Source organism: Impatiens glandulifera, chromosome 7, assembly GCF_907164915.1.
Source record: "Impatiens glandulifera chromosome 7, dImpGla2.1, whole genome shotgun sequence".
Classification (NCBI taxonomy): Eukaryota; Viridiplantae; Streptophyta; class Magnoliopsida; order Ericales; family Balsaminaceae; genus Impatiens; species Impatiens glandulifera.
In genome coordinates this window covers 1,553,241-1,613,241 of record NC_061868.1, presented here as the reverse complement: position 1 = coordinate 1,613,241, position 60,001 = coordinate 1,553,241, and the positions used below count along the sequence as shown (strand labels likewise).

General features: G+C 29.4%; 1 protein-coding gene and 2 long non-coding RNA genes across 3 annotated transcripts; 1 reads left to right on the top strand and 2 right to left on the bottom strand.

Annotated features, from left to right (window-relative positions):
* Positions 1-815: 815 nt before the first annotated feature.
* LOC124944867 (trihelix transcription factor ASR3-like) lies at positions 816-2,533 on the top strand. Its single transcript, XM_047485213.1, has 2 exons — positions 816-1,332; positions 2,331-2,533. Exons 1-2 carry the CDS (start codon positions 816-818, stop codon positions 2,531-2,533), a joined length of 720 nt encoding a protein of 239 aa, XP_047341169.1.
* A 4,497-nt stretch (positions 2,534-7,030) lies between these two features.
* LOC124944436 lies at positions 7,031-8,361 on the bottom strand. Its single transcript, XR_007099894.1, has 3 exons — positions 8,265-8,361; positions 7,995-8,128; positions 7,031-7,143 (listed from the first exon to the last, which is right to left on the bottom strand). It is a non-coding gene; the product is annotated as an uncharacterized LOC124944436 (long non-coding RNA).
* A 23,655-nt stretch (positions 8,362-32,016) lies between these two features.
* Positions 32,017-50,235, bottom strand: LOC124945955. The gene is made up of 3 exons (XR_007100002.1): positions 50,166-50,235; positions 46,558-46,937; positions 32,017-32,198 (listed from the first exon to the last, which is right to left on the bottom strand). It is a non-coding gene; the product is annotated as an uncharacterized LOC124945955 (long non-coding RNA).
* Positions 50,236-60,001: the final 9,766 nt, after the last annotated feature.

The window sequence follows — 60,001 nt, the reverse complement described above, 5'->3', positions numbered from 1 at the left end:
TGGTTAACGATTATAAGTAAACTATCGATTTTGACAGTCTTACCTGTGTGGCCGAGTTTTTTTAAGTAATGTGTATAATGTATGCAAAATTACGAAAAAAAAGAAAAAAAAAATGCCTGTAATATATTAAGCCTACTCTCATAGGAGCTAAATATTTACATTTTTTACAAAAAAAAATAAAAAATAATATTATTATAAAAATATAGGTAAAAGAAATAACTAACTCCAACTAGGCCAAAAATAATCACTATAGTGAAAAATAAATCATTTCACTTGAACTTAATATCAGTAAAAAAATGCTCTAAACACATTCCAAACAATTTATCAGGTAATTAAGAAAGGCAACTTGGAATTTGTTTTAAAAAAAATGTGTTTGGTTAGAAGTGAACTGTTAATGAAATTGAAATTAAAATTAAATGGGGGTAATTCCAACTATATTATTTGTTGAAGGGCTTAAACCAATAAAATCAATTTAGAACTTCAACTCTTATAAAATTGAAATAAGTATATATTTTTTATATTAAATTCTCACTAAAATAAAATAAAATAAATAAAATCAAGCAAATTTATAAAGTTGAAAAAATTAATAATTTTCAAAACATCAATTTATAATTAAATTTATGAAAATAACTTTTACCCAAATAAGATATATATGACAATGTCAGTGATTATATAAAAGATAATATATAAAAAATAAAGATTATAAATAATAAAGGGTCATTCAAATCCAAAAACTCAATATCTTTTATGCAAATTTTGTTAAACTTTTTTTTCATTTCATAAAAAACACTTTAGGGTTTTGAACTCACCCTTCTATGGCGTCAAAAACTGATGAATCGCCGACAAATAATCTTCATTCAACAGACCACAGTGCTGAAATACAAGTCGAGATTCAAGGGATTGCAGAAGTTTCTAAAAGACCACAACATCCCAAATGGAGTATAAGAGAGACCCATGTGCTCATAGAGGGTAAATTCGCGGAAGAAAACCTGAGGAGGAACGGAGAACAAAGATCTAATGTAATTCTTACATCAAAATGGGAGGCCATCTCATCCTTCTGCACTAAGAATGGCATGAAAAGAGGAGCGATTCAATGCCAAAATAGGTGGAGTAGGTTAATGGAACTTTTCAGGAAGATTAAAATGAGAGAATCAGTGAATAAAGATGAGGATAAATCATTCTGGAACATGACAGCCAAAGAAAGAAGCTTGATTAAGCTGCCCAAATTTTTTGATAAGGATGTTTATGATGTATTGGATGGAAATCCATGGTGCGCCTCTGCAATTTCGTTAAATCAAGTTGCAACAAATGATTCTTCAAAGAAACTACCAAGTACGTGTTTTTTATTTTTCCTTTTCACATCTATTTTGTTTGTGGTATAAATAAGTAGATTTGTGATAAAATTCAATGAATTAGGACTTTATTAGTAGATTGATATGATTCGTCTAATCCAAGTAACTAAGAACTTGGATTGGAGTCTCAAAATTGATTTATTGAATTGACAAACTACTCTGAGATCAAATAATTTCTATTAAAGAACTTTTCTTTGTTCAACGAAACAAGTTATGGTGTTATCCTTATGGAATTTGTTTCCTGGACTGTATTTATTATTTGGAAAAATCAGAGCATTACTTTAATAAATGAAAAAGGCATTAGAAAATACAACAATGACTAGCAAAATATACAGATATGCAATTGATTGAGTAACACAAATGGAAAGCACAAAATCTTTAATGAAACCAAAACAAAGTTAGGCAAGTCATTCTTACAGATTTTCCCAATCAACACTTGAGTTTAAATATGGGACTTTTAGCCTAGAATTAAATTGATTCTATGTGTATATAAACTAGCTTTTACTTTGATTATTGGAGCACATCACCATCAAGCTTTAATTCACACTGTCACAATCATTTTTCATGGTCTATCAAATACTTTTATATTTCTTTCAGTCCAAATCTCATAAGCAAATGTAACAAAAGACAATATGAACATGCTTTAGAAGAGACTCTTTCATTTAACTTCCACAATGTTTACTGAACTTTTTATATTACATAATGTTGAAGAATTGTTATTTTGGTAATGAGAAATGATTGGGAGAGGGAATTTGGTGAGAGAATAAGAGAGGGAATGACGTGGCGGCAATATAATTGGCTAAAAAAATCAAATAATTTCTCTCTCTTCTCTCTTTCCTCCTACTTTACATTTTTTCCAACCAATGAGGTGATGCCAAGTTATTCCCTCTCCCATTCCCTCCCTCAAATTCCCTCCCCTATCACTCCTCTTTGGTAATACAAATTCTGTAATAAAATATCTTATTTTTGTTTTTCCAGATTTAGATATGAAAAAGAATAAGCCAATATACTGTCCAAAAGAAGCAACATCTCAGAAGCCAGGCAAAAAAAGAAGGTTATTTGAGAATGGAAATGAAGAAGTCAACATGGAGTCCGAGAATGGGAATGAACAAGATAATATCTTGATTGTTGCTTTAAACAAAATAGGAGATGCCCTTGGAAGGATTGCAGACAAATTATGAAATTGGTTTTTTTTTTTATCATTTATAATGTTGTTCAAACTTTTTTGCTATTCTAAATGTTTTTCATTTTCTTTTTTTGACTTAAAAACTGAATTAAGATGATTCTGGAAGATTGATTAGGTCAAATAATAATGGGAGTCAAGTCATAAACTAGTTTTAAGGAACATTTAAGATGACCAATATCATAGCCTAGACACCTGATTGTCTTCTTTTTTTTCTTTCAAACTAATATAACTTCAATAATAAACAAGATCGTCGCACCAATTTGAAAAAGAAAGACAAAACCCTATAAAGCGTATGTTATATCCAATATTTATGTCACAAGACCTATCCACGAGATGCAGAAAACTAAGTATGAGAAAACCCATTAACTTAATCCCAATATCGATCAATGTCTCAATCTTAACCATGGATAGCTAATTAACAAAACCCTTCCCCAAGAAAAATAATTACTTAATTATTCAAGGTTTAGAGAATTTTATGGTTTTCTAATAAGATAAATATCACATTTATTGACATGCAAAAGAAGTTATTTCTATATATTGGTACACGATAAGCATTAATATGAATCTATAACATCAAGTTTAACATTTCCTAATTCTGGAAAATGCAATTGGAAATTCTGTTTTCAAAATAGTGTACAAATTCAATTCAAATCATAATCAAATACATTTCATTCAATCAACCTATTTTGGACGAAACTAACAGTTAATCAACCCATTCTAAATCAAGAATAAAAGTAATTCATCAAACAATTAGTCTTTCATCAAAAGAATAAAACCCGATAACATTGAACTATAACTATAATTTCATCCCAATTCATACAAATTAGCTAATCAATAGCATCTGAATTGAATCAACATCTTACCTAGGTTTGTATGTACCTTTGGTGCCGAGGCATTGCTGCTGAAGCTCACGAAGATCGCCTGTCTTCTGGATTTCAGAAGCCACTTCACACATTGTCTTCTTTCGGCAACATTAGTAGTAGAATGCCTCAAGATCTGTTCAAGGTCCTTCAATCGGTATCAAAGGCCTCTAGGCTCAGATGGAGAAAGGATGCATATATCGCGTCTCACATCAGAACTCAGGGTTTTTCTTTGCAAAAATCGTTGTTGCAACGCTCCAGATCAACCCTCAACCGTCATCCTAGTGTCAAACACCGTCGGATGACCTTCTTCACGGACATTCACCATAAATTCTACCACGGCTGAGTAACCTTCTCTCCCTAAAATTCTATTTATATACAACCTAGCTTTCAAATAAATAATATATTATTCACCATAAATGTTGCCATCTTAAAGCTATTTATCCATCACAATAAAAGCTTTGTCATAAAATTCCGTTCTCCTATAATAACAAATATTTAGTTGCATATCTTCGTTTTATTTTTTAATGAATCAAAAATATCACATCTTTCTCAATTTTTGCAATCTAACTCTAATATTCCTACTTCACAACATTCATTACTTATTTAAATGAGATTTTTACGAATAATATTTAGCAGATCGTTATGATAGTGAATTCACTACTCAGAATATGATGATGGACGAGGATATGTCATATATATGGTAATTTTACGTCAATTCAAAGTCATAATATGCAGTAGTAGAGAGTTTCAATTACGCTTACACAAACTAACAATAAATTTGGAAACACTTCTTGGTTTGAAGTTAGAATTGGGTATGAGTTTAGTTCAGAGTCGGCTCAGGTGTAAACTCAGCAAGACCATGGGCTACTTACCCAGCAAGCCCATAGGCTACTTACCCAGCAAGCCCATAGGCTACTTACCCAGCAAGCCCATGGGCTAGGGCAGACCCAACCCATGGTTTTGGTGGCAAAGATACAAAACAATTAGGAATTCAGATCATTTTAATATGATCTTCAGGTGATAAATTAATCATGTTCTGGTTGCAAATATACAAAACAATTAGGAATTTAGGCGGCTTCCAAACTAGGAAAGTACTGTATTCCAAAAATCAAAATATTTTATGAATGTCCGTTGACATTCAAATTTATCCATTTAAAGTCGTTTCTTCTAATCATACAGTACCATCTCAGTCTTAATGTTGACATGCCAAAAACAAACTATGTACGAGGGAAATGATATCAAAAGGTGTATTTCAATGTCTTTCGAAATGATTGGAAGCATAAAACTTAATTCCTCTTGTGATGATATTAGGGAATGAGGTTTCAATGTCAAGTAGAATGAGCATGTAAAATGTATTACCTCCTTCACGTTTATGCAAAATGGACCTCGTTGATTAGATTAGGATCAACCCACACAGTCGTGTCTATTTTATCATTGAATTGTCCCATTTTGTGAAAATGTGGCTGAAGTTTTTTGGACTACTTTGTTAGCAGTCTTATATCTGCGAGGCCTAGGTGAATGTTGCGAGTACATCAAGATTCATTTTATCTTTGGGTTGTTTCTACTTTCCAATTCGATAATCTTGTCGCCGAAATTCACAGGTTGACGCCAATGCCTAATCGGAGTGTCCATGAGAGTCTCAAAGGAAGACACATGATCTTAGAACGCATTTATTCTTGTTTGGGTTATGTTGATGATGTTCGGTGAGGTTAGATTGCATAATATAATATGAGCAGAGGAGGATTGGTTTTGATGATTTCTAATAAGGGTAGGATGAGGGTGTTATGCGGAATTGTAGAATTGAGTTTAGGAATGTCAAGAGAGTCCGACAATCTTGTTTATTTATGACACATCTAGGTTATGATGTTGGAAAACTTAAAAGTTTTTTCAAAAAATATTATGACTTAACTACCATATTCATTTGACATAATTAATTTTCTAGAAACATTTCACATTCTAAGTCAAAAATGAAAAACATTAAAAGAGCAAAGAATTGGATAACTTAATGAAATCAACTTTAACCTAGAGCTTGTGTGTAATCCTTCCAATGACCTCTTCTATTTTGTTGAAAACATCAACCAAATGATTATTTTGATCTTTATTTTTCTTTATAGACATTATTTGTTTCTTATGTTTTGGCTATGACCAATAATTTCAATTAATTGAGACTAAATTTCATTCTTAATCCCCATTCTTGAATAAACATTTTTTTTTTGTATACCTCTTGATATTACCTTTTTTATAACTTTAAATTTAGAAATTAAAAAAAGAAATTTTTATTTTAAACTTAAAGAATGATTCTTATTAGTGATTCATGGTTTATATGCATCTAATTTTCCAAAATACCAATTCGACGACATGATGAAATGTACAAATGAAAAATTGTGAAAATTTAGAAAACATTGTTTAGCTTCCACAATGTTTCTAAACTTTATACATTACATTATGTTGCAGAATTATTATTTTGATAATTCAGATGCATATATCATCCGAAGTAATTCAAAGTTAGAAAAAAGGAGAATAAAGTAATTGTTATTTTGCCTTTTAAGTTTCAGGTATTTAAGTTTCAGGTATGTAAAAAAATGAAAGTAAAAAAAGAATAAAATTATCTTAGAATGGGAATCAAGAACTTTATATGAAGTCTGAGTTGATCAATGTTCTTGGTCAAAGCCAAAACACACTAAAATCATATTTTGAAACAAACAATGTCATAGAGAAAAACAATAATTAGGATAAAGACTTGGTTGCAGTTGTAAAGAAGATAGGAGATGTCCTTCAAAGGATTGCAGACAAACTATAGGCTGAAATTGGTTTCATGATGTTATTCAAGCTCTCTCTATTCTTCTAAATTCTTTCAATTTTCTTTATGACTTAGAACCTGAATTTATTATGTTCTGAAAAATTAATTAGGTCAATGAACATGGGAGTTAAGTCATAAACTAGTTTTAAAGAACATTTAAGTTGACCTATAACCTAGAGTCCTGGATGCCTCATTGTCTTTTTTTCTCTAAATATTAAAACTTCATTAATAAACAAGATTGACCAACAAACTTGAAAAAGAAAGACTAAACACTATAAAGTATCTGTTATAATTCAAAATTACGTCACAAGACCCATCTACGAGAAGCATAAACAAGTATGAGAAAATTGATCAGTTTAACCTCTAAATAGATTAATGTCTCTATCTTAACCATGGATTACCAATTAACACAAGTCTTTCTCAAGAAAAATAATGACTTGGTCATTCAAGGTTTAGACATAGCGTTGTCTAGTTTGTTAATAAGTTAAATACTGTGTTTATGTTCATGCAAAAGAGGTCATTTCTATAGATTGGTATGTGATAAGCATTTACTAGGAATTTTATCATTTTCCTAAATTTGGAAAATGAAATATGAAAATCTGTTTTCAAATTATTGCTCCAATGCAAATCAAATCAACATCATATGCATCCATTCAATCAATCAATTTTGAACAAAGCAACCCAGTTAATCAACACATTCAAACTCAAGAATAGCAGCAATTCATCAATCAAAGAATCAATTGCATTGAACTAAAACTAGATTTTCATTTATATTCATACAAATTAGCTGATTAATTAATTCTAGCTGAAATTGAATCAACATCTTACATAGAGTTTGTAGGGTCTATTGGAGCCGAGGCATGGCTGTTGAAGCTCACGAAGCTCAAGAATCTGTCGTATCTTTCATTCCGATCAATTCAATGTGTTCTTCTTCATCATTTCCTAGTTGCATAAATACACAACAATTAGGCATTTAAGCTGCTTCCAAACTAGGAGAGTATGGAACACCTAAATAAGGAAAAAAAAAAATAGATTATTAAAATAATGTGAAACTAATAAAGCGATAAAGAAACAAATAAAGTCTAAAATGAATACATTTGATCTAATTGAAATGAATTTTGTACATGTAGTATGTAGAATACACATTGTTATTTACCTTTTTTATGTTCTTCTTTCCCTATTTTTTTTGTGTCCCCATCGTTTTATGTAATAATTGAACGCTTATTGTGTTCTTTCTTGTTCTAATAAAAAGTTGACCTTCTAAAAAATGAATGTACATTGACATGCAGAAAACCTAGTATGAGAAAATCCATCAACTTAATCTCAAAATTGATCAATGTCTCTATCACAACCATGGATCGCCAATTAACAAAACTCTTCCCCAAACAAATAATTACTTAATCATTCAAGGTAGAGATATCGTTGTCTAGTTTCCTAATAAGATAAATATCATATTTATTGACATGCAAGAGAAGTCATTTCTATAGATTGGTACGTGATAAGAATTAATATGAATCTAGAACATCAAGTTTAACATTTCCTAATTCTGGAAAATGCAATTTGAAATTCTGTTTTCAAAATATGTTCCAATTCAATTCAAATCATCATCAAATACATCCAATTCAATCAATCTATTTTGGGCGAAACTAACAGTTAATAAACACATTCTAACTCAAGAATAAAAGCAATTCATCAAACAATTAGAACTATAACATTGAGCTATAACTAGAAGTTCATCCCAATTCATACAAATTAGCAAATCAATAGCATCTGAAATTGAATCAACATCTTACCTAGGTTTGTAGAATGCAATGAAGGCGGGAAAAGGAATTCCCGGAGAGTTTAAATCTCTCTCAAGATCTGTTCAATGGAGATGCTTTCCAAATCCTTAACTGTCTTGGCTGCTGTCTGTAAGCTCCTCTTTTGCCTAAACAACATTTAACAATTAGGGGTTGTTTGGAATTAGCTTATTTGCATCAATACATAAACAAACCAAAATAGTACAAGTAGTGTCATTTGTTGGGTATAAGTTAATCAAAATGAATAGAACATGCAATACAAACCTGAAAAACAATATCTCAAAGAAGAAGAAAGTCTCGAAATTTCATCCAAATTTCCTGGTCCTTCAATCTGTAGCAAAGGCCTCTAGGCTCGGATGGAACTCAGGGTTTTTCTTCGCAAGAACCATCTTGCGACGCTCCAGATCAATCCTCAACCGTCATCCGAGCGTCAAACATCATTGGATGACCTTCTTCATTGACAGAGTCCTCCCGCGGCTGCGTAGTTTTCTCTCTCTGCAATTCTAGAGAGTGAAAACTTATATCTTTTTGATATAATATAACCTAATTTTCAAATAAATTCATCTATAATTTAAAATAACCCTAATACCCTGTTTTAATATTTGGATTAAAAATGTTATTTAAAAATTTAAATTATAATAACAATCATGTTTTAAATTGAAGAAAAATTTTAAATTGGATAAATGATAAATTTAAAAATAATTGAAAGAATTTTTTTATTATTTTTTTTTTTCAAATTTAGACCTCTTAAATCTCATATGAATTTCTATATCGACTAAGTATTATCGATTAGGCCGCAGCCAAAACAATTTAAGAAAACACGAAAAGAGCTCAATTGCAATTGCATTCCTTCACTATTAAAAAAATATTTTCTTTCAAAGTTTTTATTTGTTTCTCTAATGAGTTATGCTAGAAACAATAAAAAAGAGAAATAGTTTGCACAATCGAGTAGTTGGATCGCAGTTGGAAATAAATAAATAAAAAGATAATGAAAATAAATCTAACATTTTTTTTTTGATTTGAAAGATTTAGTAGATGAAATTCTTTTAAGTGAAAAATGGATGAAAGAAAATATTTTTTCTAAATTTTTTAATTTAAGTGAGAATATTTATTTTATTAACCTTTTCTAACCAAACAGGATTGTTTTGTTTTTTATAAAATATAAAACTTGTTTTTGACAAATTAGATTTAGTTAATTTGATTAGGGTGGGTCGGTATGATATAATTTTGTATTCTTGTATACCGTACCAAAAAATCGGGATCAAAATATAAATACATTACATACCTTAATTTTCGGTCTATAATGTTTTTGGTACGGTATTAATATTATACCGCTATACAAAAAAAATATATATTTACTTCAACAAGAATAGTTACTATATAAACATTATACAAAATTAAAAATTAAAATTTTTATTATAAAATAAAATATTACTTTTAAAAATACAACGTTTTTAGAGACTAGGAAAAGTTAAAACTAAATTTAGTTATAAAAATTGAGGTAAACATGAATAAACACAAGGTCGGATCCAAAAATCTGAGTTTAGGTTAGTTTAAAAAATATTAGGTTGGGTTACAAAAATAACGATAAAAGTTTAAATAAAACAAATGCATGTTTTGTCATTTTTTTAGTGATATATTAGTGACTTTGTGCCCAGACTTCAATAACTAACCACTAATAGAAATAGGAACATCCTCAACTAGCCTTGCAAAGTAAAATTGTGCAGTGATTAAGCCTTTCTTTATTATTTTTCATCCTACCTTCTTCAACGCTGCTTCAACATTTGGGTTCGGTCTAAACATAGAGTGGTCTGGAGGTCAAGGGACTAAAGGGTTCGGCCCTGGGATTCGGGGTTCAGTCCTGAACTCGGATTGTTCGGTTATAGGTCTGGGAGGCTCGGTCCCAAATCAGACCTCTCGATCCTATGTTAGAATCCTCGGTCGGTTTCCCCGGTCCTTGTTCAAGAACACTAGTCATAGGGCTCGGTCCTAACTCAAGAACATCGGTCCTAATCTCGGTCCTAAGTCAATTTTTTTGATCCTCAATCTTGGTCAGGACCAAGGATTCTCGGTCATACTTCTCGGTCCTATAGGAGTCACTCGAAGAGGACCGAGTGTTTTTCATTTGGTATGAAGATTGCATTTTGTAACTTTTGATACATATCATAAAAAGATGATATGTAAATTGTAAATAACTCATATAGATATATGGATCATAATCACTAATCCTAAATACGATCAATCGAATTTTAAGTCGATGAATTTCTCAACCCAATTTCTAGGGCAAGAATTGAGAACTTTTGATTTAGGTCATCTCATGGCCTAATTATTATTCCAACCACTTTGAAATGATATTTATAATCGAACACAACCAAAACAAGAACATCAATCAAGCTCTATAACAACTTTTAAAACTGAAATTCAAACTCATTTTTTTTTAATTTCAGTTGGATTAAACATGATTGGGATAAATATAATATGATCTGTAAATCATCCTAACATGTTTGCAACTATTTGAATAAAAAAAATCAAGTTTAAAAGCTCAAGAACACCAAATTCAAAAGTTCAAGATTTTCATATCAAATTTGGGTTTTTTATTTAGGTTGAATTGATGAAATCTTTTTTTGACAGAAAACTTAGAAAACATTTAGGATTGATTTCGACTATAGAAAGAATAAAATTGTCCAACAAACTTGAAGAAGAAAGACTAAACCCTGTAACGTTTCTGTTATAATTCAAAATTGACGTCAAAAGACCAATTTACTTACTTGGTCCTATACATTTGACACGCGATCAGGAAAAGGATTGCAATAGCTAAATGATGGTGTGCTATATCGGTTAACCATAGACCACCAGTTACTAGATCTAAACCTCCGCAAAAAGTCAGAAATTCTGCATATTTTGACCAATTCAAGGTGAAAAATGGAGTTGCTCCTTCGACAAAACTGGGATAAAGTTGAGCCAAAAGGTCCCGATTCAAAATAAATTCATGAGGAAGCGGTATCTCTTTAGGATCTACTCCAGCGTTTAGAAGAAGCATAAAAATAAGAATGAAAAAATTGATCAATTTAACCTCTAAATTGATGAATGTCTTTATCTTAACCATGGATTACCAATTTAACACAAGTCTTTTTCAAGAAAAATAATGGTTTAATCTTCAAGGTTTAGACATATCATTGTTTAATTTGTTAATGAGTTAAATATTGGATTTATTTACATGCAGAAGAGGTTATTTCTATAGATTGGTATGTGATAAGCATTTACTAGGAATTTTATTCGTCAATTTTATCCTTTTCCTAACTTCAGAAAATGCATTATGAAATTTTGTTTTCAAAATATTGTTCCAATGCAATTCAAATCAACATTATATGCATCCATGTAATCAATCAATTTTGGACAAATCGACCTAGTTAATCAACACATTCAAACTCAAGAATAAAAGAAATTCATCAATCAAAGAATTAGAAATCAATTACACTGAACTATAACATGGTTTTCATTTAAATTCTTACAAATTAGCTGATTAATTAAATTGAATCAACATCTTACATAGGGTTTGTATGGGCCATTGGGGCTGAGGCGTGGTGGTTGAAGCTCACGAAGCTCAAGAATCTGACATATCTTTCCTTCATCATTTCAATGTGATCTTCTTCATCATTTCCTGGTTGCAAAAATATATAACAATTAGGCATTTAGGCTGCTTCCAAACTAGGAAAGTATTGTATCCTAATGTTAGGCAGGAACATCTAAATAAGAAAAAAAAAATGTATTATTAAAATAATGTGAAACAAATAAAGAGATAAAGAAACAAATAAAGTCTAAAATGAATACATCAGATAAAGAATCAATCAGGGATGTTATTTATGTACTTTAATGTAAATATATTTATTCCGTATTTTTAAATAAAATGAATTTTGTACATGTAGTATGCGGAATGCACATTGTAATTTACAGTTTTATGTTCCTTTCTCCCTATTTTTTTGTTTTTTTTTCTCCCCCATCGTTTTATGTAATAATTGAACGCTTATTGTGTTCCTTTTTGTTCTAATAAAAAGTTGACCTTCTAAAGAATTAAAAGAATGTACATTGACATGAAAGAAACCTAGTATGAGAAATCCATCAACTTAATCCCAAAACTGATCAATGTCACCATCTTAACCATGGGTCACCAATTAACAAAACTCTTCCTCAAACAAATAATTACTTAATCATTCAAGGTTTTTTAGAGATATCGTTGTCTAGTTTCCTAATAAGATAAATATCATATTCATTGACATGCAAGAGAAATTATTTCTATAGATTAGTACGTGATAAACATTAATATGAATCTAGAACATCAAGTTTAACATTTCCTAATTCTGGAAAATACAATTTGAAATTCTGTTTTCAAATTATGTCCAATTCAATTCAAATCATCATCAAATACATTTCATTCAATCAAACACATTCTAACTCAATAATAAAAACAATTCATCAAACAATTATTCTTTCATCAGAATAATAAAAACTGATAACATTGAACTATAACTAGAATTTCATCCCAATTCATACAAATTAGCAAATCAATAGCATCTGAAATTGTATCAACATTTTACCTAGGTTTGTAGAATGCAATGAAGGCGGGAAAAGGAATTCCCGGAGAATTTAAATCTCTCTCTCACTATGTACCTCAAGATCTGTTCAATGGAGATGCTTTCCAAATCCTCATCTGTCTTGGCTGCTGTCTATAAGCTCCTCTTTTGCCTAAACAACATTTAACAATTAGGGGTTGTTTGAAATTAGTTGATCAATCCATAAACAAACCAAAATAGTACAAATTAGCAAATCAATAGCATCTGAAATTGTATCAACATCTAGGTTTGTAGGTAAGCTCAAGAAGATTATCTGTCTTCTAGCTTTTGACAACAATAGCAGTAGAATGCAATGAAGGCGGGAAAAGGAATTCCCGGAGAGTTTAAATCTCTCTCTCATTATATACTTCAAGATCTGTTCTATGGAGATGCTTTCCAAATCCTCATCAATAAGCCCTCTTTTGCCTAAACAACATTTAACAATTCCAGGTAGACCTTGTTTCACATAACCGACAGAAAACCATAATCTTGTCAAATTGTTGAATGAACCATGTAGTTGTTGACTTAATTCAATATCTAATGTTGGAAGAATCTTTATCAACAAAAAGAAGAAAACATTAATAAATAAATAATCATGGTTATTGTAAAATATGAACTTAATAAACTCACCTGAACACACCAGCTACTTAAAGCTAGAGTCTTGCAATTTCTTAAATTTATCATCATCAAAGTTAGAAAGTTTCCCTATTCCACATCTGAAAATCGTCTGTCGATGTCGATTGAGCAGTCTATCAAATTGGTAGCATTTCTTATGGCTGAACTCAACAGGTTCGTCAATTATGGAACAGATATGTCAATCATATAAATTTGCCACTTTTCCTTTCATTTGCTCAATTGTTTGACAGAAAAGTGGAAAATTTATATGATTGACATATCTGTTTCACAATTGACGAATACTTGGAGGAATTTTATCCAAATTTCCTGGTCCTTCAATCGATAGCAAAGGCCTCTAGGCTCGGATGGAGAACTCTCGCGTCTCACATCGGATCGAACTAGGGTTTTTCTTCGCAAGAAACCATCCTTGCGACGCTCCAGATCAACCCTCAGCCGTCATCCGAGCATCAAACACCACCCGATGACCTTCAGAGACAGAGTCCTCCCGCGGCTGCGTAGTTTTCTCTCACTAAATTAGATATAACCTAATTTCTATATAAGTTATCTTTAATTCACAATAACCCTATACCCATTGGATATTTGGATAAAAAAATGTTATTTGAAAACTAAAATTATAATAACCATCGTCCTCTTAAATTGAAAAGTTTAAAATGTGATAAATAAAAATTTAAATAAAAGTTAGATGGATTTTGTCAAATTTAATTCTCTCTAAATCTCAAATGAATTTTGAAATTGAAACAAAATGCGGGATTGTTATATCAAGTCAAATTCGGCGATGGAAGAGACACTCTATTCTGGTATGATCCGTGGATCAAAGGAGCCCCCTTCTTATGAGTTATCAAGCCAAAAATATTAGAATAAGAAGAGAGCAACAGCTAACTACTGTGTGTGATGTTATGGAAAGATGCAATTATATTATAAGGTCAAATTTGGATGGGACAAGAATCATTCAAAAAGGTCAGCCGTATAAACTTTCAAATAAGGCCAATGTGCATTAATGGAAGGCTGAAATCAATAACAAATTTAATTCCAGTTTGGTATGGCAGTGTATTCGCTCTCAAGAGCAAATTGTTGAGTGGTATCACAATGTATGGTCTTCTAAGATCATACATCGACATTAGATTACTTTGGTTGGTTTATAGAGGTAGGCTGATGACTAGAGATCGATTGAGCAGGTTCATGATCATCTCTAACACTAGTTGTGTCCTATACATCAATTGTGATGAGTCGATTTCTCATTTTTTTTTGAATGTATGTTCACTAAAGTTCTTTGGGTTAAGTTAGTCGACAATTTGAGCTTATAAACTTTCTTAGTTGATTGGAGTGGTATTATAAATTTAGTGTTTTCAAAGACTAAAGGAAACTCATTTAAGTCCAATTTATTCAAATACTTTTAAGGATGTCTTGTGTATCATTTTGGATGGAAAGAAATGCTAGAGTTTTCTCTAAAACAGGAGAATGAAGACCAAGTATAAATGCTATTGTTGTTAATGGTCTATCTCTTATTAACACATGGAGAAGAATGCCAATCACTATTGAGAATGGGAGCTTTGTCAAAGATGGGGATTATGTTTGATAAAGTCATAAAGGAAGCTATGTTTAAGGTGAGATAGAAATGGATGCTTGCTTGATGGTTGTTTGCTGTATTTTTCTAATTGTTGAACTTGTTATTTCCTTCAAATTCTTAAATTTGTTTGTTTTCAAAATTAGGACAAAGGGATGTTTTGTCTTAATTTCAAAACTCTTGTATCTCTCTTCTCTTTTAGGATTTTAATTAAATAACAATAAGTCAGTTCCCAAAAAAGAAGGATGTCTCGAATGAAAATCACCACATCGAGGTTCAAACTAAATCAAAGAAAATACAGAGCAAAGGTAAATCGTGTTACATTAAGAATTGAAGAAAAATGAATTTCCGGAGAGTTTAAATCTTTATCACTAGAGTTTAAATCTCTATCACTATGTACCTCAAGATCTATTCAATGGAGAGAGAGTGAAATCTTGTATTTTTTTTTTGCAGTCAAGTTATTAACTATTTTATGTAACCTAGTTTTCAAATATATAATATATATTCACCATAATAGTTGTCGCTTTAAAGGTTATAGGAATGTATCCATCACAAATAAAAGCGTCGTCATAAAATTCCGTTCTACTATAATAACAAGTATTTAATTGTGTATCTTTATTTTATTTGTTCATTAAGAAAAATCACGTCTTCATAAATTTTTACAATCTCGATCAACTATTCGATCCTACTTGACAACAATCATTACTTACAAAAATATCGAATATGATGAACGAGGATACAGATAATAAATTTACATCAATTCAAAGTCATAATCTGCCATAGTGAGAGTTTCAATTAGGCTTACACTAATTAATAATAAAAATTATTGATACACCAATGAACTTAAATACAGATTTGCCCGAATAGACTTATTTTGGATGTATACAAGCTACTTCTTATAGTGTTTTCCAAAGTTTAATGGTCTGCAATGCAGAAAAATTTGTTTTGGATTGTCAATTAGCAAAGTGAGATTCAATATAATTTTTTACTGAAATTGAAACAAAATGCGAGATTGTTATATCAAGTCAAATTCGGCGATGGAAGAGACACTCTATTCTGGTATGATCCGTGAATCAAAGGAGCCCCTTCTTATGAGTTATCAAGCCAAACACATTAGAATAAGAAGAGAGCAACAGCTAACTACTGTGTGTGTGATGTTATGGAAAGCCAATGCAAATATATTATAAGGTAAAATTCGGATGGGACAAGAATCATCAGACGGTCAGCCGTATAAACTTTCAAATAAGACCAATGTGCATTAATGGAAAGCTGAAATCAATAACAAATTTAATTCCAGTTCGGTATGGCAGTGTATTCGCTCTCAAGAGCAAATTGTTGAGTGGTATCACAATGTGTATGGTCTTCTAAGATCATACATCGACATTAGATTACTTTGGTTGGTTTATAGAGGTAGGCTGATGACTAGAGATCGATTGAGCAGGTTCATGATCATCTCTAACACTAGTTGTGTCCTATGCATCAATTGTGATGAGTCGATTTCTCATTTTTTTTTGTGAATGTAAGTTCACTAAAGTTCTTTGGGGTAAGTTAGTCGACAATTTTAGCTTATAAACTTTCCTAGTTGATTGAAGTGCTATTATAAATTTAGTGTTTTCAAAGATTAAAGGAAACTCATTTAAGTTCAATTTATTCAAATACTTTTAAGGATGTCTTGTGTATTATTTTGGATGGAAAGAAATGCTAGAGTTTTCTCTAAAACAGGAGAATGAAGACCAAGTATGAATGATATTGTTGTTGATGGTCTATCTCTTATTAACACATGGAGAAGAATGCCAATCATTATTGAGAATTTGGAGCTTTGTCAAAGATGGGATTATGTTTGATAAAGTCACAAAGGAAGCCATGTTTAAGGTGAGATAGAAATGGATGCTTGCTTGATTTTTGTTTGCTGTATTTTTCTAATTGTTGAACTTGTTATTTCCTTCAAATTTTTAAATTTGTTTGTTTTCAAAATTAGGAAAAAGGGATGTTTTGTCTTAATTTCAAAACTCTTGTATCTCTTCTCTTTTAGGATTTTAATTAAATAGCAATAAGTCAGTTCCAAAAAAGAAGGATGTCTCGAATGAAAAGCACCACGTCGAGGTTCAAACCAAATCAAAGAAAATACAGAGCAAAGGTAAATCGTGTTACAATAAGAATTGAAGAAATGAATTCCCGGAGAGTTTAAATCTTCTATCACTATGTACCTCAAGATCTATTCAATGCGAGAGAGTGAAATCTTGTTTCTTTTTTTGCGGTCGAGTTATTAACTATTTTATGTAACCTAGTTTTCAAATATATAATTTAATATCCACCATAACAGTTGTCGCTTTAAAGGTTATAGGAATGTATCCATCACAAATAAAAGCGTCATCATAAAATTATGTTCTACTATAATAACAAGTATTTAATTGCGTATCTTTATTTTATTTGTTCATTAATAAAAAAATATCACGTCTTCATAAATTTTTACAATCTCGATCAACGATTCCTACTTGACAACAATCATTACTTACAAAAATATCGAATATGATGGACGATGATACAGTTAATAAATTTACATCAATTCAAAGTCATAATCTGCAATAGTGAGAGTTTCAATTAGGCTTACACAAATTAATAATAAAAATTATTGATTCACCAATGAACTTAAATACAGATTTGTCCGAATAGACTTATTCTGGATGTATACGAGCTACTTCTTATAGTGTTTTCCAAAGTTTAATGGCCTGCAATGCAGAAAATTTTTCTTTGGATTGTCTATTAGCACAGTGAGATTCAATATAAATATTTTAGAATATGTCTTAACCATAATCTTGTATTTCATAATTGTTAAAAACATTTTCTGGCTACAACGCCTTGTAATCGTTCAAAAGTGGACAATCAGAATAAACACCATCATCATCAATGTTACCATTATTAAAAAGAATTCAATGTGCAAAAAATTATAAATTCATCTACAACTTATAGCATTCTTTTATTATCTTTTTGGTAGGTTTGTAAAAGTTCATTTGTTATTTTTTTTTTTTTAAATATCAAGTTCTACATTATTCATTCTGAATTCATTGCAGCTTATTTGTATGAAACTGAATCATATGATTGATCAATGTTTTCTAAGAATTATGTATAGTTTAACTCATTACATACATTTATAAATGAGGGAAAAGTTGAATGCATAAATTTGTTTTTATTCTTAACTGATTCTATTTAATTTGTAAAATCTTTCATCAATGTTGGTGTATACAAAATTTTAGAATTTCTCTTTAAACTTTGATTTGTATGTGAGTACTAAAAACTCTAAATAAAATATGATCTGGAACTGTTTGATTAAGCATTTAAATTGAAGTTTTTAACCAAATTTATTCATTGGTGCTGGACTAATCCAAAAGCTACAATGAGTAATGATATGTGCTCACAACTTTGAAGCGTATGACAATCAATCATTATACCAAGATATATTTTAAAAAGATTAAAATATCTAGTATTAATAAATTCTGTTTTATTATCAGTTCCAATGATCTAGTCTTCATTTCATATTGACTTCTAAAAATATACGGTTCAAAATACAGGTGTATATCATTAATAAATTAAGTCCAAGTAAAATTTAAAAAATCATCAACAATGGTAATCAAGTTGACACAAAATGTCAATGTTAGATTTTTACTAATTTTCACCGCCGCAAATCATTACATTTACATCAAATTGATGTAAATAATAAATTTTTTTTCCATTCATGTCTTTATGTAAATGTGTACATTTTGTACTTAAAAGTTGAAAATTTGAAGTTTTAAAGCAAGTATGTAAAATCAATAGAGTTTATATGGACTGAATAGTCCTCAAAATGACATTTTGTAATATAAACTAAATTAGCTTTTCTTTTACCTCTATTTTGTATTAGTTTTTTTCAGAAAAAAACATTTTTTAGGTTTAGTTATTTGCAAATGTATTGTTTTTCTTTCTATTTTTGATTTTACACACATCATAAATATTATTAACTTTTTTTCTTAAAACATTCATACATATTTAATGAATATGAGGACGTGAAAATGACATATTAAGTTGAATAGGGTCATTATAAAACCTGACTTTTATGAGATAAACATAACCAATAAACTTACAAAAGTGGTGTATATTGAACAAATGGATCACAAGTCAAAGACTAAACATGCAAACTTAAAAGTCATCAAGCTTGGAGGTCTTCCAACAAAAATATAGGTTTTCATCCGAGTTCACATGAATCATAATACTAACCTCTTCCAAAGTCATAATAATGACGCTACAAATATGTCACAAATGATGACTTTTGACGTTAAATATTTCTCTGGTTCATTTTCAGCCAATTAATTTACTATTAGATTACAAGAATAATAGCTCAATGTTTCCTTAAACACTACCCTAACTGTCCCAAGACATGCTTACCAACAACCGTCAAATGATCAAATTAATTTATTATGGTAAGGTGAAACTTAGTAGAAGGAGTTAAAAATTAGAGAAATAAGGTGAAACTTAGTAGAAGGGTGTGAGACCATGATGAAAAGGATTGGTAGTACTTTGGCCAAAGAAGGATATCTTGATCAAACTTTAAAATACTACAAGTTCAACCAATTTAACTAAGACATTACAACATTTTCAAAAAGAATGTAACAATGACCCACCTAAACAAATTTATATCCTTTCATCTAAGAGAGCCATAGACACCTTATCACTCCACAAATTCAACAATCTCAATGTCGAGTGACCCATCATCATGAATGGTTCCATGAATTGAAATTGGGATGGGCTTGAAATTCTGTTGGCAAAATTATTAATGAAACAGATAGATTAGCGTACTATTTGGTATATTTTTAGAATTAGAAAAATAAATAGTGAATTAAATTTTTAAAAATGAGGGATTGTCACACAAGCGTAGTTATTATGCACTTGAAGGATTGAGTCTTGTAGGGGAGCAATATGATGGGATGAGTGTGGAAGGAAGGACCAAGACCGATGGGCTTAACTTGTCTTTTTGTTTATTCACTTTGCTTATGTTTTGTGATCTTTACTTGAATATCTAAATAGACTTGTATAGAATCATGGTAGTTGTGATGGAGTTTAGCTTACTTTGTTGTAGCTTCTTTTGGCTGTATTGAGAAGCATGTATATATGAATTCTATGCTAAACATGACCAGTACTTTATGGCTTCTACTAAAGATATGTATAGATCTAAGTATTTGAATAGTAGTTATAGTATATGAATAGGGATGTTTCAGTTGGTATCAGCATTTGTAGTGTAAATATTTTTATTTTTTTCACCTCAATTCTAACGTTGATCTTCCACTTCTCACCATTAACGTAAACTTTCTAACACATCTTATTCAGTTAGTAAAATTATTGAATCGAATGTAAAATATCTCACATATGGTGGTCTCCTTACATATAGCAATGTATGTGATCAACTCGATAATAAGATTTTTTTCACACTAAGTGTGCTCCTATAAGCCATACCAAACATGGACTCGATCTTCCACTAAACAAAATTCCGTCTTATATGTTACAACAGACGAGACGATTAAACTTCTTAAATAGTGAACCACCCGACCAATCTGACATATATTTGCATCTAATTAACGAGATTGGTCGGGTGGTTCACTATTTAAGAAGTCTAAACGTCTCGTCTGTTGTAACATACAAGACGGAATTTTGTATAGTGGAAGATCGAGTCCATGTTTGGTATGACTTATAGGAGGACACTTAGTGGGAAAATTTTTTATTATCGAGTTGATCACATACATTGCTATATGTAAGGAGACCACCATATGTGAGATATTTTACATTCGATTCAATAATTTTACTAACTGAATAAGATGTGTTAGAAAGTTTACGTTGATGGTGAGAAGTGGAAGGTCAATATTAGAATTGAGGTGAAAAAAATAAAAATATTTACACTATAAATGCTGATACCAACTGAAACATCCCTACTCATATACTTTAACTACTATTCAAATACTTAGATCTATACATATCTTTAGTAGAAGACATAAAGTACTGGTCATGTTTAGCATAGAATTCATATATACATGCTTCTCAATAAACTGAATATTTGGTCTGAACCGAATATCCGACCGAATTTGAATTCACCGAATTCACCGAATTCGAATTTCATTTTCGGTTTTCGAATCGAATTTCAAACCAATTCGAATTCAAATTCGGTTTTCGAATTGGTTTTCGAGTTTGGGTTTCAACTCGAAAACCAAACCGAAAACCGAATTCATTTTTTATCATTTATTTTCCAAACTTAACTTAAGAATAAATTCAAAATAATCAAACTAGAATATTTTGAATTAAGATTTATAATAAAAGAAAAAAATGAAACAAAAACACTAGTGGTCTAGTGGTAGAAAAGTACCCTACCATGGTATAGATCCTGGGTTCAATTCTTGGTTGGTACATTTTATTTTGAGTTTAAAATAAAAGAAAATTGAATTCGGTTTGAATTCGAATTATTCGAAGTTCAAACCGAATATAAAATTCGAATTTGGTTCGGTTTAATTAGAATTTATTCGAATTCATTTCGGTTTTCGGAGTTGACGAAAAAAAACAAAAAATTCCCTACTTCTCAATACAGCCAAAAAAAGATACAACAAAATAAGCTAAACTCCATCACAACTATCATGATTCTATACAAGTCCATTTAGACATCCAATTAAACTATCATGATTCTATACAAGTCTATTTAGACATCCAAGTAAAGATCACAAAATATAAGCAAAGTGAATAAACAAAAATGACAAGTTAAGTCCATCGATCTTGGTCCTTCCTTCCACACACATCCCAACATATTGCTCCCCTGCAAGACCCAATCCTTCAAGTGCATAATAACTACGCTTGTGTGACAATTCCTCATTTAAAAAAAAATAATTCACTATTTATTTTTCTAATTCTAAAAAATATACCAAGTAGTACGCTAATCTATCTGTTTCATTAATAATTTTGCCAACAGAATTTCAAGCACATCCCAATTTAAATTCATGGAACCATCCATGATGATGGGTCACTCGACATTGAGATTGTTGAACTTGTGGAGTGATAAGGTGTCTATGGCTCTCGTAGATGAAAGGCTATAAATTTGTTTAGGTGGGTCATTGTTACATTCTTTTTGAAAATGTTGTAATGTCTTAGTTAAATTGGGTGAACTTGTAGTATTTTAAAGTTTCGATCAAGATATCCTTCTTTGGCCAAAGTACTACCCATCCTTTTCCTCATGGTCTCACACCCTTCTACTAAGTTTCACCTTATTTCTCTAATTTTTAACTCCTACTAAGTTTCACCTTACCATAATAAATTAATTTGATCATTTGACGGTTGTTGGTAAGCATGTCTTGGGACGGTTAGGGTAGTGTGTTTAAGGAAACATTGAGCTATTATTCTTGTAATCTAATAGTAAAATAATTGGCTGAAAATGAACAAGAGAAACATTTAACGACAAAAGTCATCATTTGTGACATATTTGTAGCTTTATTAATATGACTTTGGAATAGGTTAGTATTATGATTCATGTGAACTCGGATAAAACCTATATTTTTGTTGGAAGACCTCCAAGATTGATGACTTTTTTTTTTTGGAAAACGACTTATCGTAATTTCATTAAAAATTCCTAAAAATGGGAAAAAAACCATGAGTTTAAGAGATCATTCTAGACAGGCCTAGAATGATTTTGAAGTCGTAAAATTTTGAATAAAAGCTAAAAAACTAAAAACGTAAATGAATTATCTGATTACAATGATTTCAATTCTAGTAAGTTTAAAAAGCGGTAAATTTCAATTCCTACAGATATTCCAGTTTTGCTGCGAGCTTGGAATTCTTCTCCACGTTCCTGCGAGGGCACTGCAATCCAATACAATATCTTTCCATAACTCTTCAACGCTCCTGCGGGTTCTTCCATATACCCTTGCATTCCGTTCTTGCCAAATGTTATACACCACTGCTCCAAAGCCGCACTTGAACACGCTTGTTGCAAATCTATTTCCCTTGGCTTTGAGTAGTGCTGCATCTTTGATTTCATTCCATTCGCTCGGGAAACTGATCAGCTCCAGGCTTTTATAGAATTTGTCCCAAAACTTCGAAGCAATACAGCAGCTCCCGAATAGGTGATCTATGGTTTCTTCATTTCCTCTACATACAAGACAGCTCGCATCTGGGATGCTCATATACTTGCTGATACGATCACGAGTGCTGAGTCTTTCCTAGAAGGCGAGTCATAGGATGAATTGGTGTCTAGGGATAATCTTCGTTGACCATACAAGAGGAGCCCATTCTACTTTCTACGCTTTTTACCAGGTTACCTCCCATATTTTCTTCGATACCAGTTTCCCATTGTCCTCAGCTTTCCATTCATGAATATATATAAATGATTATAGTTGGTTAAACCACCCATTTTTTAAGTTAAAACTATCCAATCCAAACCGGTGGTCAGGTTGACAATAAATGACAACCAATAAAAACTCGGTTAAGTCGATTATTTTAGTTTGTCCATTTTTTTTGTTCTTTTTTATCCTCTAAAGTTTGTTTGAGTCTCCATTCTCACTTGATTAGATATGATAAAGTATAAAAATTTAAGAATCAAGGTTGTTTGAACATTATTTAAGCTTCTTTAACAAGGTCATTCTTTTGAAATGGTGCAAAAGGTTCTCCTTGGAACATAATAACATTTGTAACTCGTTAATTAGATGCAAATATATGTCAGATTGGTCAGGTGGTTCATTATTTAAGAAGTCTAATCGTCTTGTCTGTTGTAGAATATAAGACATATTTTTGTTTTAGTGGATCTTCGATCAAATTATAAGAGGACACTTAGTGTACTTGCAAGTTTATTCTCGAGTTGATCGCTTACATTGCTATAGGTAAGGAGACCACATACTATATATGAGATGTTTGACATTCGATTCAATAATTTTACTAACCGAATAAGATGTGTTAGAAAGTTTTATTTGATGGTGGGCAGGAGAGATCTACGTTAGAGTTGGGGTGGACTCAAGCCCACCCCGAAAAAGTAAAAAATTTACAATAAAATGCGACGAACACTAATATTTAAAAAATTTATTTCACTATTTCTTTTCTAATTCTAAAAATATACAAAAGCATATGCTAATCTATCCGCTTCATTCATAATTTTGCCAACAAAATTTCAATTCATGGACCATCCATGATGATGGGTCACTCAACATAGAGTTGGTTGAATTTGTGGAGTGATAAGGTGTCCATGCCTATGTCTACGACCCTCCCTCGTAGATGAAAACTTGTATAAATTTGTTTAGGTGGGTCATTGTTACATTCTTTTTGAAAATGTTGTATGGTCTTAGTTAAATCGGGTGAACTTGTAGTATTTTAAATTAATGTTTGATATCCTTTTTTAGCCAAAGTACTACCCATCCATTTTCATCATGGTCTCACATGTTGTAAAGTCTAATTGAGATTTAAATGTTATGTTTGGGGGATCATTTGACATTTGTTGGTAAGCATGAAATCATTTGAGCCTAATAGAGCTTGTTGTAGAGTCCAATTGAGATTTAATAGGTTATGTTGGGGATCATTTGACGATTGTTGGTAAGCATGTCTTGGGACGGCTAGGGTAGCATGTTTAGGGAAACATTGGGCTATTGAAAAGGAACGGTAGAACGATTAACAACAAAAGTAATTATTTTTGACATATTTGTAGAGTCATTATATATTATGACTTTGGCCGATGTTCGTATTATGAATTATGTGAAGTCGGATAGAAACCTATATTTTTGTTTGAGGACCTCCGAACTTGATGACTTTTAAGTTTGTGTGTTTAGTCTTGCCTTTTGCTCTCTTTGTTAAACACTTAAACCTACATCACTTATGCAAGTTTATTTGTCATGTTTAATTGTTATGTTTTATCTCATAAAAGTCAGGTTTTATAATGAGGTATCCAACATAATATGTCATATTCACGCGCTCATATTCATTAATTATGTATGAATGCTTTAAAAAAAGAATAATATTTATGATGTGTGTAAAATAAAAAAAAATAAAAAAAAAGTTAAGAAAAACTAATTCCAAATGAGACCGTTACAAAATTACTAATGTAGAAATGATCGAAACACATGGAGTTGAGTTTGAGCTGAATTTGAATTAATATATATCTAATTAAAATATGTTTCAAAATATTATTTTATCAAAATTAACACCTCAATAAGATATTTTAAAAAAATATATTTAAGTAAGATTAAAAAAATAAAATTGAGAAAACCCAAGTCCAAGTTTCCAAATAGATTAAAATTTATGATTTCAAATGGTCAAATTCAAAGACACTCCATTTAGATATGTTTGGTTAGAGATGATCAATTGATAAGACATTAAAACATCTACATTTGATTGTTGAAGGACTTAAAACTGAATTAAGTTTATAACTAAAATTTTTAAGAAATTAAAACAAGTATCTATGTTTTTACTTTGAATTTCATTTAAACACAGTAAAAAAAGAAGAATAAATTACAACAAATATATTAAGTTTTACAATTCAATGAATTTTTTGAAGATGTAAAAATAACTACTTACAAAAAAGCAAAAAAAAAAAAAAGAGGAGTATAGCCCTCATCTAGATAATCTAGATCAGTGAGATTGATGAGAAGCAATGTACACAAAAATGAGGGAGAATCCTTATAAGTATGTATGGATGACTAAAATTCTAATTCATTTTATATGAGAATTGATATATGACTGAAAAACTTATAAAATTGTAATTCAAATTTACTTTTTTATGTTTGAAAAAAAATATAATAAACATAATTTTAATATATATAATTTATTTTATTAAAATATTGGTCTCGCACAATAAATTTATACAACTGATTATGTGTTAAAAAAAATATTGATTTGACGTTTCACTTCAAAAAATTAAAAAATATCGATTTGACACTTTAACCTTATAAATTAAAAAAAAATATCAATTTGATATCGTTAATTTCTTAAATAAAATAAAATATATATCCGTTCAAAATATTAACTTACTAAAAAAAAAATATTAGCTCGACATTTTAATATTCTAAATTAAAAAAAAAAATAGTCATAATAAAAAAATATCAATTATGACTAAGCACGTTAATCTTTTGTAAATAATAAAATAATAAGATATTTTATATGAAAAAAACATAGAAAAATAAAAATTATAATTATAATTTTAAGTTAAAAAAGAATAGAATTGAGAATTATATAATTATATAAAATTTGAAATTCTAATTCAAATTCAAATTCTTCATTTTAAATGCTCTACAAAATCTAATAATTGGAATTAGGCTTTTCATTTTCAATTCAAATTCTAATACAATGGTTATCAAACTTTAAGAAATTTGTGCATTTTTAGTAATATTTATATTGACACAAAATCCAATATAGAAAAAAAAATCTTTTGTTATCATAATAAACTGTAATAGGAAAATCAATTGTAAAATGGTAGTTCACAGACTGTTCTAACTAAGTTATGGTAATCAACTTCGACTAAAGAACAGAAAACAATTTGATATTTCTTTGTTTTCAAATAACAAGTGAATTTCCAACACACATATAATGTCTTATAATGATTATTTGGAATCTAAACGATTAAAAATAGGATATGAATCTGAGACTAATAGGGATAAAGAATAGATGAAATATCAACCAAGAAAACACGTAAATAACACATTATTTACGTGGAAATCCAAGACGGGAAAAACCTCGGACAGAGAAGGAAAAATTCACTATGGCTAAAGTAAAAATTACAACTTTTAGAGAGTGATAGAGGAATAATAACAAATATAATTTTGTGTGTTCTTAATACTATAAATAAAACTCCAAGGAAGACCATATATTTATAGTCACATGATTGAGTCTAGTCGACCAATATCAAAGAGTTATGATTTTATTTTATTATATTGCTAGCCTAGGCTCACCGCACATGCCCTAATCAAAACTCATCTGGGTCATCCTAATTTAACCCAACAGGTAGATGATTTAAAATTGATATGTGATGAGTAAAATAATCTAAATATGGAGGCTATTTAAGATACTTGAAAACTTGAAATGACAATCTCATGGAATTTAAAGGGACTTAATTGTTGAATATAATAACCAACCAACATGCCTTCTATATTGTGCAAAGTTGGATAAATCGAACCAAATCTCTCCCTCTCTCAAGAAGAAAACACGAACGTAAAATTGACAAGGAGTGCCAAAGATGAAGATTATTTTATTTTTATTTTTATTTTTCTATTTCTTTTTACATGGAAGATATAATAAAATGCTGTTTCTTTTTCCCAAAATTTTCTCAGATTTTTTTTTTTATTATAACAACTTCATTACTATAAATTCTATTTGATCACTCTATTCCATTAAAAAAAATCTAATATCTTCATCATCAAGAGAATAAACTTTTTTTTTTCATTATTATTGTTAAGTTTATTTTGTAATTTCATATTATTATCTTTATTTTAGTTCTTAGATGAATAATAATCAGAATCCCACAAGCCTATTGCCAATAATCAGAACCGAATGCCAATGGTAAATAAACAAAATCGGAGGATTCTTGTCGCAGATAACAAGAACCAGTTTTCTCGTCGGTCTCCACAAACTCTTAGGCGACCATCACCAACACCACCGCCTTATAATTGGGTTCCTCCTTATAATACCAATTATTAGGGTGGACAAATATCATTAGAGAATAATAATAATTATTATAATTATAATTATAATTATAATTGGAATTCATGGTGTTATCCCCTCGAGGAAATATGAATATTTCTTTTGCACTAAATCAACTTCTCGAATCTGTGTATACCTTTACGCCAAGACCACCAGCTAGTAAGGCTTTATTATAAATTAATTTCTCGTCGTAATATAAAATTTGTTATTGTTTGATCTAATATTTCTTATTAGATGAAATGCCCTTTTATAAACCTTAAATATAATTCCATAGTTGTAGACACCCCATTTTTACATCCAGGTATTCAATAAATAACCCGGTCTAATATAATGCCCATGCTCGTTTATTGGGCCGGTTGAACAAAAACATAAAAATGTCTTTTAAAAACCGACTTAGAAAAATCTGAAAACAATGATCTAAACGCTGATTTCAAAAATACTCAAGTCACGAGTGCTCTGGTAGCTTCAAAATGACCAGAACGAAAAATCGTGAACTTTGAGTATAATATTGCTATTGGAGAAAATGTATCGAAGGGTCATTTCGGAGCTCATTAATGGGTCAAAACGCTGTTTTTCACAACGACTCAATTTCTTGAACTCGTAACCCGTTTATATCTTTCGTTTTGAAAAATTATGAATTTTGAGTATAATATTGACGTTTCAATGTGAAGAACATATTCAAAATGGCGAAAAACTGAAAAATGAGTCAATAGGTGAGTCAACCCGGTCAAGGAGATTTTTATTTTTTATTCCAATTTTTCCCTTAAAACTAAAAAACGGGACGGTTATTTCAAACAGGGGTTTGTTCATTTTGAAAAAAAAAAACAGATCAGTTAACTGATTTAGTTAGAACAGAGGGGGAGATCGGTTATTTTCCAGAAGAAGATCAAGAGTGGGCTCATTTTGAAGAGAAAGAGAGAGAGAATCACAATAGGGAGATCCTCTACACTTTGACAGAAATCATCGCTCCGGCGAGAACATTCACTTCTCCGGCGGCGTGGACGTCTGCAATCGGTTAACGCTTCTTTATTTTCCTCCATTGTTGCAAGTTTCGCCGTTCTGAGTTTCTCCTCCTCCTCATCTAGGAGATTCATTCATTGAAGCTCTTTTTGTGAGGTAACTAACCTTAACTCTCTCTCCCTCGTTTGATGTTATTCTTGTTATTTTGAGAATTTTGCTTTATTATTATGTTTGTTTCATCGATTATGCTTCGTTTGCTGTTCAGGATGTGAAAATCATATGCTGATATATGTAGGTAGATCTGAATGAATAATGTTGGATTTATTAGAAGTTTCAGATAGATGAACATAGTTTTTCTGCTGCGTTTTTAGATGATGATGTATGTTGTTTGGATCGACCGACGGTTACCTTACCTGACATAGTTTTAGATAGATGAATTTTAATTACATGCTTTTCTCTATATGTACAGATCTACCGGAAAAGAGATTGTAATCCGATCGTTTTCTGTAGATCTGAACTTTGTTTACGATCTGATCTTTCTTCTACTGGTAGAATTAGGTCTGAATCTGAATCTCCTTCATCTCATCTGCACGTTGTATCTCTAGCTGGTAGTGTTAGGTTGGATTATAGCCTTAGTCAGTTTAGTCCGGATTAGAATTAGAATTAGAAAGTTTAGTCCGGATTAGAATTAGAATTAGGATTAGGATTAGGATGAAGGAGACGAAGATCACTCTCTGGTCAAAGAAATTTAGCGCGCCTGGAGAATTCCTTCAATCCCGCCTTACTCGAAATTCCGGCTGTTGTGTCACTTATGAGTCTTGATCTGATCTCCCATTTCCCATCTTTCTCTTTGGATATTCTTGTTTTATTATCTTCCATCAAGAACCATAATAGGCTCATACTTGTGCCCAAAGGATAAAGAATCAGAAAGGAAAGCTTGTTTGTTTGCAAGCGCACTCTTGAAGAGCATGGTCTTCATCTGAAGATGAAAACTGCCAATGAAACTGACACTTTCTGCTGCTGAAAGAGAGTGAGAACGAAAGTTCATTTCTGTTTTCTGGTTTAATAAGTTCCCGCCCTAGCCTTTTATATTTATATAATTTCTAATTAATTTATTAATTGATATCGATTTTAAATTGTTCCCTAATCTTTTTTTTTTTTTTTTTTTTTTTTTTTTTTTTTTTTATGTTCATCACCAAATTTTCATTTTATTTAAGTTTGATCTCAAACTTAAAAAATCCGAAATTAAATAATTTTTAAAGTCCGGTTTGTTTTCAGATTTTATCAAACGACTTATGATGATTCAAGCGTCGCTTAAACTCAAAGCGATTTTAGATGAAATCGAACTTGTGACCATTTGGTCTCTTAAGCTGACTCTTACCACTCGACTACCTTGATGGGATAAATATGATTCCACAGTGAAACAAATAGATTATTCCCCTCAGGTAAAACTCATCCTATTCCCCGATTATACCAGGTTAAACTCTTTTTTGTGTAATTATTTTGTAATATTATTGTTAAGTTTATTTTGTAAGTTGATATGTTTATCTTTATTTTGGTTTTTAAAATGAATAATTATCAGAATTCGAAAAGGCATGTCGCAAATAATCAGAACAGGAGACATATGGCTAACAAAAACCAATTTTCTAAGTCTCCACAAACTCTTTGGCGACCATCACCGTCCCCACCACCACCGCCTTACAATTGGGTTCCTCCTCATAATTATATTTATAATTTGAATTCATGGTGTTATCCCCTCGAGGAAACATGAATATTCCTTTTGTACTAAATCAGACACCACGATCACCACCGTTTAGTAAGGCTTTATTATAAATTAATTTCTCATCATAATTTAAAATTTGTTATTATCTAATCTTATTTTTTTCTATAGATGGAAGACCATTTATAAACCCTAAATATGAGTTGTATAGTGAAACAAATAAATTATTTTTTCAGGTATTATATATATTTCTTAATCTTATTTTTTTTTATAACTAAATGATATTGTGTTGATTTTTTATTATTCTACAGGACAATTTGTCAGACATGCACATGATAAGCAAAATGGATAATGAAGGTTGGGTACGGGTGTCTGTAATTGCTGATTTTCCTTTAGTAAATTATATTTTTTTTAAAGCATTTCAATGCATGTATTTCTATTTTGATAGTAATAATATTGTTCTTTGTGACTTGTAGATTAAGGGAAATGAACATACAAAATTATATCGACGACTTTAATACGTGTTGTTGAAATAAAGGTAGTAAATATAATGTTTTTAATATAAATTAAATTAAATTATTTTAATGTGTTATAGTAAATATTATGTTTTTGATATAGATTAAATTATTTTAACTGAATATTTTGTGTTAATTATTGAATCAATTGTAGGAGAGTAGAATCTGAAGAAGAGACGAGCAAGAAAAATATATACTCGAGAATCCATTAATGGTTAGATAAGAAAAAAAAAATGTATAAACACTATGTTGAATATGGTTTAAATTTTTTAAGAATTACTTGCCTATCTTTGTTTGGGTTTCATAACTTTTTTTTTTCAAATAAGTTAAGAATCAAGTGAACTCTAAGCTAAAAGTCTTATCTATATGTCTTCCATTTTATCTAACTTAGAACCTGAATTTATTATGTTCTGGAAGATTAATTAAATCAATGTATATTGGAGTTAAGTCATAAACTAGTTTTAAAGAATATGTAAGTTGACATATATCATAACCTAAACTCTTCATTGTCCTTTTTTCTTTAAATATTAAAACTTCATTAATAAATAAGATTGTCCAACAAACTTGAAGAAGAAAGACTAAACCCTATAACGTTTCTGTTATAATTCAAAATTGACGTCAAAAGACCAATTTACTTAGTTGGTCCTATACATGTGACCCGCGATCAAGAAAAGGATTGCAATAGCTAAATGATGGTGTGCTATATCGGTTAACCATATATCACCTGTTACTGGATCTAATCGTCCGCAAAAAGTCAGAAATTCTGCATATTTTGACCAATTCAAGGTGAAAAATGGAGTTGCTCCCTCGACAAAACTGGGATAAAGTTGAGCCAAAAGATCCCGATTCAAAATAAATTCATGAGGAAGCGGTATCTCTTTAGGATCTACTCCAGCGTTTAGAAGAAGCATAAAAATAAGAATGAGAAAATTGATCAATTTAACCTTAAATTGATGAATGTCTCTATCTTAACCATGGATTATCAATTAACACAAGTCTTTTTCAAGAAAAATAATGGTTTAATCTTCAAGGTTTAGACATATCGTTGTTTAATTTGTTAATGAGTTAAATATTGGATTTATTTACATACAGAAGAGGTTATTTCTATAGATTGGTATGTGATAAGCATTTACTATGAATTTTATTCGTCAATTTTATCCTTTTCCTAACTTCAGAAAATGCATTATGAAATTTTGTTTTCAAAATATTGCTCCAATGCAATTCAAATTAACATTATATGCATCCATGTAATCAATCAATTTTGGACAAATCGACCTAGTTAATCAACACATTCAAACTCAAGAATAGAAGAAATAGAAATCAATTACACTGAACTAAAACATGATTTTCATTTAAATTCTTACAAATTAGCTGATTAATTAAATTGAATCAACATCTTACATAGGGTTTGTAGGGGCCATTGGGGCTGAGGCGTGGTGGTTGAAGCTCACGAAGCTCAAGAATCTGACATATCTTTCCTTAAGATCATTTCAATGTGATCTTCTTCATCATTTCCTGGTTGCAAAATTATACAACAATTAGGTATTTAGGATGCTTCCAAACTAGGAAAGTATTGTATCCTAATGTTAGTCAGGAACATCTTAATGAGGGAAAAAAATGTATTATTAAAATAATGTGAAACTAATAAAGAGATAAAGAAACAAATAAAGTCTAAAATGAATACATGAGATACAGAATCAATCAAGAGATGTTATTTATGTACTTTAATGTAAATATATTTCTTTCGTATTTCTAAATAAATTGAATTTTTTACATGTAGTATGTAGAATGCACATTATAATTACCTTTTTATATTCTTCTTTTCCTATTTTTTTGGTTTTTTTGGCATCCCCAATTGTTTTATGTAATAATTGAACGCTTATTGTGTTCCCATTCTTGTTCTAATAAAAATTTGACCTTCTGATCATTCAAGGTTTAGAGATATCATTGTTTAGTTTTCTAATAAGATAAATATCATATTTATTAGTCATTTTCCCCCAAAAAATATCATATTTGTTGACATGCAAGAGAAGTTATTTCTATAGATTGATACATGATAAACATTAATATGAATCTAGAACATCAAGTTCCTAATTCTGGAAAATGCAATTTGAAATTCTGTTTTCAAAATATGTTCCAATTCAATTCAAATCATCATCAAATACATTCCATTCAATCAATCTATTTTGGGCGAAATAAACAGTTAATCAACACATTCCAACTCAAGAATAAAAGCAATTCATCAAACAATTAGTCTTTCATCAAAATAATAAAAACCTGAAAACATTGAACTATAACTAGAATTTCATCCCAATTCATACAAATTAGCACATCAATAGCATCTGAAATTGTATCAACATCTTACCTAGGTTTTTAGAATGCAATGAAGGCGGGAAAAGGAATTCCCGGAGAGTTTAAAATATGAACTTAACAATTCCAGGTAGATCTTGTTTCACATAACCGACAGCAAACCTTAAGCTTGTAAAATATGAACTTAATAAACTCACCTGAACACACCAGCTACTTAAAGCTAGAGTCTTGCAATTTCTTAAATTTATCTGAAAATCGTCTGTCGATGTCGATTGAGCAGTCTATCAAATTGGTAGCATTTCTTATGGCTGAACTCCTAAGTTATTTTCCTTTCATCAACAGGTTCGTCAATTGTGAGCAGATATGTCAATCATATAAATTTGTCACTTTTCTGTCAAAAAATTGAGAAAATGCAAATGTTTGATTTTCATATCTTTTTTACAAACGAAGAATGTCTCATAAAAATTCTTTTGTAAAAAAATCTGAAAATCAAGCATTTTCATTTGCTCAATTGTTTGACAGAAAAGTCGAAAATTTATATGATTGACATATCTGTTCCACAATTGAAGAACACTCAGAGGAATTTTATCCAAATTTCCTGGTCCTTCAATCGATAGCAAAGGCCTCTAGGCTCGGATGGAGAACTCTCGCGTCTCACATCGGATCGAACTCAGGGTTTTTCTTCGCAAGAAACCATCCTTGCGACGCTCCAGATCAACCCTCAACCGTCATCCGAGCATCAAACACCACCCGATGACCTTCTTCATAAACAGAGTCCTCCCGCGGCTGCGTAGTTTTCTCTCACTAAATTAGATATAACCTAATTTCTTAGTTATTTGCAAATGTATTGTTTTTCTTTCTATTTTTTATTTTACACACATCATAAATATTATTAACTTTTTTTCTTAAAACATTCATACATATTTAATGAATATGAGCACGTGAAAATGACATATTAGGTTAAATATGGTCATTATAAAACCTGACTTTTATGAGATAAACATAACCAATAAACTTAAAAAAGTGGTGTATATTGAACAAATGGACCACAAGTCAAAGACTAAACATGCAAACTTAAAAGTCATCAAGCTCGGAGGTCTTCCAACAAAAATATAGGTTTTCATCCGAGTTCACATGAATCATAATACTAACCTCTTCCAAAGTCATAATAATGATGCTACAAATATGTCACAGATGATGACTTTTGACATTAAATGTTTCTCTGGTTCATTTTCAGCCAATTAATTTACTATTAGATAACAAGAATAATAGCTCAATGTTTCCTTAAACACACTACCCTAACTGTCCCAAGACATGCTTACCAACAACCGTCAAATGATCAAATTAATTTATTATGGTAAGGTGAAACTTAGTAGAAGGAGTTAAGAATTAAAGAAATAAGGTGAAACTTAGTAGAAGGGTGTGAGACCATGATGAAAAGGATTGGTAGTACTTTGGCAAAAGAAGGATATCTTGATCAAACTTTAAAATACTACAAGTTCACCCAATTTAACTAAGACATTACAACATTTTCAAAAAGAATGTAACAATGACCCACCTAAACAAATTTATATCCTTTCATCCACGAGAGCCATAGACACCTTATCACTCCACAAATTCAACAATCAAAATGTCGAGTGACCCATCATCATGGATGGTTCCATGAATTGAAATTGGGATGGGCTTGAAATTCTGTTGGCAAAATTATTAATGAAACAGATAGATTAGCGTACTATTTGGTATATTTTTAGAATTAGAAAAATAAATAGTGAATTAAATTTTTAAAAATGAGGGATTGTCACACAAGCGTAGTTATTATGCACTTGAAGGATTGGGTCTTGCAGGAGAGCAATATAATGGGATGAGTGTGGAAAGAAGGACCAAGACCGATGGTCTTAACTTGTCTTTTTGTTTATTCACTTTGCTTATATTTTGTGATCTTTACTTGGATGTCTAAATAGACTTGAATAGAATCATGATAGTTGTGATGGAGTTTGGCTTATTTTGTTGTAGCTTCTTTTAGCTGTATTGAGAAGCATGTATATATGAATTCTATGTTAAACATGACCAGTACTTTTTGGTTTCTACTAAAGATATGTATAGATCTAAGTATTTGAATAGTAGTTATAGTATATGAGTAGTTGGTATCAGCATTTGTAGTGTAAATATTTTTATTTTTTTGGGGGTGGGCTTGAGTCCACCTCAATTCTAACGTTGATCTTCCACTTCTCACCATCAACGTAAACTTTCTAACACATCTTATTCAGTTAGTAAAATTATTGAATCGAATGTAAAATATCTCACATATGGTGGTCTCCTTATATATAACAATGTATGTGATCAACTCGATAATAAGACTTTTTCACACTAAGTGTCCTCCTATAAGCCGTACCAAACATGGACTCGATCTTCCACTAAACAAAATTTCGTCTTATATATTACAACAAACGAGACGATTAGACTTCTTAAATAGTGAACCACCCGACCAATCTGACATATATTTGCATCTAATTAACGACTCCCAAATGTTATTATGTTCGAGGAGAACCTTTTGCACCATTTCAAAAGAATGACCTTGTTAAAGAAGTTTACATAATGTTCAAACAACCTTGATCCTTAACATTTTATACTTCATCCTACTATCTAATCAGGTGAGAATGGAGACTCAAACAAACCTTAGAGGATAAACAAAATCGAAAAATGGACAAACAAAAAAAATCGACTTAACTGAGTTTTTGTTAGTTGTCATTTATTGCCAACCTGACCATTGGGTTTTGATTGGATAGTGGATAGTTTTAACTTAAAAAATGGGTGGTTTAACCAAATGATCATTTATATATATATTTTTATGTTTAATAAATTAAAAGTTACCAGATTTTGGTAAAATCTATTTACGTTTGAGTTTGATTTTTGAAAGCTTTATATATATATTAATAAATATAATATATATATATATATATATATTTAAATCATTTATATAAGGTAAATCTAATTAATAAAAAAAAATAATAGTACAATAATTAAATTTTAATAAAATGAATTTAAATTTAAATAGTTTTGAATAGGTAAAATTTTATTTATAAAATATAGTTAAATAATAATATATATTAATTTAAATTATATTTCGGCTACAGTATATTAGGAGATAGTTTCAAAATAATAAAAAACATTAATTTGTTTAGTAACTTCTAAAAAAATAGCTCCTATTTGTTTTATATATTTTTTAAATTAGTTTTTATCCAATCATATGTATCACATATATAAAAATGCCTAGTATAAACAGAAATAGATTTTATCCACTTATAAATCATACAAATATCAAATATTAAAGTACCTAAGATTTTGAAGTGTTTGGTTGAAAAATAAATCTTAATTTCAAGTTAAATACTAAAAAAAACTATAAAACAAAATAACTATATAAATAAAACTAAATAAAACTAAGAAATAGATTAGTTGAGAGAAAAATGGATATGATTATAAAACAATTATCAAATAATTAAATATTTTTTTATTATTATTTTACAAATGGATATGAATGAAAGATTTATTCATTAACCAAGAAAGCATAACAAAAATGTTGAGAGAAAAAATCATTAAAAAAAATGGCACAATGACATCACACACCAAAACAAAACAAAATAATAAGAGACAATAAAACAACATGACACACTAAAACAAACATTAATGTCAAAATCTAAACCACATTCAACATCGTGTTTATACATTTTTTTCTTTATCTAACCATTAATGGAATCTCGGATACATATTTTTCTCACTCGTCTCTTCTTCGGATTTTACTCTCCTATAATTGATTCAATTATTAACATAAAATATTCAGTTAAAATAATTTAATCTATATCAAAAACATAATATATAATTAATCTATATCAAAAACATAATATTTACTGTAACACATTAAAATAAGTTTTTGGTTTGAATGCTAATTTGTAATTCATATTTTTACCATTTAAGTATGATTATCTAAGAGGGTCAAGATCCATCGTGATAGAAGAATAACTAAATGATAATTTGCAGGTTGTTAATGATGATTTATTTGTTAAATTGTAGTTACAACCATTTTTGAATGTTTTGAAATTATTAACAAGTATAGATATAATTGGTACTGGATATAATTTAAGATACTTTATAATAGATATGATATTTTTTTTATACCTATATTGGATTTTATACCTATATTAATAAAAAAAAATACACAAATCCCTGTTTCTCTCAATTTTGTGTATATCGCATCTTCTTTCTAATGTTCTACCTAACCGTTTTCAATCAATCTCATAGTGTACTATACTCTAACGTCCTACCTAACCGTTTCCAATCAATCTCATCATCACCATTTCTTACTACTGATTTTTTTTTTGTTGAGTTCTACATTGTATCATAGTTAGAGTGATCTAACACTGAGTGTTTTTTAAAGGAGACCAATACAGTGAATATCACCGAACATCAAACAACTACAACCCTATTATCGCTCAAAATATTACTCAATCAATCTAACACTTATCCGATATTTTTCAACCGACTCATTCAGCAAAAGAGGAAATACAACAGCGAAGAGGAAATACAAAAACGATCCTTTGTAATTCATTAGGACTAACTCTAATTATTGTCTTTATTACTAGATATACCTATTATGGATGATGTTTTAGCATCCAACTTGCCTCATCAACTAAGATAAAGATCGGAGTATTGTCAACTCTATGATTCGTGCATGGATGATGAATACGATCGTTGTCAGAATTCAAATAAGATTCTAGTCGACTAAAACTAGTCACGTTCTCTGGTTTGAAATTAAATCGGGGTATGAATAAATAATGGTATGAGAATGTATTATCTCCAAAAGATAATATCATACTGCATCAAAGATCAGACTTAGAGGAATATTAATTTAAGATTAGACTCTATAGTATGAAATGCTTAGTTTTAAACTACTTATAAAGTGTAGGTATATAGGAACTAAGATAGACTGCGATAAATGTTTTCTAGAACTTTGAATGACTGAAGATGATGAAGAAAACAAGTTAATGCATTTTTTTATTAGAATTAATAATGAGTATGAAAATGTTAATGAACAAATACTAATTCAAGAATATTGGCCTACTAGTTACATGTACCTTTTACTTAGAGTGTTAGAAAGACTAATAAAATATTTCAATTAATACTAGTCTATAGAGTAAAACTTTGATGAAAATCTACCCATCAATTTAAATTACCTCTTTTCCACTAAACATGTTTTACACTTGTTTATATTACTAACATTTAAAATTTTATTTTTTTATACAAAGGATAAACTTTTCATTAAAGAGAAAAATGTTGTGAATGTGAGAAACATAAAAAAAACAATAAATGAAAAAGGAAAGGGAACAAAATTAAAAAAAAAAATAGATTTCAATAAGCTCAAAAAAGTTTAATCTTTGAGTCTTTGATCTTAGTAATGTCATGATTTTTTCCTTGAAAGATTATATCATTTTTTTTCTTTCCAAATAGACCACCACATAATTGGACGATTGACTTACAGCTTGTACCAATATTGTTTAGAGTCTAGTCGTTCCATTTTTTCCAATATTCCTCCACAACTAATGACATCTCCAAGTTTGAAATAAAAGTATTGTGTATTATGTTAATAACAATAGGACTATATATACATAAATTGAGTTAACGAAAAAGTTTAGGAATATGAAAAGTCTAGAAATATTAAAAGTTTAAAATATAAAGTGAAAAGTTATTCACGTGTACATTTAATTATTTTGTTTAATATCCTTCCGCAAAAGAAACGGAGTGTGTTTGTTCCATAATATTTGCATTATTAAAGTTTATTTTTTAAGTTCATATATTAATCATTATTTTGGTTCTTAGATGAATAATAATAAGAATCTGACGAGGGTCGTCGCCAATAATCAGAACCTACCTATTGTATATAACCAGAATCGAAGGATTCATGTCGCAAATAACAAGAACCAATTTTCACGTGTCTCGAAAAATTCTTTAGCAACAATCACCATTGAAGAATAGTAATTATAATTGGAATTCATGGTGTTATCCCCTCCAAGAAACATGAATATTCCTTTTTTTACAAAATCAGTCACACTAGAACCGCAAGTTAGTAAAGCCTTATTATAAATTAATTTTTCATCATAATTTAAAATTTGTTATTGTTTGATCTGATTTGATTATGACGTCCTTAAACCAATTCTTACCACTGTACTACCTTGATGGAGTTATTATTTGAGGTATTATATATATATATATATATATATTTTCCAACATTATATCTTCATTAGTTATATTGTTGATTTTTGTTTTTATATGATAAGTAAAATAGATAATGAATGTTGGGTATCTGTTTCTGTAATTGCTGATTTTCCTCTAGTAATTTATATATTTCTTTAAAACATGTATTGCTAATTTGATAATAAGGAGACACTATTTTTCTTTGTGATTTGTAGAATAAGGGAATGAACTGTACAAAATTTGGAAATATTGCTGTTTAATACATTCAAGATAAAAGTAGTAAATATTATGTTTTTAATATAGACTAGATTATTTTAATTGAATATTTGGTGTTAATTATTGAATCAATTGTAGGACAATAAAATCAAAAGAAGAGCCTAGTATTCCATTAATTGTTAGATAAATGATAATGGGGTAAAAAATTTATCATATATTATCATATCTCAGGCTTTTAATAATTGTAGAAGAAAAATTTATACACTAGGTTGAATGTGTTGTTTGGATTTTAGATTTTAACCTTAAGTTGTGTTGTTTTAATGTGTCATGTCGTTTTTTAAGAAATAAAACTCTCATTTATATCATTTTGCATAAATAATTAATAAAAAAAAAGTTTAAACTTTTATTTATATCATTTCTATTCAAAACTATTTAAATTTAAACAAATTTGTATTTAATATATTATTTATTCAATATTATTAAATATTTGAATAAATAAACTAGTTCACATTTAAATAAATAAAAACAAAAAAAAGGACACATTAAATATTAATTTTAATTACATTGATTATTTTTAATTATTTTATTATGAATTATTTTTTTCATTAATTTTATTATTAAATAGATTTACCTTATATAAATGATTTATAACAATTTCACAAATTATTTAAATGCTTATATATATATATATATAAATATATATATATAGAGAAGAGTGATAGAGAGAGGGAATTTGGTGAGAGATTGATTTGGCATCATCGGTTGGAAAATGTAAGAGTTGGAGGAAAGAGAGAAAATAGAGAAATTATTTGATTTTTTCAAGAATAAGATTATGTCAAGTCATTCTCTCACAAAATTCCCTCACCTAATCATTTCTCATATATATATATATATATATATATTTATATATTTAGAAACATTTGAGTTTTATTTATTTAATTAATTTATTAATATATACCTACCATATTTTTAGAACATTATTTAATCTAAATTAATATTATAATAAAATATTTTAAAAAATAATTTTATTTTTTCCAAACCTAAATCCATCTTTGATTTTATTTTTTCTTAAAATAATTTAGTTAAATTCTAAATAAATAAAAAGTTATCTAATTTCTTAAATAATATATGTATAAAGTTTTTAAAATTCAAACTCTAACATAAATAGATTTTACTAAAATCCCTGTAACTTTTAATTTATTAAACATAAAAATTTATATAAATGATGGTTAGTTAAACCAACCATTTTTAAGCTAAAATATCCCACCAAACCAATCCGGGTTGACAATAAATGGCAACTAACTAAAACTCGGTTTAGTCAATTTCTTTTGTTTATCCGTTTTTCTATTTTGTTTATCCTCTTAGAGTGCTTTTATAACTTTCTCTAAGGTTTGTTTGAGTCTCCATTCTCACCTTATTAAATAGGATAAAGTATAAAATGTTAAAGTTCAAAGTTGTTTGAATATTATCTAAACTTCTTTAACAAGGTACTTCTTTTGAAATGGTGCAAAAGGTTCTCCTTGGATCATAATAGCATTTGCGAATCGTTAATTAGATGCAAATATATGTCAAATAAGAAGTCTAATAGTCTAGACGGTTCCTATTCCCTATTAGGTTAAACTCTTTTTTTTAATTATTTTGCTTTATTATTGTTAAGTTGATTTTGTAAGTTCATATATTAATCTTTATTTAGGTTCTTAGACGAATAATAATCCGAATCCCACAAGGCCTTTTGTCAATAATCAAAACTGAAGACTTATTGTAAATAACCAACACCCGAGGATTCCTTTCGCAGATAACAAGAACTAGTTTTCTCGTCGGTCTTCACAAACTCCTTGGCGACCAACATCGTCACCACCACCACCTTCTTATAATTGAGTCTCCTTATAATACCAATTATTATGTGGACAAATATTATTAAAGAATAATAATAATTATTATAACTGGAATTCATGGTGTTATTCTCTTAAAGAAATATGAATATTTCTTTTGCACCAAATTAGTCTACACCAAGACCATCATCTAGTAAGACTTTATTATAAATTAATTTCTCATTGTAATTTAATATTTGTTATTGTTTGATCTGGTTTTTCTCATTAGATGAAACTCATTTTATAAACCTTAAATATGATTTCATAGTTGTACGCCCTATTTTTACACCTCGTGTATCAAATAAATATCCCGGTCTAATATAATGCCCATACTTTTTTATTGGGTAGTGAAAAAAAAACATAAAAATGTCTTTTAAAAACCGACTTAGAAAAATCTGAAAACAATGGTTTAAACGTCGAATTTCAAAAATACTTAAGTCACGAGTGCCCTGGTACCTTCAAAATGACCAAAACGAAAAATCGTGAAGTTTGAGTATAATATTGTTGTAAGAGAAAATGTACGAAAGGGTCATTTCGGAGCTTGTATATGGGTCAAAACATCGTTTTTCAGAAGGACTCGGTTTCTAGAACTCATAACCCTTTCATATCCTTCGTTTTGAAAAATTGTTAATTTTAAATATAATATTTCTGTTTGCAATTATCTGCAGAGCATATTCAATGGCGAAAAACTGGAAAATGAGTCAAACCGGCGAGTCGATTCGTAACCAGCAAGTCAACCCGGGTCAAGGAGATTTTTTTTTTAGGAATAAAGGAAGAGGGATTTTTTTTTTCAATTTTTCCCTTCAAACTAAAAGGCGGGACGGTTATTTTAAAGAGGGGTTAGTTCATTTTGAAAAAAAAAATCAGATCAGTTAATCAGGCTGATTTGGTTAGAACAGAGTGGGAGATCGGTTATTTTCGAGAAAAAGCTGTTCATTTTGGAAAAAAAAGAACAGATCTCGGATTGAAGAGAAAGAGAGAATCACAGTAGGCAGGTGATTCTTGAACAGTTTTTTTTTCTGAAAAAATAAAGCCTTATTTTAATAAATGAATAAGGCGATGTGAAATACACCAATTTTAAAAAGAAAGATATTAAAAATTTGAGTAACAAAAATTGAGAACTAAGAAATCTTTACATAATTAGAAAAAAAAAGTTATGAAAACCAAAACAGATAAACATTCGTCATCATTTTTCTTGTCACATCACTTTATATTGGTCTCCTTAACACTGTTTATTTCTCTATAAAAAAACATCTTCAAATGTTTTGATCAATTTTATAAATAATATAACTAAATACTGAGCAAAGTTCACACATGTTACAATAAGAAATGAAATAAAGGGAAAAAAAAGAAAGAAAAAAATATCATTCAAACAACCCTTACCTTGTGTGCAAGGCTGTTAAAATCTCGAGTTGACTCTTAAAATCTTACGATTTTATAATTTCATATTAAGTTAACGAGTCTGATTTTAAGTAAACTCTTAAATAAGTAAAATCTTACGATTTTAAATTTATGATAATAAGATTTTACGATTTTACGATTTTACTATTAAAAAACAAATTTATATTTAAAATTTAAAAATAAAGTTATTATTTATTTAAATAAATTGATTAATATAATTAATTTTGTATAGTATTATTTATTTATTATTATTTTTAATTAATTTTATATTAAAATATATAATATTTTAAAATTAGCTAAATATAAAACACTTAATTATATATATAAGGAATATTTTTTTAAATTAAACTCTTACGATTTCATTTAAATTCTAGATTTTACGAGTTTACAACTAGCTAACGATTTTACGTAAACTATCGATTTTGACAATTTTGCCTATGTGGCCGAGTTTTTTTTAAATAATGTGTATAATGTGTGCAAAATCACGAAAAAAAAAATTTAAAAAAAAATGCTTGTAATATATTAAGCCTACTTTCATAGGAGCTAAATATTTACATTTTTTACAAAGAAAATAACATTATTTTAAAAATATAGATAAAAGAAAGAACTAACTCCAACTAGGCCAAAAATAATCACTATAGTGAAAAATAAATCATTTCACTTGAACTTAATATCAGTAAAAATGCTCTAAACACATTCCAAACAACTTACCAAGTAATTAAGAAAGGCAAGTTGAAATATGTTATAAAAAAAAGTGTATTTGGTTAGGAGTGAACTGTGAATGAAATTGAAATTGAAATTAAAATTAAATGGGGTAATTCCAACTATATTATTTGTTGAAGGGCTCAAACCAAAAAAATCAATTTAGAACTTCAACTCTTATAAAATTGAAATAAATATATATATTTTTGTTAGAAGTGAACTGTGAATGAAATTGAAATTAAAATTAAATGGGGGTAATTCTAACTATATTATTTGTTGGTGGGCTTAAACCAAGAAAATCAATTTAGAACTTCAACTCTTACAAAATTGAAATAAGTAAATATTTTATATATTAAATTCTCACTAAAATAAAATAAAATAAATAAAATCAAGCAAATTTATAAAGTTGAAAAAATTAATAATTTTCAAATCATCAATTTATAATTAAATTTATAAAAATAACTTTTATCCAAATAAGACAATGACAGTGATTATAAAAGATAATAATATAAAAAAAATTAAAGATTATAAATAATAAAGGGTCATTCAAACCCAAAAACTCAATATCTTTTATGCAAATTTTCTTAAACTTTTTTTTCATTTCATAAAAAACACCTTAGGGTTTTGAACTCACCCTTCTATGGCGTCAAAAACTGATGAATCGCCGACAAATAATCTTCATTCAATAAACCACAGTGAAGTCGAGATTCAAGGGATTGCAGAAGTTTCTAAAAGACCACAACATCCCAAATGGAGTATAAGAGAGACTCATGTGCTCATAGAGGGTAAATTCGCGGAAGAAAACCTGAGGAGAAACGGAGAACAAAGATCTAATGTAATTCTTGCATCAAAATGGGAGGCCATCTCATCCTTCTGCACTAAGAATGGCATGAAAAGAGGAGCGATTCAATGCCAAAATAGGTGGAGTAGGTTAATGGAACTTTTCAGGATGATTAAAATGAGAGAATCGGTGAAGAAAGATGAGGATAAATCATTCTGGAACATGACAGCCAAAGAAAGACAGTTGATTAAGCTACCAAAATTTTTTGATAAGGATGTTTATGATGTATTGGATGGAAATCCATTGTGCGCCTCTGCAATTTCGTTAAATCAAGTTGCAACAAATGATTCATCAAAGAAACTACCAAGTACGTGTTTTTTATTTTTCCTTTTCACATCTATTTTGTTTGTGGTATAAATGAGTAGATTTGTGATAAAATTCAATGAATTAAAACTTTATTAGTAGATTGATATGATTCGTCTAATCCAAGTAACTAAGAACTTGGATTGGAGTTTCAAAATTGATTTATTGAATTGACAAACTATTCTGAGATCAAATCATTTCTATTAAAGAACTTTTCTTGTTCAACGACAACTTGTGGTGTTATCCTTATGGAATTTGTTTCCTGGACTGTATTTATTTTTTGGAAAAATCAGAGCATTACTTTAATAAATGAAAAAGGCATTAGAAAATAAAACAATGACTAGCAAAATATACAGATATGCAATTGACTGAGTAACACAAATGGACTAGCAAAATATACAGATATGCAATTGACTGAGTAACACAAATGGAAAGCAAGAAATCTTTAATTAAACCAAAACAAAGTTAGGAAAGTCATTCTTACAGATTTTCCCAATCAACCCTGTAGTTTAAATATGAGACTTTTAGCCTAGAATTAAATTGATTCGATGTGTATATAAACTAGCTTTTACTTTGATTATTGGAACACATCACAATCATTTGATTATTGGAACACATCACAATCAAGCTTTGATTCACACTGTCACAATCATTTTTCATGCCTATCAAACACTTTTATATTTTATTCAGTCCAAATCTCATAAACAAATGTAACAAAAGATATATGAGCATGTTTTAAAAGAAACTCTTTCATTTAACTTCCACAATGTTTACTGAACTTTTTACATTACATAATGTTGAAGAATTGTTATTTTGGTAATTCAGATGCATATATCAACTAAAGTAATTCAAAGTGAAAAAAAAATTGTAACAAGTCTGTAATAAAATATCTTATTTTTATTTTTCAAGATTTAGGTATGAAAAAGAATAAGTCAACATACTGTCCAAAAGAAGCAACATCTCACAAGCCAGGCAAAAAAAGAAGGTTATCTGAGAATGAAAATGAAGAACTCAACATGGAGTCCGAGAATGGGAATGAAGAAGATAATAAAGTGATTGCTGCTTTAAACAAAATAGGAGATTCCCTTGAAAGGATTGCAGACAAATTATAGGCTAAAATTGATTTTTTTATCATTTATGATGTTGTTCAAACTTCTTTGCTATTCTAAATGTTTTTCATTTTCTTTTTTGACTTAAAAACTGAATTAAGATGATTCTGGAAGATTGATTAGGTCAAATAATAATGGGAGTCAAGTCATAAACTAGTTTTAAAGAACATTTAAGATGACCAATATCATAGCCTAGACACCTGATTGTCTTGTTTTTTTTTTCTTTCAAACTAATATAACTTCAATAATAAACAAGATCGTCGCACCAATTTGAAAAAGAAAGACAAAACCCTATAAGGCGTATGTTATATCCAATATTTATGTCACAAGACCTATCCAAGAGATGCTGGAAACTAAGTATGAGAAAACACATTAACTTAATCCCAATATCGATCAATGTCTCAATCTTAACCATGGATATAGCTAATTAACAAAACCCTTCCTCGAGAAAAATAATTACTTAATTATTCAAGGCTCAGAGAATTTTATGGTTTTCTGATAAGATAAATATCACATTTATTGACATGCAAAAGAAGTTATTTCTATATATTGGTACATGATAAGCATTAATATGAATCTATAACATCAAGTTTAACATTTCCTAATTCTGGAAAATGCAATTGGAAATTCTGTTTTCAAAATAGTGTACAAATTCAATTCAAATCATCATCAAATACATTTCATTCAATCAACCTATTTTGGACGAAACTATCAGTTAATCAACCCATTCTAACACAAGAATAAAAGCAATTCATCAAACAATTAGTCTTTCATCAAAAGAATAAAAACCGATAACATTGAACTATAACTATAATTTCATCCCAATTCATACAAATTAGCTAATCAATAGCATCTGAATTGAATCAACATCTTACCTAGGTTTGTATGTACCTTTGGTGCCGAGGCATTGCTGCTGAAGCTCACGAAGATCGCCTGTCTTCTGGATTTCAGAAGCCACTTCACACATTGTATTCTTTCGGCAACATTAGTAGTAGAATGCCTCAAGATCTGTTCAAGGTCCTTCAATCGGTATCAAAGGCCTCTAGGCTCAGATGGAGAAAGGATGCATATATCGCGTCTCACATAAGAACTCAGGGTTTTTCTTTGCAAAAATCGTTGTTGCAACGCTCCAGATCAACCCTCAACCGTCATCCTAGTGTCAAACACCGTCGGATGACCTTCTTCACGGACATTCACCATAAATTCTACCACGGCTGAGTAACCTTCTCTCCCTAAAATTCTATTTATATACAACCTAGCTTTCAAATAAATAATATATTATTCACCATAAATGTTGCCATCTTAAAGCTATTTATCCGTCACAATAAAAGCTTTGTCATAAAATTCCGTTCTCCTATAATAACAAATATTTAGTTGCATATCTTCGTTTTATTTTTTAATGAATCAAAAATATCACACCTTTCTCAATTTTTGCAATCTAACTCTAATATTCCTACTTCACAACATTCATTACTTATTTAAATGAGATTTTTACGAATAATATTCAGCAGATCGTTATGACAGTGAATTCACTACTCAGAATATGATGATGGACGAGGATATGTCATATATATGGTAATTTTACGTCAATTCAAAGTCATAATATGTAGTAGTAGAGAGTTTCAATTAAGCTTACACAAACTAACAATAATTTGGACCTATTTGGAAACACTTCTTGGTTTGAAGTTAGAATTGGGTATGAATTTAGTTCAGAGTCGGCTCAGGTGTAAACTCAGCAAGACCATGGGCTACTTACCCAGCAAGCCCATAGGCTACTTACCCAGCAAGCCCATGGGCTAGGGCAGACCCAACCCATGGTTCTGGTGGCAAAGATACAAAACAATTAGGAATTCAGATCATTTTAATATGATCTTCAGGTGATAAAGTAATCATGTTCTGGTTGCAAATATACAAAACAATTAGGAATTTAGGCGGCTTCCAAACTAGGAAAGTATTGTAAAAATAAAAATATTTTATGAATGTCCGTTGACATTCAAATTTATCCATTTAAAGTCGTTTCTTCTAATCATACAGTACCATCTCAGTCTTATTGTTGACATGCCAAAAACAAACTATGTACGAGGGAAATGATATCAAAAGGTGTATTTCAATGTCTTTCGAAATGATTGGAAGCATAAAACTTAATTCCTCTTGTGATGATATTAAGGAATGAGGTTTCAATGTCAAGTAGAATGAGCATGTAAAATGTATTACCTCCTTCACGTTTATGCAAAATGGACCTCGTTGATTAGATTAGGATCAACCCACACAGTCGTGTCTATTTTATCATTGAATTGTCCCATTTTGTGAAAATGTGGCTGAAGTTTTTTGGACTACTTTGTTAGCAGTCTTATATCTGCGAGGCCTAGGTGAATGTTGCGAGTACATCAAGATTCATTTTATCTTTGGGTTGTTTCTACTTTCCAATTCGATAATCTTGTCGCCGAAATTCACAGGTTGACGCCAATGCCTAATCGGAGTGTACATGAGAGTCTCAAAGGAAGACACATCTTAGAACGCATTTATTCTTGTTTGGGTTATGTTGATGATGTTCGGTGAGGTTAGATTGCATAATATATTATGAGCAGAGGACTGGTTTTGATGATTTCTAATAAGGGTAGGATGAGGGTGTTATGCGGAATTGTAGAATTGAGTTTAGGAATGTCAAGAGAGTCCGACAATCTTGTTTATTTATGACACATTTAGGTTATGATGTTGGAAAACTTAAAAGTTCTTTAAAAAAAATTATGACTTAACTACCATATTCATTTGACATAATTAATTTTCTAGAAGCATTTTACATTTTAAGTCAAAAATGAAAATGAAAAACATTAGAAGAGCAAAGAGTTGGATAACTTAATGAAATCAATTTTAACCTAGAGCTTGTGTGTAATCCTTCCAATAACATCTTCTATTTTGTTGAAAACATCAACCAAATGATTATTTTGATCTTTATTTTTCTTTATAGACATTATTTGTTTCTTATGTTTTGGCTATGACCAATAATTTCAATCAATTGAGACTAGATTTCATTCTTAATCCCCATTCTTGAATAAACATTTTTTTTTGTATACCTCTTGATATTACCTTTTTTATAACTTCAAATTTAGAAAGTAAAAAAAGAAAATTTTATTTTAAACTTATTAGAATGCTTCTTATTAGTGATTCATGGTTTATATGCATCTAATTTTCCAAAATACCAATTCGACGACATGATGAAATGTACAAATGAAAAATTGTGAAAATTTAGAAAACATTGTTTAGCTTCCACAATGTTTCTAAACTTTATACATTACATTATGTTGCAGAATTATTATTTTGATAATTCAGATGCATATATCAACCGAAGTAATTCAAAGTTAGAAAAAAGGAGAATAAAGTAATTGTTATTTTTCCTTTTAAGTTTCATGTATTTAAGTTTCAGGTATGTAAAAAAATGAAAGTAAAAGAATAAAATTATCTTAGAATGGGAATCAAGAACTTTATATGAAGTCTGAGTTGATCAATGTTCTTGGTCAAAGCCAAAACACACTAAAATCATATTTTGAAACAAACAATGTCATAATAGAGAAAAACAATAATCAGGATAAAGACTTGGTTGCAGTTGTAAAGAAGATAGGAGATGTCCTTCAAAGGATTGCAGACAAACTATAGGCTGAAATTGGTTTCATGATGTTATTCAAGCTCTCTCTATTCTTCTAAATTCTTTCAATTTTCTTTCTGACTTAGAACCTGAATTTATTATGTTCTGGAAAATTAATTAGGTCAATGAACATGGGAGTTAAGTCATAAACTAGTTTTAAAGAACATTTAAGTTGACCTATAACCTAGAGTCCTGGACGCCTCATTGTCTTTTTTTCTCTAAATATTAAAACTTCATTAATAAACAAGATTGACCAACAAACTTGAAAAAGAAAGACTAAACACTATAAAGTATCTGTTATAATTCAAAATTGACGTCACAAGACCAATCTACGAGAAGCATAAACAAGTATGAGAAAATTGATCAGTTTAACCTCTAAATAGATTAATGTCTCTATCTTAACCATGGATTACCAATTAACACAAGTCTTTCTCAAGAAAAATAATGACTTGGTCATTCAAGGTTTAGACATAGCGTTGTCTAGTTTGTTAATAAGTTAAATACTGTGTTTCTTTTCATGCAAAAGAGGTCATTTCTATACATTGGTATGTGATAAGCATTTACTAGGAATTTTATCATTTTCCTAAATTTGGAAAATGAAATATGAAAATCTGTTTTCAAAATATTGCTCCAATGCAAATCAAATCAACATCATATGCATCCATTCAATCAATCAATTTTGAACAGAGCAACCCAGTTAATCAACACATTCAAACTCAAGAATAGAAGCAATTCATCAATCAAAGAATCAATTGCATTGAACTAAAACTAGATTTTCATTTATATTCATACAAATTAGCTGATTAATTAATTCTAGCTGAAATTGAATCAACATCTTACATAGAGTTTGTAGGGTCCATTGGAGCCGAGGCATGGCTGTTGAAGCTCACGAAGCTCAAGAATCTGTCGTATCTTTCATTCCGATCAATTCAATGTGTTCTTCTTCATCATTTCCTGGTTGCATAAATACACAACAATTAGGCATTTAAGCTGATTCCAAACTAGGAGAGTATGGAACACCTAAATAAGGAAAAAAAAATAGATTATTAAAATAATGTGAAACTAATAAAGAGATAAAGAAACAAATAAAGTCTAAAATGAATACATTTGATCTAATTGAAATGAATTTTGTACATGTAGTATGTAGAATACACATTGTTATTTACCTTTTTTATGTTCTTCTTTCCCTATTTTTTTTGTGTCCCCATCGTTTTATGTAATAATTGAACGCTTATTGTGTTCTTTCTTGTTCTAATAAAAAGTTGACCTTCTAAAAAACGAATGTACATTGACATGCAGAAAACCTAGTATGAGAAAATCTATCAACTTAATCTCAAAATTGATCAATGTCTCTAGCATAACCATGGATCGCCAATTAACAAAACTCTTCCCCAAACAAATAATTACTTAATCATTCAAGGTTTAGAGATATCGTTGTCTAGTTTCCTAATAAGATAAATATCATATTTATTGACATGCAAGAGAAGTCATTTCTATAGATTGGTACGTGATAAGCATTAATATGAATCTAGAACATCAAGTTTAACATCTCCTAATTCTGAAAAATGCAATTTGAAATTCTGTTTTCAAAATATGTTCCAATTCAATTCAAATCATCATCAAATACATCCCATTCAATCAATCTATTTTGGGCGAAACTAACAGTTAATAAACACATTCTAACTCAAGAATAAAAGCAATTCATCAAACAATTAGAACTATAACATTGAACTATAACTAGAATTTAATCCCAATTCATACAAATTTAGCTAATCAATGGCATCTGAAATTGAATCAACATCTTACCTAGGTTTGTAGAATGCAATGAAGGCGGGAAAAGGAATTCCCAGAGAGTTTAAATCTCTCTCAAGATCTGTTCAATGGAGATGCTTTCCAAATCCTTAACTGTCTTGGCTGCTGTCTGTAAGCTCCTCTTTTGCCTAAACAACATTTAACAATTAGGGGTTGTTTGGAATTAGCTTATTTGCATCAATACATAAACAAACCAAAATAATACAAGTAGTGTCATTTGTTGGGTATAAGTTAATCAAAATGAATAGAAAATGCAATACAAACCTGAAAAACAATATCTCAAAGAAGAAGAAAGTCTCGAAATTTCATCCAAATTTCCTGGTCCTTCAATCTGTAGCAAAGGCCTCTAGGCTCGGATGGAGGACTCTCGCGTCTCACATCGGATCGAACTCAGGGTTTTTCTTCGCAAGAAACCATCTTGCGACGCTCCAGATCAATCCTCAACCGTCATCCGAGCGTCAAACACCATTGGATGACCTTCTTCATTGACAGAGTCCTCCCGCGGCTGCGTAGTTTTCTCTCTCTGCAATTCTAGAGAGTGAAAACTTATATCTTTTTGATATAATATAACCTAATTTTCAAATAAATTTATCTATAATTTACAATAACCCTAATACCCTGTTTTAATATTTGGATTAAAATTTTTAATTATAATAACAATCATGTTTTAAATTGAAGAAAAATTTTAAATTGGATAAATGACAAATTTAAGAATAGTTGAAAGATTTTTTTTTTAATTTAGACCTCTTAAATCTCATATGAATTTCTATATCGGCTAATCTCCTCTAAACTGTGGAGTATTATAGATTAGGCCGTAGCCAAAGCAATTTACGAAAACACGAAAAAGAGCTCAATTGCAATTGCATTCCTTCACCATTAAAAAAAATATTTTCTTTCAAAGTTTTTATTTGTTTCTCTAATGAGTTATGCTAGAAACAATAGAAAAGAGAAATAATTTGTACAATCTAGTGGTGATTGGATCGCATTTGAAAAGTTGAAAATAAATAAATAAAAAGATAATGAAAATAGTTTGACAGACATAAATAAATATGGTTAGTCAAGAGTATTAAATCTAACCAAATATTAAAATTATAGGTTTTTGATTTTTTTTTTTTGATAGGAAATATTTAGTAGATGAAATTCTTTTAAGTGAAAAATGGATGAAAGAAAATATTTTTTCTAAAATTTTTAATTTAAGTTAGAATATTTATTTTTGGATTTTGAAACTAGATTGGGTTCAAAATTTAAAAAAAATAATTTTGAATTTTGAAAAGTGAAATCAAACAGGCCTTGAGACCGGAGTCCTAGGTTAGGACGTGGATCTATTTTTATCGATCTACGCTCGGTCTAAACCGAGAGTGCTCTGGAGGTCAAGGGATAGAAGGGTTCGGCCCTGTGATTCAGGAGGTTAAGTCTTGAACTCAGATTGTTCGGTTCTAGGTCTGGGATGCTCGGTCCCAAGTCTAAATTTCTCGATCATGGGTCTTGGGAGGCTCGGTCCTAACTCAAGAACATCAGTCCTAGTCTCGATCCTAAGTCAATTTTCTCGGTCCTCAGTCTTGGTGAGGATCGAGGATTCTTGGTCCTACTTCTCGGTCCTCGATACTATAGGACTCACTCGAAGAGGACCGAGTGTTTTCCATTTGGTATGAAGATTGCATGTTTGTAACTTTTGATACAGATCATAAAAATATGATATGTAAGTTACAAATAACTCATATAGATATAGGGATCATAATCACTAATCCTAAATACGATCAATCGAGCTTTAAGTCGATGAATTTCTCAACCCAATTTATAGGGCAAGAATTGAGAACTTTTGATTTAGACCATCTCATGGCCTAATTCTTATTCCAACCACTTTGAAATGATGTTTATGATCAAACACAACCAAAACAAGAACATCAATCAAGCTCTGTAACAACTTTTAAAACTGAAATTCAAACTCATTTTTTTTAAAATTTTAGTTGGATCAAACATGATGTGGATAGATATAATATGATCTCGAAATCATCCTAACATGTTTACAAACATGTTAGGCAACTATTTGAATAAAAAAATTAAAGTTTAAAAGCTCAAGAACACCAAATTTAAAAGTTCCAGATTTTCATATCAAATTTGGGTTTTTTTACTTAGGTTGAATTGATGAAATCTTTTTTGACAGAAAACTTAGAAAACATTTAGGATTGATTTCGACTATAGAAAGAATAAAATTGAGCTAAAAATAATCAACCCGATCGAACTTGAAAAAATCCAATTTTGAATCACAATTCGAATTACAGTAGGTTTGGAAGCTTACTAGTGATTAGAGAACACTCAAATGATGTGTAGGAAACTTTCCCAAGCCCTAGATCGAAACTTAGATCGCCAGAGCAATTTCTACAAAAATCAGTCGTCGAAGTTCATCACAATTCTTCGAATTAGGTTGTAATGTTTGGATTATGTTCGATGAATTGGAAGAATAACTCCTAAGGACTATTTATACCCGAGCTAAGTTGGTTTCATAGACGAATTCAACTTCAATTTATCTTCTGAAATTGCTTATTCTTCGTTTTGTTTTGTCCTCGACAACCTAGCTAGAGTATATGTTTTGAATTCAAAGTTTAGGGATAATGATGGCGAGAAAGAGACGTGCTCGTGGTTGAAATTTCGAAGAATAATGAAAGAAGATGGTGGAGATAAGGTTTTTGGAAGGTCACCGACGTCGATCGCGGGCCTCCGGCGTTCGCTTTTGTTTTAAATGAACGCTATGTTGTGTTCCATTGGTCGTTGGAGCGTCTGGGCTAACGGGGTTAGCGTCCCGTTAGTTAATCCGATGTGAATCTGGACGCGCGCTGCTTCATTTACAACCGGTTGTGTGGAGCGTTCTGGCGCGTTGGATGAAGCTCAGGCGCTTATCTGATGACCACAGATCCTACAACAAATTTTAAACATAATTTCTGGCACATAGAATTATCAGTTTATATTTTTAATAAAAATATTATTTGAAATTGAATTTTTAACCATTTTTTTCGTTTTTCTTTACCAAAATAATACACACAAATGTTTTTAACAACATAATAAAAATTATGTTTATTTATTTTATTTTTGAGTATTTTTTAATTGTTTTAAGCCATAAATTATACATAATTTATGTTTAAAACCCGAATTAAATTATTTTAACACGTTTTTGGGTTTATTTCGGGTAATAAATACAATATTTTAACCATAAATTTTTTTTTAATTTTTTTAATTAATTTTTCTATTTAGAATTTAATTATCATAATAATTAATCATAATTCACTCTTAACCTCCTCTTTAATTTATTATGTATTATTATAAATTATGATATGTCAAATTTTCATGTTTACATTTATGTTTATATAATTGAATTAATATCAAAAATATATTTAAAAAGAAGAATACTTGGAAGTTTAGTTTAAAATATATTCAAAGAAAAAAATAAATCTATTAAGATTGATTAATTCATTAATCACCATTTAATCTGATATGTCCTCAATTTTAAAAAATTTGATAAGTAACAATACTCGGGTATCATATATTTACCAAACAATTTTGGTATACCCAAAAATTGATATTTTTGATATTTTGTGGTAGGATATTATCCTTATACTGATAATATCCTTAATTTTTCTTCCTGAATTTGATTATATATAAAAGTTTTATATTTTTTAAAAATATTATATATATATATATATATATTTGTTTTTTTATAGTATAAAATTGAACAAAATAACTAGAATATGTTTTTTTTATAGACAGAATATATACAAGTATAATCACCAACCATAAACATCCCTAATATAATAATAATTTTATTTATTTCTCTAGTATTTTAAATAGTTAATTCAAATTTTATTTGATACATAATCAATAAAAAAAATTAAGTATGATTAATATTATTGTAAATTATAATTAGTTTAACTTTTACTTAGATGCAATATAAATGAGAGAAAATCATTGATTTACCCTCTCGAAAATGATATTAACTCAATATTTAGAGATTTAATAGAATTTTCAATTATGTTGATAAAAATTGAAAGATTATGTATTTTGTAGTTTTTTTTTTATAAGAGATTAATTTAATTATTATATTATTGTTGAAGATTTTAATTAAATAAAGAGGTCTACATTTCTTTTTTTTGGCTATTTTAGCCCATCAGTGCTACCATCTTGATGGGCAACAATGACTATAAAAAAAAGCCTTTACTAATATAATATAAAGTAGGTTGTTTTTTGAGATTAAACGGTAAAATCGTTCATGATTAAAATTTTAATGTTTAATGTTTTTCAAAATTTTGGCACGAAAGAAAATCAACATTCTTACAACAAATTTACCTTAATTTTAAAGTCGTCGAGATCTGCGAAACGACATCAAACAATACAAACACAACCGACTATTCAAAACAAAGGATAGTGGAAAGTGAGAATTCTGGTCATTCTTACAGCAAAAATTTAACTACATAACATACCTATATCTAGCACGATTCTACAAACATGATTTCATGAAACCGCAAATTAGTGAGTTTGTGCCACAGCCTTCAATAACTAACCAGCAGTAGAAACAGGAACAGCCTCAACTAGCCTTGCAAAATAAAATTGTGTAGTGATTAAGCCTTTCTTCCTTATTTTCCATCCTACCTTCTTCAATGCTGCTTCAACATCAGCCTCTGAATGAAGATAAGCCCTAGTTGCCTTAGAAGGTCCAGGGAACAATTCTCCAATCCTTTTCAGCAAAGTATAATAATACGTTTTTGGTGCAAAGATGAGCAATCATTCCGTCTTCTTTGTTTTGTGGATAGTGTATTAATACATCCAAACACACCACTGTGTCATACTTCCCATCTAAGCTCTCCAAATCCTTCACTTGAAATTTTGGAAGAACCGGAGCTACTGAAGGACTGTCCTGGCTGCTGTCTACAAGCTCCTCTTTTGCCTAAACAACATTTACAAATAAGGGTTGTTTGGAATTAGCTTATTTTCATTTTAGTATCTTCATTCTTTTCTTGTAACTTAACTCCTTAATTAGTTGAATCGATGACCAATGATGTGCATTCAATAAATCAAGGAGTAGAGTTATAAGAAGAGAAGGAAGCGATTGCGAAAATTACTAAAATGTACGACATCCCAAATGGAGTATAACAGAGATCCTTATGTTCATACGGGATAAAAAACATGACAGAAAGTCTGAAGAAAAAGAAGTAACATAATTTTAATACATTTTCTGCATCAAATCAGACTGAACCAAAATGGGAAGTTGTTTCATCCATCTGCAAAAGAATGACATGAAAATGAAAGCAGCTCAATGCTAGAAAAGATGGAATAAGATAATTTTAGTTTTCAAGAAATAAAAACAAAAAATTGATAATAAATGAAGAGGCTAAATCATTCTGGAATATGACAGCAACCAATAGAAAGGGGTGAAATTGCCGAATTTTTTGATAAGAAAGTTTATGATTCCATTGAATGGAAAGTCATTTTGTGGCACCTCAATTACATTGAATAAGTTTGGAGGCAACATATGATCATTAGGAACCTGAAGATGATACAAACGGTGAGAATCCATCAAAATAGATACAAATTGCAACCGACGATCCAACAAAAGTATGTGTTTTCCGTCTTAAAAATATGTTTCTATTTTTGTGTCATCTATTTAGATTTGATTGCAACATAAGTAGATTAATGTTAAATTTATTAAAAATTATTTAAACAGTAAAAGTAATTTGTTAATTATACAATAAAAAATTAGAACTACTTGGATACTAAGAACTTTTGTTTAGAGTCAAAACTTTATTTATTAAATTGGCTGAACTCTTTCAGAAACTTGTCTAATATTTTTTGTTTAAGTTCTATTTCTTGTACTATAAAGCAAGTTGGTGGTTATATACTATGATGTTCGTTTCTTAACAAATAAACCATAGAAAAAAATAGGACAAATACTCTTTATGCAAAAATCACAATGTTTACACGATTCTTGAACATTTTTTTTCTTTTTAAATGAATAAGACAGTATAAAATATAGAAATTAAAAAAAAGAAAGATATTCAATAGATTGACTAACAAAAACTAAGAAATCTTTACTTATTTGGAAACAAACAAGTTAAGAAAACCAAAACATATAGGCATTTCATTCTCAAATATTTTCACAATCAACATATATATACCGGTGTCTACTCTACCTATTACTTCCCATGACAATCAAATACATATATTTTTTAAGTTCAAATCTAAACTTTGGATGCTATTTTGACAATTTAGATGGATATGAGTATGAATAATTTACAGATAAAGAAAAACTGAAGCATTCTAACTAGTCTAAAATAAAATTTATTATTTTCCATTTCAAATTTCAGATTTTGAAAAAGACAATTAATAACTGAATATCTAAGGAGTCATACTAAAAACTAAATTTTTCTAATGATGGAAATGAAGAATTCAACGCGGAGTCCTAGCTAACTGAGGCTATTGATTAAAGGCAGAACACACTAAAAACACATTTTAAAAGAAACAATGTCATAGAGAAAAGTGAGGGGGAAAATAGCACATTGATTAATGCTTTAAACAAGATAGGAGATGCCTTAAAAGGATTGCAGACAAACTTTAGGCTAAAATTGGTTTTATAAAGTTAGTTGCATGTCCTCTCTTATAATGTTTTTCAATTTTACTTTCATATGACTTAAACCTTAATTTAAAATGTTTCTTAAATATTAGTTAGGTTAAATGAACATGAGAGTTAAGTCATAAATTAATTATAAAAAAATATTTAAGTTTACCTTTAGAAGATATTGCTCACTCCCACTCCTCTTTTAGCATTCGCAATTGTCATTATTTTCCTTGTTACACCACTTCATATTTGTCTCTTTAGCACTGTTTGTTTCTCAATTTAAAAGAAAAAACATCATTAAAATGACTTCAAATTCATTGATCAATTTTATAAATAATATAAAAAATTACAAAGAAAAGTTCACAAACGTTAAAATAATAAAAATAAAAGGGAAAAATAAAAATAAAAATCATTCAAACAACCTTACCCTGTGTGACCAGTCTCTTTTAGTGATTTATATGAGTTCTCTTATACCATTAATAATCAGTATAATGTGTGCAAAATCACAAGTATTAAGAAAAAAAGGAGGATCATAATTAAGTCTACTTTCAAACAAGCTAAATATTTACATTATGATAAAAATATAGGTAATCATTTACTCAGGAAGATAAAAGTTAGTGAATCGATGAAGAAAAGAGGAGGATAAATCATTCTGGAATATGACAGCCAAAGAGTGAAAGTTGATTAAGTTGCCTTTATTTTTTTATAAGGAAGTTTACGATGTATTAAATGAAAATCCATGGTGTTTTTCTGCAAATCCTTTAAATCAAGTTATAACAAATGATTCATCAAATAAACTACCAAGTGCGTGTTTTCTTGCAAAATGTTTATCATTTTCTCATATATTTTGTTTCTTCCATAAATAAGTTGATTCTTAATAAATTCGACGAAAAAAATAAATAAATAAACTAATTTGTTAATGATACAATCAACTAATGAATTAGGAAGTAATTAGTAAATTGATAAAATTCATCTAGTCGTATTAATTAAGAATTTGAAAAGGAGTATAAAGATTGATTTATTGAATTGACATAACTACTTCAAGATCTAATAATTTATGTTAAAGAACTTTATTTTTGTTATACTGAACAATTGTGGTGCTATGTATAATGGCATTTGTTTTTCACAAACTAAGCAAACAAAATAAGTGACAAATATTATTAATGAAAAATCATAATAGACGAAGATTACAGAGTCCTGAACTATTTTAGTTTTGAAAAATCAGAGAACCACTTTGATAAATGAAAAGAGCAATGAAAAATACAATGACAAACAAAGTAGAAAGATAAATAGAAAGAAAGAGATCTAAACCTATTTGTTTCCCGAGCTGTGTTTATTTTTTGGAAAAACCATAGCATTACTTTAATACATGAAAAAGGTATTAAAAAATGCAACAATGACTAGCAAAATATACAGTTATGCAATTGACTGAGTAACACAAATGGAAATCAAGAAATCTTAACCTATTTGAAACGGTTTGAAACGGAAAACAAGTTAATGAAACCAAAACAAAGTTAGGCAAGTCATTCTTTCCAATTTTTACAATCAATACTTGAGTTTAAATATGAGACTTTTAGCCTAAAGTTAACTTAACTTGATTCTATGTGTATATATATACTTGAGTTTAAATATGAGACTTTTAGCCTAAAGTTAACTTAACTTGATTCTATGTGTATATATATTCGCTTTAACTTTAATTATTGTAGCACTTCACAATCAAGTTTTGATTCACACTGTCACATTAATTTTTCATGTTTTATCAAACACTTATATATTTTTTCGGTCCAAATCTCATAAAAAAATGCAACAAAAGAGAATATGAGCATTCTTTAGAAGACACTCTTTCATTTACCTTCCACAATGTTTATTAAACTTTGTAAATTGGATAATGTTGCAAAATTGTTATTTTGATAATTAAGATATATCAACTAAAATAATTGAAAGTTAACAAAAGAAGAAACATTCTAACAAATCTGTAATAAAATATTTTGTTTTTCCAAATTTAGGCATGAAAAAGAATAAACTAGTATACTGTCCAAAAGAAGCAACATCTCAGGAGGCATTAAAAAAATAAGGTTATTTAAGAATGAGAATGAAGAACTCAACATGGAGTCTGAGAGTATCAATGGTCTTGGTCAAATCAAAGACACTGAAATCACATTTTGAAACAAAGAATGAAAAAAAAACAATGAATAGGATAACAACTTGGTTGCTGTTTTAAACAAAATAGGAGATGCTCTTGGAAGAATTACAGACAAAC

Coding starts and splice junctions, on each gene's coding strand:
- LOC124944867 (XM_047485213.1), top strand. CDS start 816: ATGGCGTCAAAAACTGATGAATCGCCGACAAATAATCTTCATTCAACA. Junction 1,333..2,330: donor TTCTTCAAAGAAACTACCAA/GTACGTGTTTTT, acceptor TTGTTTTTCCAG/ATTTAGATATGAAAAAGAAT.